General features: G+C 46.0%; 2 protein-coding genes across 3 annotated transcripts; one reads left to right on the forward strand and one right to left on the reverse strand.

Moving 5' to 3' along the window:
- Nucleotides 1-24,280: 24,280 nt before the first annotated feature.
- On the reverse strand, nt 24,281-40,902 carry LOC141424937 (ciliary microtubule-associated protein 2-like). The gene is made up of 7 exons (XM_074080027.1): nt 39,961-40,902; nt 32,377-32,464; nt 31,746-31,910; nt 31,434-31,556; nt 27,677-27,814; nt 27,413-27,556; nt 24,281-26,010 (listed from the first exon to the last, which is right to left on the reverse strand). The coding sequence occupies exons 1-7, from the start codon at nt 40,068-40,070 to the stop codon at nt 25,783-25,785; spliced, it is 996 nt and encodes a 331-aa protein (XP_073936128.1). The 5' UTR covers nt 40,071-40,902; the 3' UTR covers nt 24,281-25,782.
- On the forward strand, nt 36,912-58,519 carry Ttc22 (tetratricopeptide repeat domain 22). Of its 2 annotated transcripts, XM_074080026.1 has the most exons (8): nt 36,912-37,005; nt 37,594-38,404; nt 51,695-51,750; nt 52,002-52,117; nt 52,877-52,995; nt 53,789-53,950; nt 56,126-56,278; nt 56,673-58,519. In XM_074080026.1, exons 2-8 carry the CDS (start codon nt 37,838-37,840, stop codon nt 57,207-57,209), a joined length of 1,710 nt encoding a protein of 569 aa, XP_073936127.1. In that variant the 5' UTR covers nt 36,912-37,005; nt 37,594-37,837; the 3' UTR covers nt 57,210-58,519. The 2 variants fall into 2 exon arrangements, with proteins under 2 accessions (XP_073936127.1, XP_020030968.2); XM_020175379.2 differs by lacking the exon at nt 36,912-37,005 and having other exon boundaries at nt 37,038-38,404.
- The last annotated feature ends 2,429 nt before the right edge of the window (nt 58,520-60,948 follow it).

The raw sequence follows: 60,948 nt of genomic DNA on the forward strand, positions 1-60,948 counted from the left end.
TCAACCCCAGTACCACAGGGGGGAAAAATATATATATAATATATATATCTTATATATGTGAATAAGGAGGATTTAGAAATAATTAATATATAACTCTGCAAGTGAAAGCAACAGAAACAGAACACACAGTGTTTTCAAGTGTAAGACAGTTTTATGGCCACATGCTAGGCCATAAAACAAGTCTCCACAACTTGTGAGTGACTGAAGTCACACAGAATATGACCTCTGTCTATACTTATTTATGACTAGAAAAATAATAACAAAGTCTAAATAGAAAATCCCTAAGACTAGAAATCATGCAACATATTTCTAAGTGGCCCAAAGAATAAATCACAATGGAAATTAGAAAATATTTTGTACTAAAGTATAAAAAAATAACATACAAAACTTGAGGCCAATTCTGAAGTGGGCATAAAGAAAAATTTGAAGACTTGAATGTCAAATCAGAAAAGAAAATTTAAAAGGCCAAAAAGATTCAATACTCTAAATAATTAACTCAAAAAGTGGAAGAGAAAAAAACAGAAGAAAATAATGAAATTCAAAATTGAAAAAATTAACAAAGCAAAAGTGATTATTAGATAATAAAGTGAATAAAACTCTAATAGGAAAAATCTGAGAGATGGAGAAGGGAGAAAGAATAACCAGCTAGGAAAATGAGCATATCATAGCATGTACTACAGAGCAAAAAAAGGATGAGAGAGCCAGGCACAGTTCACAACTGTAATCCCAGCTACTTAGGAGGCAGATATTAGTAGGATCACACAGTTGGAGACCAGCCCTGCAAAAGATGACAACTTAGCAAGACCTCGTCTCAGTCAAACCAGATGTGGTGGCATGTGCCTGTCATCCCAGCTATCGGAGGCATAAATAGGAAGATCAAGGTCCAGGCCAGGCAAAAATGCAAGACCCTATTTGAAACATAACTAAAGCTAAAAGGGCTAGGCGCATGGCTCATGTGGTACAGCACCTGCCCAATCTACCAAGCACAGGGCCTTGGGTTCTAACCCCAGTACTGACAGAGAGAGAGAGAGAGAGAGAGAGAGAATTGGAAATAATCTTATGCCAATAAACTAAAAAATTTAAACAAGACTGCCAAATTTTTAAAAAACAAAACTCCCCTAAATTGGCAATAGAATAAACAGAATATCTGAATGATCTATGTCTTTTTAAAAAACTGAAGTATATACTACATTTTTTTTATAGCAAATTGAATACATTTTATTCAAATTGGCATAATCCATGTTGGTCTGTGAGAGGGGCCAGTACCCACAAGATTTATTCTATTTGTGTTTACTTTAGGTTTAGTCTCTATGTAATTCTGGGTGAAACAATGACCATAAGTTGCAGAATTTTTTTTAAGCAATTTAATATCAGTGATTTATTTTTTAATTAATTTTAAATTTTTATTTATTTATTTGTTTATTTTATTATGTGCATACATTGTTTGGGTCATTTCACCCTACCTCCCCTCCCCTCCTCAGTTTCAGGCAGGTCCCGTTCTGTCCTTGTGACTGATTTTGTTGAAGAAAAGACATAAGCATGATAAGAAAGACAAGGCGTTTTTGCTAGTTGAGTTAAGGATAGCTATACAGAAAGATTCCTACTATTGCTCTCATGTACCCATGTGTTACAACCCATGTTGACTCAACTCTAACTGATCTTTACATTGGTTTCTGATCCCCTGTTAGTGACAACCTGTCATTTTAAGGATTCTGTATTAATTCCTCTCGAGTGGGGACATAAAACACTTTCATGTTTTGGGTTTTCTACCTATTCCTATATATCCCATATGAACTCTCCCCTTTTCTTGTGATCCAAGTCCAACAAGATTGCTGCATTTGCCCTAGTCCACATATGAGGGAGAACATACGATTTTTGGTCTTCTGAGCCTGGCTGACCTCGCTCAGAATGATGTTCTCCAGTTCCATCCATTTACTTGCAAATGATAAGATTTCATTTTTCTTCATGGCTAAGTAAAATTCCACTGTGTACAAGTACCACATTTTCTTGATCCATTTGTCAGTAGTTGGGCATCTTGGTTGTTTCCATAACTTGGCTATTGTGAATAGTGCCGCAATAAACATGGGTGTGCAGGTGCCTCTGGAGTAACCTGTGTTGCATTCCTTTGGGTATATCCCCAGGAGTGGGATTGCTGGATCATATGGCAGGTCTATGTTTAGATTTTTAAGAAGCCTCCAAATTTTTTTCCAGAGTGTTTGCACCAGCTTGCATTCCCACCAGCAGGGGATTAGGGTTCCTTTTTTCCCACATCCTCACCACCACTTGTTGGTGGTGGTGTTTTTGATGATGGCTATTCTAACAGGGGTGAGGTGTAATCTTAGTGTGGTTTTGATTTGCATTTCCTTTATGGCCAGAGATGGTGAGCATTTTTTCATGTGTTTTTTTGCCATTTGAATTTCTTCTTTTGAAAAAGTTCTGTTTAGTTCAGTTGCCCATTTCTTAATTGGTTCATTGATTTTAGGAGAGTTTAGTTTCTTAAGTTCCCTGTATATTCTGGTTATCAGTCCCCTGTCTGATGTATAGCTGGCAAATATTTTCTCCCACTCTGTGGGTGGTCTTTTCAGTTTAGAGACCATTTCTTTTGTTGTGCAGAAGCTTTTTAATTTTATGAAGTCCCACTTATTCATCCTTTCTCTTAGTTGCTGGGCTGCTGGGGTTCTATAGAGGAAGTCTTTGCCTATACTTATTTGTTCCAGAGTGTTTCCTGCTCCTTCCTGAAGAAACTTCAAAGTTTCAGGTATGATATTTAGGTCCTTGATCCATTTTGAGTTGATACTAGTACAGGGTGATAGACATGGATCCCGTTTCAGTTTCTTGCAGATGGAGAACCACTTTTCCCAAGAACATTTGTTGAAGAGGCTGTCTTTCTCCATCGTTTCTCCATTTATCTATGCTATCTCTTAGTTGCTGTGCTGCTGGGGTTCCATTGAGAAAGTTCTTACCTATACCTACGAATTCCAGAGTATTCCTACTCTTTCCTGTATCAACTTTAGAGTTTGGGGTCTGATATTAAGATCCTTGATCCATTTTGAGTTAATATTGGTATAGGGTGATATACATGTTTTTTGCAGACTGCTAACCAGTTTTCCCAGCAGTTTTTGTTGAAGAGGCTGTCTTTCCTCCATCGTATATTTTTAGTGCCATTGTCAAAGACAAGTTGGTTATAGTTGTGTGGCTTCATATCTGGGTCCTCTATTCTGTTCCACTAGTCTTCATGTCTGTTTTTGTGCCAGTACCATGCTGTTTTTATTGTTATTGCTTTGTAATATAGTTTGAAGTCAGGTATCGTGATACCTCCTGCATTGTTCTTTTGACTGAGTATTGCCTTGGCTATTAGTGCCCTCTTGGGTTTCCATATAAATTTAACGGTAGTTTTTTCAATCTCTTTAATGAATGTCATTGGAATTTTGATAGGAATGCATTAAACATGTAGATACTTTTGGAAGCATAGACATTTTTACTATGTTGATTCTACCAATCCATGAGCATGGGAGATCTCTCCACTTTCTATAGTCTTCCTCAATCTCTTTCTTCAGAAGTTTATAGTTTTCCTTGTAGAGGTCATTCACATCCTTTGTTAGGTTTACACCTTGGTATTTGATTTCTTTTTTGAGGCTATTGTAAATGGAATTGTTTTCATATATTCTTTTTGAGTTTGTTCATTATTAGTGTATAGAAATGCTAATGATTTTTCTATGTTGATTTTATTTCCTGCTACCTTGCTATAGCTATTGATGTGTCTAGGAGCTTCTGAGTAGAGTTTTTTGGGTCTTTAAGGTATAGGATCATGTCGTCTGCAAATAGGGATATTTTGACAGTTTCTTTACCTATTTGTATTCCTTTTATTCCTTCTGGCCTAATTCCTCTGGCTAGGAATTCCAGTACTATGTTGAATAGGATTGGGGATAGTGGGCATCCTTGTCTCATTCTTGATTTTAGGGGAAATGATTTCAGTTTTTCACCATTAGGCATGATGTTGGCTGTAGGTTTGTCATATATAAGCTTTACAATGTTGAGGTACATTCCTTCTATTCCTAATTTTCTTAGAGCTTTTATCATGAAGTGGTGTTGGATCTTATCAAAGGCTTTTTCTGCATCTATTGAGATGATCAAGTGGTTTTTGTCTTTGCTTCTATTGATGTGCTGTATTACATTTGTAGATTTGCATATGTTGAACCACCCCTGCATCCCTGGGATGAACCCAACTTGGTTGTGGTGAATGATCTTTCTGATGTGTTGTTGGATTGGTTTGCCATTATTTTATTGAGGATTTTTGCATCAATGTTTATTAGGGAAATTGGCCTGCAGTTCTCCTTTTTGGAGGTGTCTCATTTTAAAAATGTATATTTAATATATACTATATTTTAATATATTATAAAACTTCTGCCAAAGATGCCTCCAGGAGGCTCACATAGCTTCACTGGTTAATTTTACACATATTTAAGGAGGAACAATCATCAATCGTTCACAAATTTTTACAGAAACAGAAAAGAGGTACTAACTTTATGAGACCAGCATAACTTGATAAAGTAAACTGGCAAGGATATTACAAAAGAGGAAAATGTCAGTGCAATCTCCCTCAAAAGTATATAAAAACAATATATAAAGTATCAATAAGTCTTGTCTGGTATTATATAGAAATGGTAATATTAGACTTTATTCCAGAAATAAAAAATTTCTGGTTGGGGTTCTGGGGGCATAGCTTAAGTGGTAGAGCCCTTGCCTAGCATGAGCAAAGCCCTGGATACAATCCCCAGTATCAAAAATAATCCTGATTTGTTTAACACTCAAAGTTCATTAAAATTTATCACATTAGCACAATAAAGAATAAAATTAGATGAAAATCTCAGTGTATAGAAGCATTTTGTAAAAATTTAACACCCTCAATGCTAGAAATTCTTATCAAAGTTATAATAGAGCAAACTTACTTAATTGGCTAAATCCTATTTTTAAAACTTATCAAATATTATACTTAAGAATGAAATATTAGAAACTTCTTCCCTGAGTTTGGGAATGAGACAGGAATGTCCTGTACTACCATTTCTACTCAACATTGTACTGAGGACTTTGCTGGTGTAAGGAGGCAAGAGAAAAGCCTAAATGTATAAGAATTACTATGGAAGAATTTTAAATGCTCTCATTCACAGAGAACATAAATGAATGTGATAGACAATCTGAAACAATATACAATTAGAATCAATAAGTGAAATTTGTAAGATCAATATCAAATCTATTCTTTTATGTAGCAATAACAAATAGAAAATGCTTAGAAAAAGCTAGTGAAAACTGTGTGAGACCTCTATGCTCACAATTATGAAACACTGAGAAGAATTAACGAAAACCAAAATGAACAGATGGGAAGTCATGTTCATATTCAAATCAGAAAAGTGTCACTGATGAATGGATTAAGAAAATGTGATATTTATACACAATGGAATTTTATGCAGCCATGAAGAAGAATGAAATCTTATCATTCGCAAGTAAATGGATGGAACTGGAGAACTTCATTCCGAGTGAGGTTAGCCTGGCCCAAAAGACCAAAAATCGTATGTTCTCCCTCATATGTGGACATTAGATCAAGGGCAAACACAACAAGGGGATTGGACTTTGATCACATGATAAAGCGAGAGCACACAAGGAAGGTATGAGGATAGGTAAGACACCCAAAAAACTAGATAGCATTTGTTGTCCTCAATGCAGAGAAACTAATGCAGATACTTTAAAGTGACAGAGGACAATAGGAGAAGGGAACCAGGAACTAGAGAAAAGGTTAGTAAGGGAGGGGACGGGGGTAAGGGTGGAGAAATGACCCAAACATTGTATGAACATATGAATAAAAGAAAAAATTAAAAACGTCAATTTCCCCAAAGTGGTTCCATTGATTTGGTACTATCTCATTCAACAACCCTGCAGCATTACTTGTTTTTGTAGAAACAACCAGTTCTTTGTAAAATTTGTGTGGAAATGCAAAAACCAAGGAAAATTGAGACAATTATGAAAAAGACAACACTGGGAGACTCACCTGTAGGATAGTAAGACTTGTTTAAATCTACATTAACTAAACCACTGTAGGGATGATGCATGATAGACAAGTATATCACTAGAAGAGAAGAGAGAATTCAAAGACAAATGTGGTCAACTGGTTTTGGCAGTTCTTTTTTCATATTAGAACTATGAAATAATGACCTTTGCATGAATGCTACTGTGCCTGTAACAGGCACTTAGAAACTGCTTTTGCTGGAAAGCACTGACTCCTCACTGCACCCACAAGGGAAGCAAAGCAGGATAAAAGCCTGGCACCTCGCCTTCCTTTAGCATCTGTCTCCTTTAATTTGGGTCAGATTCCTGTTCAACTCTGCACATAGGCATGTTAATCACTCAAGGACTGTCTAAAAATTGGTGATACCTAACACATCGCATCCCTCTTGAAGGCTGAGGTACTAAGATAAGAGTAATTAAGGTAGCCAGGTACAGGTGGCTCTTGCCTATAAACCTAGTTTCTTGGGAGGCTGAGATCAGGAGGATTGAAGTTCAATGCCAACCCTGACAAATAATTCACAAGAACCTATCTCCAAAATAACCACAAGAAAATGGACTGGAGGTATGGCTTATGTGGTAGAGTGCCTGCTTTGCAAGCATGAAGACTTGAGTTCAAACCTCAGTCTCACCCAAAGAAATAAAACAAAAGAAACAGCAGTTACCCTGAATTCCAAGCTCAAGCAATCAGGAACTGGGTGACAAGGAAGGCACTTTTTTTGTTAGGAACCATCTTATAGAATCAGAACTGAGATAATGATCAACCAGAACACAATTTGACCCCAGCAGCACAGCAACTAAGAGATAGCATAGATAAATGGGACCTCATAAAACTAAAAAGCTTCATTTCATCAAAAGAAATGGTCTCTAAACTGAAGAGAACACCCACAGAGTGGGAGAAAATATTTGCCAACTATACATCAGACAAAGGACTGATAACCAGAATATATAGGGAACTTAAAAAACTAAATTCTCCCAAAACTAATGAACCAATAAAGAAATGGGCAAGTGAACTAAACAGAACTTTCTCAAAAGAAGAAATTCAAATGGCCAGAAAACACATGGAAAAATGCTCACCATCTCTAGCAAGAAAGGAAATGCAAATTAAAACCACGCTAAGATTCCACCTCACCCCTGTTAGAATAGCCATCATTAGCAACACCACCAACAACAGGTGTTGGCGAGGATGCGGGGAAAAAGGAACCCTCTTACACTGTTGGTGGGAATGTAGACTAGTACAACCACTCTGGAAAAAAATTTGGAGGCTGCTTAAAAAGCTGGACATCGATCTACCATTTGATCCAGCAATACCACTCTTGGGGATATACCCAAAAGACTGTGACACAGGTTACTCCAGAGGCACCTGCACATCCATGTTTATTGCGGCACTATTCACAATAGCCAAGTTATGGAAACAGCCAAGATGCCCCACCACTGACGAATGGATTAAGAAAATGTGGTATCTATGCACAATGGAATTCTATGCAGCCATGAAGAAGAAGGAAATGTTATCATTCGCTGGTAAATGGATGGAATTGGAGAACATCATTCTGAGTGAGGTTAGCCTGGCTCAAAAAACCAAAAATCGTATGTTCTCCCTCATATGTGGACATTAGATCAAGGGCAAACACAACAAGGGGATTGGACTATGAGCACATGATAAAAGCGAGAGCACACAAGGGAGGGGTGAGGATAGGTAAGACACCTAAAAAACTAGCTAGCATTTGTTGCCCTTAACGCAGAGAAACTAAAGCAGATACCTTAAAGCAACTGAGGCCAATAGGAAAAGGGGAACAGGTACTAGAGAAAAGGTTAGATCAAAAAGAATTAACCTAGAAGGTAACACCCACACACAGGAAATCAATGTGAGTCAATGCCCTGTATAGCTATCCTTATCTCAACCAGCAAAAACCCTTGTTCCTTCCTATTATTGCTTATACTCTCTCTACAACAAAATTAGAGATAAGGGCAAAATAGTTTCTGCTGGGTATTGAGGGGGTGGGGGGAATAGGGAGGGGACGGAGTAGGTGGTAAGGGAGGGGGTGGGGGCAGGGGGGAGAAATGACCCAAGCCTTGTATGCACATATGAATAATAAAAGAAAAATGAAAAAAAAAAGAACACAATTTGACCAAGACTGCTTAGTTATGCAGACCTCTCACCACTACCACCATCACCACCACCATCAATTTTTCCTCTGTTTAGAACAGTACTCTGAAGATGGATTGAAATACTTTAATTCCATCTCTCCAAAATGGCAAGTTTGACTTAAATCCTTTCCTGCCATTTTATCATTACTTTTCCTTGCTTTCTTTGGGGTGAGTGGCTGGACCTCCTGACATGTTAGAAGCCCTAGTCAGGCCCTTGACAAGGACTCTGGTCACTTGTCAATTGAAAGTAATTATGGAAAAAAGGTGAATTGTGATCATTTCCTAACAACAAATTGCAAAAGCTAATTCCCATTTTCCCATTGACATGCAGATCACAATGTAAAACACTAGAGCTTCTAGGGAAGAAAAAGAGAGTAGCTTCATGATATTAGGATAAGAAGCAGAGATTTATTAAACAGAACAGAAAACAATGTAAAATTAGAGAACTGTAAGTTAAATTATATCAAAATTTATAACTCATATATCATGTGCTAGCACATAGACAGTGAAAAGTCAAGCCACCAGCAGGAGAAAACATTCACCATACATACATACAACAAAGAATCCATATTCAGATTTTTTTTTTGTAAAAATGAAAAGAAGCCTTTACATCAAGGAAAAAAAAAGGCAGAAAACCAATAGGCATTTCACAAAAGAAGATAGCCAAGTGACCAAAAATCATATGAAATGGTACTCAACTTCAGTAGGCAGTAGAAAAATGCAAATTAAAATAATGAAAGAAGCAGAATGAGTTTAAATAAAAATTATGACCACCAATTGGTGGTGAGCTGTGGAACCGACAAAACTCATTCTCTGCTGGTAAGAAATTCTTGAACTATTCTGGAAAACTCTTCGATGGTACCTGTTAAAGCTAAAGATACACATACTGTATGATCCAGCAGTTCTGCTCCTAATATACAGCCAGTACAAATGTGTTTGTGTTTAATTTTTGTATGAAAAGACAAGCATAAGAATTCATAGTATTCACAAACTGGGAAAAACCCAAACACTTTCATAGTTGAAAAGGATATACAGCAAAATGAAAGAACAAAGTATTGCTTAATGAAACAATATGGATGAGTCTCACAAACATAACTAAGTAAACTATTCACAAAAAAGTGCACAATATCTGATTCCTTTAAATGAAATTCAAAACAGGCAAAACCAAACCAAGCTGTTGGAATTCAAACAGCACTGACCTCTGCATAGGGCAAGGCACCAAGAGAATAGAGGAAATGTACTTTCCTCTTAATGTTGGTGTTAGTTACATAGGTGTGCACCTTTGTGAAAATTCACTGACCACATTTTTTTATTTTTATTGTTTTATTTTACGTTTTAGCATTTACTCATAAGTGTATACATTGTTTGGGCCTCCCCGCCCCCACTGATCACTTTTGATTTGTGGATTTTTATTGAAATAAAACAAAATGAGTGTATATTAATATACTCTGTAAAATAAAAACATAACGAAACGAGTGTACGCGAAAGTACTTTGTACATGAATTTTGACTGCTCAACTGTGGGAACAGGGTGGATGCTCAAAACGGGTTTGGTAAAGACTGAGAAACACACTCACCTGTCCAACTCAAATGTACTCAGAGACACGTGGAGCGCAGTGGAAGTGAGACTTTAAGGACACCTTGCAAGGTTGGGCACCTGACAAGCAGAGCCCCTGGAAGCTGTTACAGTAAGCCTTGTATTGGCTAGTGCGCAAGTCCCTCCCCCCTCCCCCATTCCTCATTGGCTGAGTACTGTGGGATGTACATTTTTTTTCATGGATGTTGCCTAATTCCTATTGGGTTATGCCTCTTGGGATTGGTCAAATTTTAGAAGCTGGCTTAAATCACTACCTCCCTTTGTCTATTTGTGGCAAGAAGACCTCCCTGTAATATATGCTTTCTAGAACCTTACCTATTCCCTCACTCTATGGTGATTTACCCCACCCAGTTTAAATTTTCTATCAGTTGCCCCTCCCCCGAACATCCCACAAACTGATAGGCAAGTAGGCATCTAGGGTTAAATGCCTTGAAAATGGACCACCCTGACTGTATTTTTAACAAGACCTATAAAAGGAAGGTAGTATACAAGGTGGACTGAAATTCAGAAAGGAAAGGATAGAAGAAGTGAGGCAGATGCTGCCAATACAGCCAGGATGTGCACATCTTGGACGACCTCCATCCTGCTGTCAACTCCACCAGCATAACCAGTACTTGCACAAAAAATATACGACTGCAGCAAGTCAACGACTCCCAAGTTCTAGACTCTGGAGTTTTCTTCAGTTCTTCCATGTATTTTATACCCATTGTATAGATGGGTATACTAGGGGGTTGATAGATTTGATATCTTTCAAAATAATCATTAGGATAGCCTGAAGCAAGGATTTGAATCATGTCTCTGTAACTTCCCAACAATATTCTTAAATACCATCCTCTGCTGCCTACACAATAGTCTCTAGTTATTGATTTACATAAAAGGTTTGAAAGTCTAAATAAACAAGACCAAAGAATCTCACGCTTCTCCAACTCCTTTTCTACATTTATCTTCTTTTCTTTTTGATTAACAGGGAAGAAATAAGACATAGCAACAATTTGATTTCCTCCAGGGCAGTGTGGAACTGGATCTTCAGGGGGTATTTTTAGGGTTTGCGCTTACAGATCTAGACAGTGGGCTCTAAATCCATCCTTACATGTGTGGTGAGAGCTACTCACTAAAAAATATTGCTTTGCTCTCAAAACAGGTTGTGTTCCTTTCCATTATTCAGGAAAACCTTCTTATTCTCCACCTGCAATTGGCCTCAGGCTGGTCTGACACCCACAGTGCCAAAATGACAGACAAAATCTCTCCAAGTCATACCCTAGGCTCCCATGCATTTCTTTCCCTGAGACATCATTAAAGTTTTCACTCCTTGTTTTTAACACTCTGCTATTTAATTTCCTACTCTTCTGAAAATTTTTATTGAAGACATCTTTGTTATTCACCTACTGGGTGATTTTATAGCCATATCTTAATTAATACTTATCACACATTTATGCGGTAGTTTATTGAATTTCTATTTTGCAGAGGAGAGTGAAGAGTTGCTAAGGAATGTCTTCAAGGTGACAAATTATTAAATGGCAGGGCAAGTATCTGTCAGGTACTTGAGACCTGACTCTAGAACTTTCTACACACATTTTTAAATTTTATTTTATTGTTTTTGCATTTACTTACATGTGTCTACACACTTTTAAATCACACCAGTTTTAAGCTGGTATGAACATCTGGAATCAGGAAAACAGGGCAGAACATGAGAAACTTTGATAAGCATACTAAACCCAAAAAACTTAGTGGTCTGGGACTAAATGAAGAGCCAAACATGTACTTCAGAAGACTCTGAAACACCAGTAATTGAATTATATTATAAGTACTCAGGTTTATTTTGTAATTATACAGATCCACTTACAGATGCATTTATTAAGCAGTATTATTGTTAATGTCTGTTGGACACCAAGTAATAGGCTAAGAACTGGGAATTCATATGCAATTTTTATTATCATTACTTTTATTATTAAGAAAACATGACATATAATCTCATGTACTTTATAATGAGAGAGCTAAACAATTAAGCTAGCAATATTACGAAGTCTGTTATAACAGGGAAAATAAAGACCCAAGTCAACAAGTACAAAGTATAATTATGATTAGAGCTCTGTTGTTAAGAATTCTTGACATGAGAATATATATTTTATATTTAAATCAAGATAAAAACTTGGAATATTTATATGTATGTGCCTTAATAAAATGTATGTGCCTAAAAAAATAACAAGAATTCTGTTTCTAGATGATGCAGAAGAAGAGAATAGTTCAATATGATTGACTATTTACCTTTGTTTTGTAGTAAAATCAAAATTCATTAGCATGAACTTTTAAGTCTGGTTCTTTCTACTTTCTGTATCTTACAGGGTATAATGCAAAGACTGTGGAGACACAAACACTAAATATGAATGTCAAGCATTTCACTAGGTTTTTGACTTGTCTGTTTCTATTAAAAAGAGCCATTCATAAGAATTCTGGGCCCATGGTGGTTGTGAGAATTCTCAATAACATATATAAAGATACTATGTTATGTAGCATATTAATCAGAAACATTTTTCAGTTGCAAGTGCCAAAATTCTAACTCAAATTGGCTTTCCAAATAGTATTTACTGACTGCAATAACTGCGAATAGTAGGCCAGATCTAGCCTAATGAGTTGCTGAGGCCCAAAGAATGTATTCTGAGTGTTTGCCATCTCTTGCCTTTGGAGATTTGCTGACTTCACTCTTTCCTACTGCTAACAGTCTTCGTGAGCTTACACCATCTTGGCAGGCAACCCTCCAGAAACTCTTTATATTTTCATGCATGTAAATCCCAGCTGATTCTGATTGACCATACTTTTATCCTGTACTCTCATCCTGAGTTAATTAATGGGACAAGAGTGTGAGAGTTACTGTGTCTGGCTAGGCCTGGTCACATTCCTACACTATGGTCACATGAATGTACATGGTATTTGTAGCCCTATCAGAATTTTGAGGCATGTGTATTGGGGAAAGGGTGATTCTTCAAAGAGAGGGGATAGAGAAAAGCATGCTGGGGAGTTGAAATCTATGACTACACAATGCCCCACATTTAGTGTAGCTAAAGCCAAGGATGGTGACTTTCTATAGACATATCACTGAATTCTAGCTGTGTGATTTGTCCTAAAGATACTTGCTCTGTGCTTCATTCTCTTCATCTATAAGTTAAGGCACTTCATGGAGTTATTGTAAACATTAGATGAACTAACAAACCCAAGATGCTTTGTAATTGGACTTAGAATTGCTCTGTAGATAGTAGTCATAATTAATTATATGAATCTATATCTCAAAGACTTGCAAAAAGAGGCCAAGAAAGGTTATGACTTGCCCTGGGCCACATCCATGAATTTCCAATAGAGAGATTATAATAAGTACCAGAGCCTGGAGCCCTGCACACATCCTTTACACTTTGGGAAATACACTAGTGATGTATCAGTGATGACTTTTGGTCCTGAGGGAGATAGAAATTCACTTTTAGCTGTGCTTAAGGACAATTATATAGAAATCATAATGTCTTGTGCCACATGGTGCTTTTATTTTTCAAAGTGTTTCCCATCAACTACATCATTTTATTCTTAAATATCCCTATGAGTCAGGGAAGATATCTCAGTTAGTTGTTGTACTTATTACTGATTTTTTAAAAATGTTCTGCTTGTTATAGGGCAAATATAATCGTTCCCATTTTAAACTATTTCTAATATTTTTTTTCAATGAATTCTGGTGCTTAGCTTTCTCTGACTTGAATTGTCTCCAAATTCAAAATCGCACATTTTCTTGACAAATGCACAACAAGATGGCTTGGAAAAGGGAGAGCTGGAAAAGACATTTTTTTGCATGCAAACCAATGGATCACAAAATCTGCATTTCCCAATCCTGAACTTCTGCAGCAGTTCAAGTCAGGAAGACCAAGATTCTGTGAACTAGCTTGTGCCACATGTTAGCATTTGTTCACATGAATCCCAAGCAGTCCCCTTGAATGCGTTTCTCAATGTAAATAGAGCCAATGGAAAGTCTGGCCCTCATGAAATCTTGAAATCTGCTGTGTTAATCCACTTGCATGAAAATGAATTCTTACCTTTTTCCCATTATGCAGAGTAGAATATGTGATGCAAAAATGAACGCTCTCATCTAGGGAAAGGTTAGAATCCCACATTCTACCGCTCAGCTCTGCCATGGTCTCACTTGAGGAAGACACACTCTGAGCCCATTCAGTGTGGAAATGGAAATACCACGAACTCCTGAGGAAGGCGGGTCTGGGTACGAATTCAGGTTTTCTACATTTTGACTACAGCTAGTTATTTGATTTTTCTGGATTCTAATTACATAATTTAAACTGCTCATATTTGAAAATTAAATATACTAATACATAAAAAAAACCTACTATAATAGTGGCTGGCATATACAGGAGATCAACAATTATTAGTACAACAAAACAAGCAATTAAGTCTCTATATATTTGATAGATACCGAGATACCTAGATGATACCATACACAATTATGTAATTATGGAGACATTTCTTAAAAACAAAAACTTCCATTTATTTTCAATGATTATAAATATATATACAATTAATGTTATGTACAACATGTGTTAAACATTTTTATTATGTATTATTTTGGATCCTTGAATAAATATTCATTCTTTCAAAAGAGTACCATTGCATAAAGGCAAAGGGTGGGGCCACTGTATTCCTTTACGCAGTATCTAAGGGCCTCCCATCCAGCAAGCACTACTGTGAACCCAACTACTAACATAAAAGATGTGCTCTCTGCCCTGAATATAATGAACATTCAGCCAATTATAGCAAAAAACTATTCCTTCTTGGAAAAATACCTGGGGAGGGTATTTGGGAAATAAGTAAATAGACCCACCCTACCTACCTAGACTCAGCATAATTTAGCCAGGTGAAAGCAGACGGCCGAGGACTTCGGGTGGAGCTAAGGGCATGAAGGCAGCAGCTCTGCAGAAATGATAGACATTCCACAAGGCAGAACTGTGGAGACTGAATGACAAAAGATAAGATCCTCATCTGATAATATAACATCAGCAACCAGCACAGAACACAGGCCTGTCTTTCCAGGGAATTTCACCCTTTTTCTAAAATGATCAGTGTGCACATCCACAGAATCAAAGGAAAGAGGAACTTAGCTGGACCACATGCTTTGAACCCCAAACACTCTCTAATGAGTCTCTGAAAGTAACTGATTCCACAGCCCGTCCAATGTCTTATAGGGAATTTGCTTTCACCAACTGGCCAGGCCACTCACTCGTCATGGGTCTTGGGACAAATCACTTAATACTGAGCCTCAGTTTTCCCAATGTTAAATGCTGACAATCATAAATAAACCAGCTCATTCTTCTTTTGAACCAACTGAATGAAATCAGTATTTTGATGAAAGGCATGTTTTAATATGATTTCCCATCCTATGATATCAAGTATTTGTCATAAAGCCTGATTTTATTACCAGCCAATAGCCATTTGTGAAAAAAATTTTTAAAAGCTGTATAATGAGACTCTGTGGAACTAGAAAGAGAATTGGAATTCACTTATAAAAATCAAGCAGCAAAATGATTTAGTTATTGGTTGACACCAGCCTGGACTCTGCTTTGCATGAGAAATGAGCTCAGCTTCTAATGCAGCAGATTTTGCTTGTTTGGGTTGTGTTCTAATTGAGGCATATATATATTTTCCCTCAATCACAGGAAAACAAATTGGCAGTGGCATATTGCTTTGATATTTCAACCATTTGCTGGATTTCTTTCCCTCCAAAATGTCTTAAACAGAAGCATGAAGCTTGAACAGGCCAAACTAAAGAACCCAGTATTTATGAGTCTATTCAAACCTTATAAAGATCTGATCAGCAAATATGCCAATTGATACACCATAATGTTTTACAACTGCAGTCATCTTGGTCTATAAAACTTATTATAATGCTGAAGGGATTTCTGCTTTCTCTGTAGACATTTCTGTTTTACTGCCACCGAGTGGTTTAGATTAGAATCTGCAGTTTTGTTGCTGGGCTTCAAAAGAAGAAAGGAAAAGTATGTTTATTTTTAAGTGTGAAATGCAAACAAATGATCTTTTTTTTTTCTTTTATTCATATATGCATACAATCTTTGGGTCATTTCTTTCCCCTTCAACCCGCCCCCTCCTTTACCCACCCCCTTCCCCCTGGATTTCAGGCAGAAACTATTTTGCCCTTATCTCTAATTTTGTTAAAGAGAGAGTATAAGCAATAATAGGAAGGACCAAGGGTTTTTGCTAGTTGAGATAAGGATAGCTATACAGGGAGTTTACTTGCATTGCTTTCCTGTGTTACCTTCTAAATTAATTCTTCTCAAACTAACCTTTTTCTGTAGTTCCTGGTTCCCTTTTCCTATTGGCCTCTAAAGTATCTGCATTAGTTTCTCTGCATTGAGGGCAAAAAATGCTATCTAGTTTTTTGGATGACTTACCTATCCTCACACCTCCCTTGTGTGCTCTCGTGTTATCATGTTATCAAAGTCCAATCCCCTTGTTGTGTTTGCCCTTGATCTAATGTCCACATATGAGAGAGAACATACAATTTTTGGTATTTTGGGCCAGGCTAACCTCACTCAGAATGATGTTCTCCAGTTCCATCCATTTACTTGCAAATAATGAGATTTCATTCTTCTTCATGGCTGCATAAAATTCCATTGTGTATAAATACCACATTTTCTTAATCCATTCATCAGTAGTGGGGAATCTTCACTGTTTCCATAACTTGGCTATTGTGAATAGTGCTGCAATAAACATGGGTGTGCAGGTGCCTCTGGAGTAACCTGTGTCACATTCTTTTGGGTATATCCCCAAGAGTGGTATTGCTGGATCATATGGTAGATCTATGTTTAGATTTTTTTTATTGTTTTATTATTCATATGTGCATACAAGGCTTGGGTCATTTCTCCCCCCTGCCCCCACCCCCTCCCTTACCACTCACTCCACCCACTCTCTTACCAACCACTCCACTCCCTCCTTCTCCCCGCCACCCTCTCAATACCCAGCAGAAACTATTTTGCCCTTATCTCTAATTTTGTTGAAGAGAGAGTATAAGCAATAATAGGAAGGAACAAGGGTTTTTGCTGGTTGAGATAAGGATAGCTATACAGGGAGTTGACTCACATTGATTTCCTGTGCATGTGTGATACCTTCTAAGTTAATTCTTCTCGATCTAACCTTTTCTCTAGTTCCTCGTCCCCTTCTCCTATTGGCCTCAGTTGCTTTTAAGGTATCTGCTTTAGTTTCTCTGCGTTGAGGGCAACAAATGCTAGCTAGTTTTTTGGGTGTCTTACCTATCCTCACCCCTCCCTTGTGTGCTCTCGCTTTTATCATGTGCTCAAAGTCCAATGCCCTTGTTGTGTTTGCCCTTGATCTAATGTCTGCATATGAGGGAGAATATATGATTTTTGGTCTTTTGGGCCAGGCTAACCTCACTCAGAATGATGTTCTCCAATTCCATCCATTTACCAGAGAATGATAACATTTCGTTCTTCTTCATGGCTGCATAAAATTCCATTGTGTATAAATACCACATTTTCTTAATCCATTCATCAGTGGTGGGGCATCTTGGCTGTTTCCATAACTTGGCTATTGTGAATAGTGCCACAATAAACATGGGTGTGCAGGTGCCTCTGGAGTAACCTGTGTCACAGTCTTTTGGGTATATCCCCAAGAGTGGTATTGCTGGATCATATGGTAGATCAATGTTTAGATTTTTAAGTAGCCTCCAAATTTTTTTCCAGAGTGGTTGTACTAGTTTTCATTCCCACCAACAGTGTAAGAGGGTTCCTTTTTCCCCGAATCCTCGCCAACACCTGTTGTTAGTGATGTTGCTAATGATGGCTATTCTAACAAGGGTGAGGTAGAATTTTAGTGTGGTTTTAATTTGCATTTTCTTTATTGCTAGAGTTGGTGAGCATTTTTTCATGTGTTTTTTGGCCATTTGAATTTCTTCTTTTGAGAAAGTTCTGTTTAGTTCACTTGCCCATTTCTTTATTGGTTCATTAATTTTGGGAGAATTTAGTTTTTTGAGTTCCCTATATATTCTGGTTATCAGTCCTTTGTCTGATGTGTAGCTGGCAAATATTTTCTCCCACTCTGTGGGTGTTCTCTTCAGTTTAGAGACCATTTCTTTTGTTGAGCAGAAGCTTTTTAGATTTATGAAGTCCCATTTATCTATGCTATCTCTTAGTTGCTGAGCTGCTGGGGTTCCATTGAGAAAGTCCTTGCCTATACCTATTAATTCCAGAGTATTTCCTACTCTTTCCTGTACTAGCTTTAGTTTGTAGTCTGATATTAAGATCCTTGATCCATTTTGAGTTAATATTGGTATAGGGTGATAAAAATGGATCTAGTTTCAGTTTTTTGCAGACTGCTAACCAGTTTTCCCGGCAGTTTTTGTTGAAGAGGCTGTCTTTTCTCCATCATATATTTTTAGCGCCTTTGTCAAAGACAAGTTGGTTATAATTGTGTGGCTTCATATCTGGGTCCTCTATTCTGTTCCACTGGTCTTCATGTCTGTTTTTGTGCCAGTACCATGCTGTTTTTATTGTTATTGCTTTGTAATATAGTTTGAAGTCAGGTATCGTGATACCTCCAGCATTGGTCTTTTGACTGAGTATTGCCTTGGTTATTCGTGGCCTCTTGTGTTTCCATATAAATTTCATGGTAGATTTTTCAATCTCTTTAATGAATGTCATTGGGATTTTGATGGGAATTGCATTAAACATGTAGATTACTTTTGGGAGTATCGACATTTTTACTATGTTGATTCTACCAATCCATGAGCATGGGAGATCTCTCCACTTTCTACAGTCTTCCTCAATCTCTTTCTTCAGAAGTTTATAGTTCTCCTTGTAGAGGTCTTTCACATCTTTTGTTAGGTTTACACCCAGGTATTTGATTTTTTTTTGAGGCTATTGTAAATGGAATTGTTTTCATATATTCTTTCCCAGTTTGTTCATTATTAGTGTATAGAAATGCTAATGATTTTTCTATGTTGATTTTATATCCTGCTACCTTGCTATTGATGGTGTCTAGGAGCTTCTGAGTAGAGTTTTTTGGGTCTTTAAGGTATAGGGTCATGTCGTCTGCAAATAGGGATATTTTGACAGTTTCTTTACCTATTTGTATTCCTTTTATTCCTTCTTCTTGCCTAATTGCTCTGGCTAGGAATTCCAGTACTATGTTGAATAGGAGTGGAGATAGTGGGCATCCTTGTCTGGTTCCTGATTTTAGAGGGAATGGTTTCAGTTTTTCTCCATTAAGTATAATGCTGGCTGTAGGTTTGTCATATATAGCTTTTATAATGTTGAGGAACTTTCCTTCTATTCCTAGTTTTCTTAGAGCTTTTATCATGAAATGATGTTGGATCTTATCAAAGGCTTTTTCTGCATCTATTGAGATGATCAAGTGGTTTTTGTCTTTGCTTCTGTTAATGTGGTTTATTACGTTTATTGATTTTCGTATGTTGAACCACCCCTGCATCCCTGGGATGAAGCCTACCTGGTCGTGGTGAATAATCTTTTTGATGTGTTGCTGAATTCGATTTGCCATTATTTTGTTGAGGATTTTTGCATCAATGTTCATTAAGGAGATTGGCCTATAGTTCTCCTTTTTGGAGGTGTCTTTGCCTGGTTTTGGGATAAGTGTAATACTGGCTTCATAAAATGTGTTTGGCAGTTTTCCTTCCCTTTCTACTTCATGGAACAGTTTAAGGAGGATTGGTATCAGTTCTTCTTTAAAGGTCTGATAGAATTCAGCAGAGAATCCATCAGGTCCTGGACTTTTCTTTTTAGGGAGACTCTTGATTGCTGCTTCAATTTCATTTTGTGTTATAGGTCTCTTCAGGTGATTAATTTCCTCTTGGTTCAGTTTTGGATGATCATATGTATCTAGAAATCTGTCCATTTCTTTTAGATTTTCAAATTTATTTGAATATAGGTTCTCAAAGTAGTCTCTGATGATTTCCTGGACTTCCATGGTGTTTGTTGTTATCTCCCCTTTTGCATTCCTGATTCTACTAATTTGGGTTTTTTCTCTCCTCATTTTAGTCAGGTTTGCCAGGGGTCTATCGATCTTGTTTATTTTTTCAAAGAACCAACTTTTTGTTTCATTAATTCTTTGAATGGTTTTTTTGGTTTCTATTTCGTTGATTTCAGCTCTTATTTTTATTATTTCTCTCCTTCTATTTGTTTTGGGATTTGCTTGTTCTTGTTTTTCTAGGAGTTTGAGATGTATCATTAGGTCATTGATTTGGGATCTTTCAATCTTTTTAATATATGCACTCATGGCTATAAACTTTCCTCTCAAGACTGCCTTAGCTGTGTCCCATAGGTTCCGGTAGGTTGTGTTTTCATTTTCATTGACTTCTAGGAACTTTTTAATTTCCTCTTTTATTGCATCGATGATCCATTCTTCATTAAGTAATGAGTTATTTAGTTTCCAGCTGTTTGCATGTTTTTTGTCTTTACTTTTGTTGTTGAGTTCTACTTTTACTGCATTGTGGTCAGATAGTATGCACGGTATTATTTCTATTTTCTTATATTTGCTGAGGCTTGCTTTGTGCCCTAGGATATGATCTATTTTGGAGAAGGTTCCATGGGCTGCTGAGAAGAATGTATATTGTGTAGAGGTTGGATGAAATGTTCTGTAGACATCTACTAGGTCCACTTGATCTATTGCATATTTTAGATCTTGGATTTCTTTATTGATTTTTTGTTTGGATGACCTATCTATTGATGATAATGGAGTGTTAAAGTATCCCACAACCACTGTGTTGGCGTTTATATATGCTTTTAGGTCTTTCAGGGTATGTTTGATGAAATTGGGTGCATTGACATTGGGTGCATATAGGTTGATAATTGTTATTTCCTTTTGGTCTATTTCCCCTTTTATTAGTATGGAATGTCCTTCTTTATCTCGTTTGATCAATGTAGGTTTGAAGTCTACTTTGTCAGAGATAAGTATTGCTACTCCTGCTTGTTTTCGGGGGCCATTGGCTTGGTAAATCTTCTTCCAGCCTTTCATCCTAAGCATATGCTTATTTCTGTCGGTGAGATGAGTCTCCTGTAAGCAACAAATTGTTGGATCTTCTTTTTTAATCCATTTTGTCAAACGGTGTCTTTTGATGGGTGAATTAAGTCCATTAACATTAAGTGTTAGTACTGATAGGTATGTGGTGATTCCTGCCATTTAGTTATCTTAGTTGTTTGAAGGTTTGATTGTGTGTACCTAACTTGATGTTACTCTCTACTGTCTTGCTTTTTCTTATCCTGTGGTTTGGTGCTGCCTGCCTTTTCATGGTTAAGTTGGGTGTCACTTTCTGTGTGCAGGATCCCTTGCAGAATCTTTTGTAATGGTGGCTTTGTGGTCACATATTGTTTTAGTTTCTGCTTATCATGGAAGACTTTTATTGCTCCATCTATTTTGAATGATAGCTTTGCTGGGTAGAGTATCCTGGGGTTGAAGTTATTTTCATTCAGTGCCCGGAAGATCTCACCCCACGCTCTTCTTGCTTTTAATGTTTCTGTTGAGAAGTCTGCTGTGATTTTGATGGGTTTACCTTTGTATGTTACTTGTTTTTTCTCTCTTACAGCCTTCAATATTCTTTCCTTAGTTTCTGAAATTGTTGTTTTAATGATGATATGTCGTGGAGTAGTTCTATTTTGATCTGGTCTGTTTGGTGTCCTGGAGGCCTCTTGCATTTGTATGGGAATATCTTTCTCTAGATTTGGGAAATTTTCTGTTATTATTTTGTTGAATATATTACGCATTCCCTTCGCTTGCACCTCTTCTCCTTCTTCGATGTCCATGATTCTCAAGTTTGGTCTTTTGATGGAGTCAGTGAGTTCTTGCATTTTCTTTTCACAGGTCTTGAGTTGTTTAATTAATAGTTCTTCCGTTTTTCCTTTCATTACCATTTCATCTTCAAGTTCTGAGATTCTGTCTTCTGTTTGTTCTATTCTGCTGGATTGGCCTTCCGTTTTGTTTTGCAGTTCTGTTTTGTTCTTTTTTCTGAGGCTTTCCATATCCTGGCTGTTTTCTTCTTTATTGTTGTCTATTTTTGTCCTGAGTTCATTTATCCATTTATTCATTGTGTTCTCTCTTTCACTTTGGTATTTATACAGTGCTTCTATGGTTTCCTTTATTTCTTCTTTTGCTTTTTCAAATTCTCTATTTTTATTGTATTGGAATTTCTTGAGTGTCTCCTGTACATTTTGGTTGACCCTATCCAGTATCATCTCTATAAAATTCTCATTGAGTACTTGTAGTATGTCTTCTTTTAAATTATTCTTGTGGGCTTCATTGGGTCCTTTGGCATAGTTTATGTTCATTTTGTTGGAGTCTGGATCTGAGTTTCTGTTCTCTTCATTCCCCTCTGGTTCCTGTACTAATTTTTTGCTGTGGGGAAACTGGTTTCCTTGTTTTTTCTGTCTTCCTGTCATTGTCCTTGGTGTTGTTACTGTCCCTGTACTGTGTGTAATTAAGTATTTTCTAGCTTGTAATAATAACAATGGTAATATTGAGAATGGAAGAGTGAGCTGAGATGGAAAGCAAGAAGTTAAAGAAAAGGGGAAAACAAATATACAGACAAGAGGGAGAAAGCAGAACAAGGTATCAGACAAGATAGTTTCAAAGGTATAAACAGGCAGTGTTAGTGTACTAATTGACAGTAAGCTGAACAGACAATAGAGAGACAGAGAGAGGATTGAAAATCAAAGATAAAAAAAAAATAAGTATATGAAAGTAATATCTATTTATAAAAATGAATTAAAATAAAATGGAAAATAGAAAATTAAAAAAAAAAAACCAAAAAACTTCCAAGTTTATATGCATTGCAATTTCAGTCTTAATAATTTGGATGTCCGTCTCAATCTCCAGTCCTGGATTTGGTACCTCAGATGTTGTTCTGTAGTTGTCTCATCAAAGGGGATGCATAAAGTAGAACAAAACTACACTCACACACACACAGAAGAAAAAAAAAAAAAGCCCCACCAAGTGTCCCCAGTTCAAATGCAATACAGTTTCAGTAAGTTTTTCAGCTTGCAGGTGTAATTCGGTTGTTCTCTCATCAAAGGTAGGGAGAAAAAGAAAAAAAAGCATCTGGAGGCAGTTCTGAGAGTGGTATCTGCAACTGTGGCTTGCCTGCCTGCTGCTCTCAGCCTGTAGCTGGCGGCGTTATTTATGCAGATCTCTGGGGTGAGCTAGCACTCACCTGGTCCCACAGGCTTTGTTTGCTCAGAGTTCTCCTGTGCGGGAGCCTCTGCTACAGGCTTTCCCCTTTCCAAGCACTGGGAAAGGTGACACTGCCCTGCGTTGTCAGGCCTGCGTGTTTATTTACAGTTCACGTGGGAAGTGGGTCTTCCCTCCTCTCACAAGCGTCCCCACTCCTGGTTGCTGGGCACGCCCCGCTCCCGCCAGAGCCTCTCTGGCCCGCCCAGCTTGTTTATTTACAGTCCCGGGAAGGGTTCCCTTCCCCCAATCTTCAGCGCTCAGGGCGCCCCACCCTCTTTCCGGCGTATCTTAACTGTTCTTATTGCTTAGTACTCAGTTTCTCTTTTTTTCCCGGGTGGAGGTCAGTCTGTCCAGGGGGCTATACTGCTCTGGCCCAGGCTTGTCTGTGGGGTACCACGGTACCGCGAAGCTCACCTGGTCCACGTCTTCCCAAGCCGTATGGGCGCCGGCCACTGGCGGCCCCGGGGGCCCTCCTCGGTTCTCCGTTTAATGTGAAGTGGAGATTCTCTGCGCCGGCTGGAGATGTGGAGGAGTCAAAGTTATGCCTTTTCTCGGTGATTATGCCTGCAAAGTGTGTCTCCAGCGTCTCTCCAAGATTTCACTATAGGAGGGTCGCTTTCTGCTTCCTACCTCTAGCCGCCATCTTGGAATTCTATCCCCTTCCTCCTTTAAATTGATGTCTCTCAGGTATTTTGTCACAGCGACAAAAAGTGACCAGGAAAGACCTTAAAAATAGTGAACCATTCAACACCAGACAAAACTCATCTGCACTGCTAGAGGTGGGAAGGTGATTCTTCCCAATGAGGGGAAGAATCCGGGGATGCTGGGAATGTGCTCTTGAGTGCTCTGGGGATGATTTACAGGGTGAGGCTATTCTGTGACAATTCATGGAACTGTTCTCTTAAGATTCATGTGCTTTTCTTATTTTTTGGGTAGGGGTTGTTTTTCGCTGTCTTGCGATGCTGGCAGATGGAAGCCAGGGCCTTTGTGCATGCTAGGCAAGTGCTCTACCACTCCAGCCCAAGATTGGTGCACCTTTCTGTATAATTATTAGACTCCAATAGCAGGTGCACTTAGAACCTGAGAGGGAGGAGTTAAGGAACAGAACGAGGTCTGTGCCTAAGGCCATTTGTGGACACTAAGGAAGCAGACACACAAAACCCAAGAGCTGGTCTATTCTACAAAAACAATGCCACCTGAAGGTTACATCACACATGTGGGGACAAAAGAGAGCAGAAGAGGGCAGGGAACAGAGAAGGAATTGCTCAGCTAGGGATGAGAAATGGGCCAACTCCACCAACTACCCCGGAGGTCCCAAGACAAATGCAAGAGGGAACAAGGGAGGCTTTCTCTGGAGAGTAAGGGAACGGGATAGGTGCTGAGTGCAGGGTGAGCTCTCTGAGCTCAGTGGTTCTCAAAGTGTGGTCCCTGGAGCATCATCACCACCTCCACCTGGGAACTTACTAGAAATGCAAATCCCATGCCTCTACCCAGGCCTATTGTATCAGAAGTCCCAGCATGGAAACCGATGGTTTGTGCATTAACAAGCCGTCCAGTGATGCTACTACCTGCTCAAGTTTGGAGAACCAATGCCTTGGAGAAATAAGACAGTGAGTGGGTGAAAGAGAGAAGGGGCAGGAAGGGTTGTGGCTGCTTATAGAGGCAGGAGAGAGTTCCCTGCCTCACCATGAAATCCCAGCCCTACTCACTCACCCAGCTTCCCAAGACCATCTGGTAGGCCTTTATGCCTGACCGCTTGGAAGCCAGGAGGAATGGTGGTTGGTTGACATATTTGAATTTCGTCTCTTGAGGAATCCATGAACTAGGACCAGATGTGGCCTAGGGATGAGGAAGGAAAACTGAGAGCTGGAGAGGCACTGGCAACACTCAGCCTGGGGCAGAGCAGCTGAGGGTTCCTGGCAGCTGACCCCACCTGCCCAACAATGCTGAGCCTTCAGCCACAGACAGAGGAGGTGAAGGGGCACACAGTGCCCTGAGGACCCATGCTGCCCACTCTAACCCTGTCTCCCCCAGCCTGATCCTTCCCTTTTCAGGTTCCCAGGGGCCCTCATGGACTGGCAGGGTCTGGGGAGTGATGCCACACAGGCCCTGGAGCTAGACAGCTGGGTTCCAATGAAGCTCTTCCCATCCCCCCTGGGGAACCAGGGCAAATTCTCCCCCAGATCTGAGCCCAGTTTCCTTTGTGACATGCAAATGCTGACCCCTGGAGTGGGAGGGGGGAGCCTGGAACATAGCTAACAGGTGTTTAGGAAGTGCTGGTACCCTTTTCCTCTCCTGACTCCACTCCTTTCCACACTGCAGATTGCCTACAGGGCCTGATGCAGCCCAGGGCCTACTTGGAGCCCTGGCCGCTGCCTCCAAACAAGACTGCCTTAAACTAGGCAGAGGGTGCCTGCCACTCTCTGGACAAAGCAGACGGCAGATCTCCCTTACCATACTCTGCCCTGGCACAATCTTCCCTTGGTCTCTCTCCAGCTCTCGAGGGACAGGGGAGGGAGGGCAGGGTGGAGATCAGTACTGGCTAGCACTTCCGGGAACCAGGCACCACACTCACAAGCACTCCTTCACTACCTCAGAAGCCCAGTATGCAAAATGAGACTCAGAGAGTCGGAGGGCCTGACCCCAAGTGACTGGTAAGTACAAGACCAGGATTGCAAACCAGTGGGTTTGATCCCTAAGACCAAGTTCTCCCAACCAAAACACCCACTATACCACACCTCCCTGCCTATAAGAGCCTTCCAGGAAGGCAGGCAAACCACAAGGCATACTGACTAGGTTTCGGGGGCATTGGCTAAGGGTAGCCCAATAAATCCTCTCTGTGGGGATTTTCAGTTCTCGGGGAATTTTTGAGAAAACCCCATGCTTCTTATTGTGACGGGAGTTAAGTTCTTCCACGAAGCTCTTGAAATTCACCAGTTCCCTGGACTTTTTTTTCTGAGAAACAGAGAGAGATAGATGTTATGCCAGAGAAACCAAGAGCTCCCTTTCTTAACCCTCACCAGAGCTCAGAGAAAAGCAAGAGGCAGGGACAAGGAGGTAACACTCACTACCCAGCCCTGTGATGTCCCATGGACAGGCCCAAGATCCACCCTGGCATGGGCAGGCAGAAACAGACGTCTCTGCCCACCAGCAGGTCTGGGTGGAGTTGGTCTTTTACATGCACACACACACACACACACACACACACACACACACACAAACATGCACACACACACACATACGTGCTATACCTTGCCACCCAGCTTGCCTTTATTCAATTCTTTCTTTAAACCATGGGCTGGGGTGACAAAGTCATGTCATACTAGGTTCATCGACTGTACCCAATATACACCGTGGTGTGGTATCTTAACAGTAGGGAAAGGCAGGGAGTAGGTGGGATGGTAATTGCCTCTCAATTTTGCTATGAACTTAAAATTGTTCTAAAAAGTATTCTACTAAACAAAACAAACAGTGTAGGCTGACACTGTCCAGAGTGGGCTGGCTGTGGTACCCGTGGAGGGTCGTCAAGGTCCCTGCTGCGCTAATGGTTTTGTGGCTGTTCAAGGAGAGGTCTTTGAGGTCCTGGGGAAGCAGCCAGGTCACAAAGCAGGGGCCAGTGGCTCCTTACCAAGAGGCTCAAGTGGCCACGTTAACCTCTCTAGCTCTCCCAGTGCCCTCTGCCACCGCACTCATCACCTGCTAACACTCTAGAATTTTTTTCCTGCTCATTGATGATTGTTTCTCTTTTAATTAGAATGTAAGTCCCACAAGCGCCAGGTTCCCTACACTTAGACTGTAAGCTTAATCGTATACACTGAGTGACTGCAGAGCAGAGCAGAAAAACCTGGTCATTAGATACACACTAAGTTCCAGGTGCTCTAAGCATGAAGAAAGCTTAGAGCTATGAAATCCCATGAAAGGCTCTTGATGAGGGCAGGAAGGAGGCTGCCAAGCTAAAATCTGACCTGTCTCCTTCCCAGCCTCTAGTTCTCCACCTCACTAACAGAATGCCGCCACCAACACAGCCAGCCTAGCTGAATCTATGAAGTGTTTCCAAAACAGAAGGACACCTCCCCTGTGACCTCCAAGTTCCCACCCAGTCCTGCACCACAGGTCGTCTGCACCTGCAGTGCAGTTCATGACCGAGCCAGGAGAGAACTGGCTGTGGAATTGAATGTATGTGCTGGGGTTCAAATCCAGGCTCTGCCCCTCACCAGCTATGTGGCCAACCTGTTTCCTCATCTAACACATCTTAGCCATAGCCAAGAGGTGAAGTGAGAAGGGTATGGTACAAGTCCCAGGCAGTGTCTAGCATCTTGTGGGGGAAAGAGTCCCCACAAGCCACCCAGGGACACACCTGCACAGAGTAATGTCCATAAGCCAGAGGCTTGCTTCGATCACCAGAGAAAGTGTCATAGGGGCCACGGGTGCCAACGGATTTTGCCAGGTATGTCTCGATGCCACTTTTAATGGAGTATGTGCCAGGTCCCAGACCACTCCCCTAAAGAGAACAGAGGTTATAATGCCTGCAGGAGAGCTGCAGAGGCAGGGTGTTGGTCTCCCCACCCAACCTCCCAACTGCCAGCACTGTTGCGGGGAGCCCTGGCCAAGTAAGGGGTACCTGATGTGCCAAGGGGCGTGGCTTGTTGGACATCCTGCACATGAGGCCCTCGGAGTGCGACCGGTTCCAGGCATTCTCCTCCAGCCGCGTGTACGGGTTGCCCTTCTCCCCATAATTCCCAGGGCCTGGATAGTAGTTCTGTAAGGCAGGAGGCAGGGATTAAAAGCCATCTGTCCCACTCTCAGTGCTGGTTCATCTGAGGGAGGGACACCTGGGATCCCCGTTCCCAAGAGGGGAGCAGAATTTTCAGGCTATGTACATGTTGCCCACACCCAACACACAACCTTGGCACCTGTGAGCCTGCTCCACTGCTTACACCTTCAACTCCAAGTCTGGCCTCATCACCAGGTCCCCCTAGCCTGCCCAAGTTGCATCTTACCACTTGCTTCCTATGCCCCACACTTTGGCCAACGTGAGCTCTGCGCTGCTGCCTGAGGGCATGCCATCCTGCCCGACTTCCCTCCCTTGCTTGCTTGTGCTTCTACCAACACCCAGAATCCTTTCCTGCCCTCTTTGCCTTAGAAACCCTAATAATTCTGCAAAGCCTGTCAAACGCTGCCTCTCTTGGGATGACACCTTCCTTTCCCCAGCACACCAGGCAGTTGCCTGCTCTGAGGCCTCAGCAGTTCTGTGCTCTCACCTGCCCTTCTGAGAGGGGTTTCCTTACTCCTGGTAACATGGGAATGGCCGTACTTTTCTCCAGGAAATGATGATGAAACTGAACAGTGTCTATAAAGCTTCCTGCAGGGCCTGGTACACAGTGGGCACCCACAAATAAGTCAGTGTGGAGTGACGGAGAGTCTTGGGGGCAGAAGAGATTAAGGACTGTGGCTGGAATGGCCATCAGGGGCCTGGACTAACTGCCTGGGTTTGAAGTGAGTCTTTGTAGATAAAGTGAGCTGAGCCATTTTGTAGTTTGGGTGGGTGTGGGCACTCCTGAGTGAAACCAGGCAGGATTTTTGCTGCTGAGTTGCACCTTTTAGCCACACGGGGTCACTGCTATTCCATGGATGGCTAGGCCCCACCCATTTCTGGGCTCTGGAACCTGGCCCTAGGGAAGCCAAGCCAGGTAAGGAGGCAGGGACCTCTGCTGGGCAAGTCAGGCCACTGCGGGCATCCGATTGGTTTGTCCCCACAGCAATGGGACTATCTAGGCCTTGCCTCCTTTCAGAGCTCGGGGTGTTCTGGAGAAAACCCCCCAGGGTTGGAAGCTGGGCCCCTAAATTGTGTGCTAGATGTATTGAAAAATCCTTAACATCTTATCTTGATCAAAGAGGCAAACCACATCCGCACACCCACCTCCAGAAAGGGGCAGCACAAGGCGTCTGGCTCTAAAATCCATGTTCTTTTGGAGCCCGTTTTTCAGGCTCCGGGATGAGTAGACAGCAAGCATCACAAGTCCTAGAGTGGCCTTGGATCTTGGAGCTCAGGGATGGCACCAGACCCACTGGGCACTTTGTTGGCACAATATCCTTTCGCTCTTAAGACCTTCAAGTTCAGAGGTTTAGTATCATATTTGGCTGATGTGAAAACCTAGAATTTTAACTTAAATTATCAGATTCAGAAGGGGCAAGAATAATTAATTCAGAGGAAGAAACAGAGGAATAGGCACCTTTTAAAAAGCTGGGCTTTGAAGAAGGATCCCACACAGATGGTTAGAGGTGAGGGTCACTCAGGCAGAAGGAGCAAAGGCAGATGCCCCAGTGTGAGTGGCCGAGACACAGGAAAGAGGGTGTTAAATGTGTCCCCTCCCATCAACTTCTCTGCCAACAGTTGGGCTGAGCCCTGACATTACACGTCCTCCACAGCCAAGGAACAAAACCCACGAACTAAGGGACACAGCCTTTGGGTAACACAGTGGCCATACGCTGGACATCTGAAATTCTGATGTTGTCACTGCCACGCTGTAGCCCTGTGACGTTGGATGGTTGGCTACTCAACCTCTGTACTCCAATTTTGCCATGTGTGAAGTGGCCGTAATACAGTGCCCCTCATAGGGCTACTGTGAGGTTAAGGTAATAAGCAGTTGGTAAGCGCTGTGCTAAGCGTCGGCTGTTATTGCTTTAGACTTGAAGGTAATGACTCATTTCAAATGCCTGCAGACAGCCCCTCTCCCTAACTGACAGCTCCAGCTTCTGCACCTGAAGATGCACCTGTTTGCTCCCCAAACATGTCAAGGAGTGATTTCTTGACCTCCTCAGTCCACAGTGGTAAGGAGTGAGGAAAAATGCATCCCAGCTCACCCACTGGCCAGCTGGGCAGCCCAGGGCAGATTGCTGATCCTCTCTGATCCTCCAGGTCCTTGTCTGGAATTGTTGCAAAGAAGGAGAGAATGTCCTTCTTTTGGAGCATTTGGAGCCCGTTGTGCACTTTACTCAGTCCACAAATACTCGTTGCAGGCCAACTGTGTGCCAGGCACTGTGAGGACCTCAAAATGCCTCAGGGAATGAACCGTGTAGATGTGCTCCACTCTCTGGGGCTGCGGTGGGAGATGGGGGAGGGGCACAATCATAGCAGGGACTCCTAGGAGGGGAGAGAGTGCCTAGTGGGGGTCCATAAGGCTTCTTGGAGCTGAGAGCTGTAGGATGAGCAGGAGTGCCGTGGGGGAGGAAAGTCATACCCAACAGAGGGCATGGCGGAAGCAGAGCTCCTAGAAAGCGCACGGCACATCCAAGGAGCTAGCTGCTAGAAGGACATTGCCACTCGAGCACAGAGTTCAAGGACAGGGGGAGGAGGGTGCTCAACAAATAGCTGCAGTCACTCCTGAGGTCGGGGGATGACTAGCTGCTTTCTCTCCTGGCCTTCTGAGGTTGGGCCTCACTCATGTCCTCCCACACGCACAGTGATCATCATCCTGCCCCATTCTGCCCTGCAGCCCTCCTGCCACCCCACCCCTCAGCCAGCATCTCTACCTGCACACCTGCTGCCGCCTCCCAGCCCTGACACCCACAGCAGGTGCTCCTCCAAAACTGTCTAGCAGGCCCTTAGCCTGTCCAAACCTTCAGTGTCCTCCCACAACTGATATGACAGTCAAAGACCCTGCTTTGGCTGCAAGGTCCTCATGATCCCACCATTCACTCCTCTGCTCTCTCTCGTCTCCTTGCCCTTACCCCCTCCTTCCCAGTCACTTGGCCTCCTGCCTGCCAGTCTAACTGACCAAGCGTGCTCGTGTCTCAGGGCCTTAGCCTTTGCTGTTCCACTGCTGGGAATGCTCTAGTGCAGGTATCAGTAGTCTCCATTGGGTTTTACTCAAATGGCACCTCCTCCCAGAGGCCTTCCCAGACTGCTCTCTGTAAATTGCCCTCCCAGTACTCTCTAGCCTTTTCCTGTGCCATTTATCTTCATATCCCTGAATATATATACATTTCCTTCCTTGCACTGTTGTTTCTACTACTAGGATATCCACTCCATCAGAGCAGAGATCTTGGCTTTGTCACTGCCAGATCCCCAAGGTCTAGGATGGTATGTGGTATTATTTCCTGATTGGCTGGCTGGATGTATAGACAAAAGAATTCATTGAGTACCTAATATTTGCTGGGCTGTTTGCTGGGCCCTAGAGATGAACCAGCCCATCTCTGCTGGAATCTACAATAACCAGTGAGCTCAAGGCTGAGACACAGGAAAGCAGACAGGTCCTGAGGACCACACCTGGGGAAGAGGCAGGCACAAGAAAGGCATTTCTAGCATCAGGCTGTATGCTCTGCCCACAGAGAGCAGAGGATGGAAGGGATCCTCCTTCACAGATGAGAACACCTACCCCGATGAAGCCTCGGAAGCGGGCCTCCCCAGAGCTGAGCAGTCCCCGAGTGCTACCAGGTTTTTGCTGTAGCTGTTGTAAGAAGTCTTTGAAGTTGTAGCAGCCAGGCCCCAGCTTTTGCTCCTGTCCCAAGAGAAGAGAGCATGAGATGAAAACTGGAAACCAGGGAATGTCCACACAGGAAGGGGGACAAGGAGCCCAAGGAAGGGGCCTGGGTGGTGTCCAACTAGTTCCACCAGAATCTGGAAGAACAACTGAGGTCCAAACAGCCTGGCCCCAAAGATGGAGAAGGGTGTGGCCCAGAAGCTTCACCTGTTGCCGCCTGTATTTCATGATGGCCTGGTACTGGAAGTGTGGCAGCTTAGTCAGCCGAGTAGCTTCCTGAGCCCGGGCCCAGCCTGTGTCCACCTCTTTCTTCAGCTTCTTCTTGCTGAAGCAGGTCTCTTTGGAATTGTAGGCCCCAGGTCCTATGTTGGACTGAGTTAGAGCATGGTCAGAGCTGAGCCAACCATATCCACCATCCACCCTCAGAGCAAGTCCTCACCAAGCCACCCTTGGCCTGGGGATGGAGGCCAAGCTATCCCCCAGCACCAAGCCTGGCACCTAGGGGCTTGGCACTTAAGGTGCAATCATGGCTTCCTCTGTCACTGGCTCCATCACACTGCAGCAGGCAGAGTAACTTATCAGAGCCCGAAGTTAGCCAACACAGGAGCTTGGAATAGAAACCAGGTCTCTGCAGCCCCCAAACTCACACTGTTTTCACTCCTGACCCACATTTATCAAACACATCAGAAACATATGAGCCCCAAGCTCATGCCAGGGGCTGCCAGCATGGAGATGTAGAGGGACACCGCTTACACACTCAGCTCACCCACGGGGCGGTCATTTGGAGGAGCAGTGGCTGGACCATGTGTGCAGAGGCAGAGCAGCTGCTCAAACTCACCACTTCTGTAGAATGATGTCTGGAATATGGGGCCTGCGTGAAGGTGCTGAATTTCTTGTTTTCGGGATATACACCAGAGACATCAAACCTAGGGAGGGATGAGAGCCCAATGCCTGTCACCTGCTCCTGGCTTGGACAGTACTGGGGAAAGTCACCTGCCCAGGGGAGGTGACTTTGGAGCTGGCCCATGAAAGTTCAACAGCAAGGTGGTGCTGACTTTGACCATCCCAGGGTGACTCCACCCCACCTGTCCCTCAGCACTCTCCAGCTCCTCCTCCCAGGTTAGCTTTTCTCCAAAGGCCTTAGCACCATCAATCACGATTATATATATATGTGTTTTTAGAGACAGGGTCTCACAATGTAGCCCAGGCTGATCTTGAACTTCAGATCCTCTTGCCTCATTCTCTGGGATTACAGGCATGCATTACCACAACTGGCTTGTGTATACTTTTACATATGATATATATGGCTTTTATCCACCTTGCCCTGTCCGATAAAAATACAAACTCCATAAGTACAAGGTTTTGTTCATTGCTGTAACCCAGCAATCCTAGAATTGTGCATGGTGCATAGTAGGTCATACTTAAATATATTAAATATGATAATACACATGAACAAAGATAAGACATCTGGGCTGAACTCTCACCCACGACTTTTTACCTGAGTGACCTACTATGGGCTAGGCCATGTAGCCTCTCGCTAAACCCCACACATAGTAGGTGCTCTGTAGATGGAGTTCAAGAACTTATGAAGGTTGTGGGAAAGAAAATAGGATGGTAGAAGAGGCTAGCAGGGAAGTGCAGCAGGCGGGAGGGAGAGAGAATCAGCGCCCCCCCCCCTTACTGCCAGCCCACTCGGGTCCTTTCCCAGGCTCCAGCCCTCTTGGGTGGGGGGTGTCGGATCTCTCTCCCCGCCAAGGCAGAGGGGCGATGGGCGGCACCTGTGGCTCTGCACCCCAAAGGGCGCCCCTCTGGACCACTTGCTGGATGCGGACGTGGACATGGCTGTTGCGCGGGAGGGGCCTGAAGCGTGGTCCCGCGGAGCCTGACCTTCACGCCGCGGGTGCAGGCTCGCCCGCGCTCTCGCGGTCCCCGCGCTGCCACGGCAACCCGGCCTTGTGATTCTCTAGAGCCGCGCTGCGTCGGTGCCACGTGGCGCCCCCCGCAGGCGTGCTCTGGCTGCTCCCCGAAGTTTTCATTCATCTGTGTATTTTCCATGCTACTTTGCCAGAGAGCCTTCCCTGCAGACGTAATGGCCCCTGCTGGTGTTTGATACGGAGCTGCTTGGTCGGGCTTTAGAGTCAGTTGCTGAGGATTTGTTTCTGGTTTCTGCGCCCGCCCGGGAGGGCCTCTTAGCGCTCACCTTGCGTTGGAGTGCAATCGAGGCTCCCCAAAGGGCAGATTTGAGTAGCGGGCATCCCAGCTCCTTCTGTACAGTGGGGAGGAGAGGAATAAGGGAGACAGACTGAGGGGCGGGAGCATGGAGAGCATGAGTAAAGCTGGAAAGGTGGGAGAAGGGTTCCAGGGACGTCAGAACTCATCTGACCCCCAGACATCTGGACACCCACTCTGGACAGACACTGTGCAGCATACCTGGGACCCAAATGTGGTACCTGTCCTGAGATTGTAGTGGCAGAAACAATGACTACATAGCATCCTCAGGCCCAAGAGAGAGAGGTGGCCTCTGACTGAGCCTGTAGGTGGGTTAGGAAAGGCTTCCTGGAGAATTCCAAGCTCATACTGAAGCATGTATGATGTGCCAGGTGAAGAAAGGAGTTGAGGGTATGTGCCCCCACTAGGGCATGGTCAGCTCCTGCTTCCTCCTACTTTTCCCCCCACCACGGTTGTGCTGAGACTGTCTAATAGCATCTCTGTGATCGCCTCCTATCCCCTTAAGGGCTTTCAGAAAATGCACCCCTGCTCCATGGTGACAAGAGTGAAGCCAGAGAGAAGTAGTTTGTGCCCTAGTACTGTATCCCACTTGTGGCAAAGTGGACCAGAGGCACAGCGAGTCTCCTTGCAGGCCCCTCCCAATGCCCTTCTGACATCCCAAGCTAGCATTTAAATAAGTACGGCCTCACAGCACAGTCAAGAGATAGACTTTTAGGTTTCAGGCCTGGGGGCTCACATAACCGTGACTGGTAGAGTGTCCATAGTACACCACTGGGCTGTTGTCATGGATCAGGCCCCAGGAACACACCCAGAACCTACACCTTGGGTCAGCTGTACACCCTGGGTCATCTGAACACAGCCTCTGTCCCTCCCCAGGATAGGGACCTTAGACAAGTCACTTCCTTCTCTGAATCTCAGCATTCTTCACTGGAAGATAATACTAATGGCCTCCGTACTGCAGTGAGGGTGAAATGACACAATTTAGGTAACAATGCCATACATAGCAGGAGCTAAGGTCATTCCCAGCCCTTGGAAAGGGACCTTGAAGAGGCCCACAGAGACTATATCTTATCCTTTCCTTGTGTGGTACCTGCCACGTAGTAAGTGTTCAGTAAATATTTGTTGAGTGACAAGTAAATGAATAAATGAATATAGTCCAACTCCCCAGTCACACACAAATCTTCAAAAGGACTCACTCTTGAATCCTGGCTCTGCTGCTTCCTAGCTGGGCAAGGAATCCTGGCCAAACTTCAATGTCCTCACCTATGACAGGGACACATGAGTGGAGCTTCCTGAAGAAATGCTTTTGAGGTGCCAAGGAGGTGTGGACATGCACACTCTTAAGTCCTGTACACTGGATTCCCCACCACCACCACCAGCCTGGGTCTTCGGGACCCAAACCTGCCTGCAGCTGCTTTGCTGCTGTCCCCTTGGCTCGGGGACTCATGGAGGAATGACAAGGATAAAAGCCAAGGTACTGCCAGGCAGGCCAGAACAGGCCAGGGTGAGTCACTCTGCAGCGAGGTCACCTGCCCAGTGCCTCCCATTGAAGCAACTTCCTTGTCTGGGGAGCTAATCTCCCCACCTTCATTGTACAGAAAAGGAAACTAAGGCTCAGACAGAGAATAAATTGTCACATCGAGTAAGGCACAGGGTCAAAAGGCACAGATAGGACTCAAGAACATTTGAGAGAGCTCTCTGGCTACGAGCGTTTAACCCACTCAGACTCAGGAGGCATGTGTCATGTCAGTGGAATCAAGTCAAGCTTCTCAGCCAGGACACAGCCTTGGATAGGGGGAGCTGTGGCTGCGGCCTTTACTCCACATCACCTGCTACCTCATTCCCAGCTCATAAGCTCCAGTCCATGGGCAGCTCTGTTCCTTGGGCACACCCTGCACTGGGCAGCCTCTGGCTTTTTCAAACCTTTCCTGCTTCTGAAACATGTGTTCATTAAACCTCCCTTCCCCTCCCAACTTCTACTCATCTTCTTAGAGTCAGATCGAAAGCTAAGTCCATCAATCAGGATGGTTATTACAAGACAGAAGCAACTCAAGTGAGCACCCACAGGTGAATGGATAAACAAAATGTGATAGATACAGACAATGGCATATCATTCAGCCTTAAAAAGAAGGAAATTCTGACACATGTTACAACACGGATGAACTTTGAAGACATGTTCAGGATATAAGTCAGACATGCATGAACAAAATACTATGTGATTCCATTTACATGAACTACTAGAGTATTCACACACATAGAGACAGAAAGCAGATTAGAGGTTACCAGACACTGGGGGGAGGAGAAAGTGGAGAGCTATTGTTTAAATTAATGCAGAGTTTCAATTTGGGAAGATGAAAAATTTTCTAGAAATGAAAGGTGATGAAGTTTTCATAACAATGTGACTGTACATAATACCACTGAACTGTACACTTAAAAATAGCTAAAATGACAAACTTCATCTTAAGAATATGTTGCCAAGATTAAAAAAAAGAAAAAAGCCAAACCAGTTCAGTGCAGATAGCTCACATCTGTAATCTTAGCTATTGGGAGACTGGGATCAGGAGGATCAAAGTTCAAGACCAACATGGGCAAACAGTTTGCAAGACCCCATCTACAAAAATAAACCAGAGCAAGTGACAGAATGCCTGCTTTCAATTGTGAAGCCCACAGTTCAAACCCTATTACCACAAAAAAAAAAAAAAAAAAGCCAAACCCTCTGGGATTCCATCCCTGATACTCTAAAGCAGATGAGAGACAGTTTTGTTAAAGGAGCAACAGCAATTTATAGTAAGATTTTTATTAAAAATTACTACATGTATTAAATTTGATACCAAAAAATCACAGGTGAGGACTAGGAATGTGACTCAAGTGGCAGAGCACCTGCTTGAAGCCACGAATTCAAACACAAGTCCCACCAAATAGTAATAATAATGGTAACAAAAAATAGCAGGTGAGAAATACCAAAATGTTTCGATTTATCTTTCCCAAGTTCACTAACTGGCTCTATTCTTCTTTTGAAAACATTGGTCTATTTTTCAAGATGAGGCGGTAAGGGCAGCAGGAGCCCCAGACCCAGGTGAAATGAGAAGGGGTCAAAGTCTAGACCTGCTACAGAAGTCTAGGAGGACTCCACCCTGCAGTCCAGGAACATCACCACTCAAGCCTGCAGGCTAGAGGTCAGAGGACCTCTCCAGGCCTGGGAGGAAGACTGGCTAGAGCAAGGAAACTGGGACTACAGGTAGGTACAGGACGGGATGCCCAACAAGGGGGAGGAGTGGAGCTGACATCTATCCAGAGTGGCCAGTTATCTCTTTCCCTGTGGTATCTCTCTGCCCTGTCACGGGAGAGATTGGCATCCTCATGCCACGGAGGAGGAAAGTAGGAAGTACGATGACTCATACATTAGTCGAGTTGGAGCAACTGATTAGAACTAGCATATGGAAGCCATAGTCCTTCCACAGGGGCCCAGTGCCGAGCAGAGAGGACTCGAGAAATCCCAAATGGGAAACGAAGGCATAACGGCCAAAGGAAGAGAGGGGAGAGGCTGTGGGCTCTGTTCAGAGGAAGAATACAGGAGCTGCGAAGGGGGTGCGACGGGAGGAGGAGTGAGCGCGGCTTCTGCATCTGGATGGACTAGTCCTGACAGCTCATGCGGGCAGTTAGCAGTCAGTGCCCATGGAGGAAGGACCAGCCTTGGGCAAACTGGGGCTCCAGGCCTCCTTGGGCACGCCCCAGTTCTGTGACCTGCGCAAGCTCTTTTCCTTCTCTGAGCCTGTTTCCTCTGCTGAGTGAGCAGAGTGAAAATCCTCCTTTTCCTTCGCACCAGGCTTTGCGCGGCCCTCATTTAGCAATGCACCAGTTTTTCTGGCACACCTGGTTGTGCAATGCCCACGTCTAGCTGAGCAGCGAAAGCGGAAACACCTACAGGACGCTCCGTGGGCGGACGCTCGGACACACCCACCGGCGAGAGGCGCAGGGGACCGGGAGGCGACCGCGCCCTGTGCCTGGGCTCCGGCTGGCTCCGGGGGGCGTCCCCATCCACAGCTGTCCGCAGCCTCGGGGGCTAAGCCATGGCGGAGCCCGAAGCTGCAGCCGACGACCTGGACGCCCTCATCGACGACCTGGACTACCTCCCGGGCCACTTCCACCTGGAGATGCAACTGAACTTCGAGCCGCGCTCGCCGGCCCCGCTGCGCGCCCGGGACCTGAAGCTGCAGCGGGAAGGCCTGAGGCAGGAGCTCGATCTGGAGGCCACTCTGCAGCGGCCCGCCGTGTGTCACCTTCTGGGCACCTTCGCCTTCTACCTGGAGGAGCTGGACGAGGCCCGAGAGCGCTTCCTCGAGGTGGCCGGCGAGGACCCGGGCAACCTGAACGCCTGGGCCAACCTGGCGCACGTATATGGACGGCTGGGCCAGGAGGAAGAAGAGGAGGCATGCGCCGCGCGGCTGGCTAGCCTCATGGGCCTGGCGGCGGACCCCGAGGCCGCCGGAGACCCCCAGCTCCGCGCGGCTCGCTGCCTGGCGGAGCAGGGCTATGCGCACGGTTTCGACGTGGGCTGCACCAGCCTAGAGGAGCGCGCGCGGGTCCTGGCGGTGGGCATCGCCCTCTATGACAAGGCACTTAGCTACGGACAGCAGGTGAGTGACACCTACCTGGCCCCACACTGGAAGGACTGTGCTCATGACCCTTCTCTGCAGACAGCCCCTCACCAATGTGCACTCCCATTCCTGTCCCAGACTACGCCTGTAGCTTTGCTCCCCTGGGCTATGGAGTGGACCCTGGCAGAGCTGCCCACCTAAGTCTCTCTTCCCACTACACTGCTAATTCATCCCTCTTTCTTGCTCCTCAGCAAGTGCCTGCCCCCGTGATGATGCACACTTTGCCTAATAAAGGCACAACCAGACAGCCCCCCAAACTCAAGCAGCATTCCTACCTACTTTCTCCCATCCCTAGCCCCCATCCATTCAGACCCTAAATCTTATTCTCTCCACCTCCTCATCTCCAAGGTCTACCCACCCCTCTCCAGCTGTCCTCTGCCAGTCCAGCCTCCATAGTTTCCTGCCTGCATGCAGCAGTTGCCTTCCTCCTCCCTGGGTTCCTGGTCTCCAGCTTGACCCTCTTGCTCCTATGGTGCCCAGCTCTCCTGCCATTGCAGGCCCTCAGTCCACTCCTCACAGGTTGGCAGATGAACCCTAGGTGTTGGGTGGGCATTTGAGGCCCTCAGTGATCCACCTCTTTGCTCTTCCTCTGCATGTCCGTCTTCTAAGCCTGGCTTTTTGCCACATTCTACTTCCTCTCAATTCCCAGTGGGTCAGGTTCCTTACAGCTCACCTTGTCCCTTCTCGACCTTTCCTAGGGTGCCCTTCTGTTCCACCTTTGCCTGGAAGGCTCTCTTCAGTCCAGTGTTTTTGGAACTTCCCCTCATCTAGAAAGCATCCACTAACTTCCCAGGCTGGTCAGAGCCTTCTTTGGGCTCCCACAGTACTGATCCTACTGTCTGCCTATAAGTCTGTCTCTCCAGCTCAACCTCCAGGGCTTTGGGAGTGGGGACAATGTCCATCTGGTTTACCACTGAAAAGCCAATGCCTATCACAGAGTGGCTCTCAACAGTGTACCTTGACTGAATGTCTGTGCAGCATAGTACCTGGCACTAAACAGACAAATAGATATGCTAGTTGTCTATTGCTGCCTAACAAGTACCCCCCCAAACGCAGCAGCTTAAAGCAATAAGCATCTATTATGGCACAGTTCTGTGGGGCAGCCACCTAGGTGTGGTTCAGCTCAGTGTCCTGGGGCTGTAGTCTCATCTGAAGGCCCACCTGATGTGGGTAGGGCATCTGCTTCCATGCTAGCTCCCATGGCTATGGCCAACTAACATGGCACTTCCTCACTGGCTGCTGACTGACATCTTGTGACTCGTGGCATATTTTGTTCATTAGAAACAAGTAACTATGTGCAGCCCACACTCCAAGGGAGGGAATTACACAAAGTCACAAATACCATGAGGTGGTGGGCTCTGGGGACTATCTCAGCTGCCTGCCACACCAGGCATCAAATGGTGAGAGACTGGCGCAGAGGGTGTGATCCTCCCCTGTAAAAGAGGGGCACCATGACTTTTCTGTGAAGATACGGCACAGGCAGAGTTGAACTGCTAACAGATTTGTGATATTTAAATAACAACAATCCTTCACACCTGGGTAGTATATCTCCATTCGCAAAGCTTCTGCACTCCTCCTTGTGCCTTTTCCACCAAAGCTTCTGGCTTCTGTAAAGGGAAATGTGGAAGTTCAAGTTGGAGGGCATGGACTTGACCTTGGGCAGCAGTGCAGGGTAGAGGCTGAGAGGAGACTCCAGGTCAGATGGCCCAGAACCAAATCCCAACTCCCCGTGCTCTCACCTCTGATTTGTGCTCAGCCTCTCTGAGCGTCCTTTCCCTCGTTGTGAAATGGGATAGATGGTATGTGTGTCATAGGCGTCCTCATCAGTAAAACCAGAACACTACTCAGTTGACTGATGTCATAATTAAGAGTTAATATTTAGAAAGCTCCTAGAACAAGCCTGCGAAGGAATGGGCAGGGTCCCAGGTGAACCTCTATCTCCCCTCCTCTTCCTTCAAGCCGGGTGCAGATGTGACCGTTGCATGGGGCCAGCAGGGACCCAGACCTCCAGTTTTGAATCCAGAGCCTGTGGCCCTGAATGCCCTGCCTCCCTCCATAGATGGCATGGTCAGCACTGGAAGTGTTGAGCGTGGTTGTGGCCACAGGTCACAGCAGTGGCATGATGTCTAAAGAGGTCTGGGTGCAGAGCCAGGAGGCCCCAGCCTCATTGTAGCTGCAGAAAACTCCACAGTGGAGTTTTCTCTCTGGGCTGTGGTTTCCTCATCTGTGAAATGGGCACAGGAAGGGGAACTGCATGATCTCTGAGGCCCTTTTCTGCAATCAGGAGGCATTCAATGGGAGAAGCTTCCTGGAGGAGGTAAGCAGAGAGGTTTAGAGGTAGCAGAGACCAGCTCCACCCTCTCTGTAGTCAACACAGCCACAGTGAGCACTGCCCAGTGAGTGAACGCCCAGATAAGGGAGTACTGAACAGGGTACCCCATGCCCTGGAGAGGATGCCAATGGCTCCACAGGGCTGTGGCTGCTGGGCTCCGTGCTGCATCCTTGGACCTGGTCCAGTGCTGTTCTCCAGTTCTGCAGCAAGCAGCTGTGGTCAGGAGAGAAGTGGGGATGTGGAGCCCCCATCAATCTTCTGAGAAGTAGGTGAAGTCATGCTGTAAAGCTCGTGGCAAGGGGGTGAGGGCATAGCTCAGCAGTAGAGCACTTGCCTAGCATGCATAAGATCCTGGGTTCCATCCCATCTCTGCAAGGAAACAAAACAAAACAATTTCTTTCCTAAAGTACCTGCCTCAAGACACAGGGGCAGTCAGGGTGACAAGTGATGATGATTCCAGCAATTAGAGTCAGGAGACGTGGGTTTTAGCACTCAACTATATTATTATTTTGCTGTGTGGCTTTGGACAGGTCACTTGTCAACTCTGGTCTCAGCATCTGCTTTATAAGCATTTGTCAGTTGTGATCTCTGCCTCAGGTTTACTGTGATTATGCCCCTGAATAATGGAGTGAAAGTGCCTGTCAACCTTGTAGCTTCCAGGATGAATGAGAGGCGTTCACTGAACGTCTTATATTTGTTCATCACCTACTCTGTGCTAGGTCCTGTCTTTGAGAAGTTCCTGCCATTCAAGGGAAGCAAATACGTTCCTTCATTCACTCGTCTTACCCACACCCTTCCTCTGGGAGATTTGTCCACAACTAGCCAAGGTCAAAGGCCCATGTCATGTGACAGTCAGCTCCAAGAGCTGGAGAACTGTATTATCACACTTTCTGAACCAAAACCAGGCCCTCAGAGGCTGATTGTGGAAGTGGACTTTGGGAACATGGGACCAAATGTTGGTGTCAACAGTGACCTAGAAAATCCAGGTCCTGTGGATAGAGGAGCAGTCAGTGAGTTCCAGAGAAGGGATATTCCCTTTCGCAAAAGTGACTGAAGAAGCATCAGAAAGAGGCAGGAGTGCACTGGCAGGAATAAGATGACGGTACTCCCAGCATGGGTATGGTGTGTGCAAAGGCCCTGTGGCAGAGCATGAGGGCTTCAGAGAGCTGGCCAGACCCAGCCTGAATGAGGCCTGGAAAGAAGCAGCCGGAAGCTTTGTAGGGTTCACACCTCCTTAGATAGGTACTATGCTCTCTGCCTAAGAAGCAAACTCCACCCGTCAAAACCCAGCTCCAGGGTCACTGTCTCCTGGAAGCCTTCCTTACACAACTGACACCGTAGTATGCATGACTGCCTCCTCGGGACCCTCCCTCAGACTGTCCTCACAGGAACCCTGAGGCCTCAATTTATAGACAAAGGAACTGAGGCACAGAAGGAACTTGCCCAAGGGCACAGAGTTAGTAGGTGGCCGTGCAATCCTTTCCACTGTGCCTGGCTTTAAAGCCTTTGCTCTTTCTGGAAGGGTCAGAGAGTATGGCAGGGGGTGAGATAAAGCTAGTGTAGGAGCTGGAAGAGTGGCTAAAGTGGTAGAGCACCTGCCTAGCAGGCATAAGGCCCTGAGTTCAAACTCCAGTACCTCCAAAAAAAAAAAAGAAAGAAAGGCTGGTGAAGGAGAGGAGACACCTCTTCCAGGTGGCCTCCCAGAGGCAGGGAAATGTCACCACATGTTAGGGAGACTCAGGAGAATGGGGACAGAAGGTGGAGGCTTTTAGGACAGACAAAGGAGGGACCCCCGGTTGCATGGCCCAACCTAGGCTATCCCAACCAATGGGATTGGGACAACACAGGCAGGGAAGAGCCCCAAGAACACAGAGGATAAGGAGCTGCTGGAGCTGGATGCTGGTGGCTCATGACTGTGATCATAGATGTTCAGGAGGCAGAGATCAGGATGATCGAGGTTTGAGGCCAGCTGGGGCAAATAGTTTGTGAGACCCTATCTCAAAAAAAAACCCTTCTCCCCTCCTTCAACATCCCTACACACACACTCACACACACACATACACACTCACATACACACATACACACACATACACACTCACATACAAACACACACAGTCATAGACACATTCTCACATGCACATATACAGTCACACAATACACACTCAGACACGCACTCACACACATACACGCATGCATGCACACTCACGCACATACACACTCACATACACTCACACACACACACACCAGACACACACACCAGATTAAAATTCTGCCTCCATTGCCAGGTGGCTTCAGCAGGTAGCTTTTCTTCTCTGAGCCTCAGTTTCCTCACCTGAAAATGGGACAAAGGCTGCTGGGAAGATGGAGAGAACAGAAGGCACGCCACAGGGTGCTCCCTGCCCACCCCAGCCCCTATACTGCACTGGTGCTCCTTACAGAGCTCTTGCCTTCCCTGGCTGGCCTCCGTGTGAGTTCTGTCTTGCCCCCTGTGGGGCGAGCCCTGCCTTGGGCTCTCTCTGTTGCTGGTCTCCCTCAGGGACTAACAAGAGTTCTGAACACCCAGGGAGTGGGACTTGAAGAACTCAATTTTAAGTCTTAAAAATTCCCTTTTTTGGCAGCACTGGGGGTTGACCTCAGCTAGGAAGGCGCTATACCACTTGAGCCATGCCAGTCCTTTTTGCTTGATTGTTTTTGAGATAGGGTCTCACTTTATGCCTAGATTGGCCTGGACTGCAATTCTTGATTTACACCCCACCCCCCCCACCCCCCCGCCATAGCTGAGATGACAGGCAAGTGTCACCACACCCAGCTTTTATTGGTTGAGATGGGGTCTTGTGAACTTTTTGCCGGGGCTGGCCTTGAACTGCAATCCTCCTGATCGCTGCCTCTCTTTAATGGGTTTTGCTATGATCCTTTCGTATAAGCCTTGATGTATTTCACATTCTCCCTGCTTCCCTCTGTGTTCCCCTCCCACCTCGTACTACCCCCCCCCATTAATGTTCAAGGCCATGTTTTCTTCAGGTCTAGCTTCCACGTAGGAGGGAAAACATGCAGCATTTGTCTTTCTGAGTCTGGCTTATTTTACTTAACATTATATCTCCAGTTCCATCCATTTTCCTGCAAGTGGCATGATTTCATTCTTCTTTATGGCTGAGTAATACTCCATAGTGTATATATACCACATTTTCTTCATCCTCTTCAGTTGATGGGCTGAGTTGACAGCTTAGCTATTGTGAACAATGCTACCATAAACAAGAGTGTGCAGATGTCTCTATTGTACACTGGTTTACACTCCTTCAGCTTACCACCTCCTCCTCCTCTTCCATCTTCCATCTTCTCCTCCTCCTCTCAAGTAGGTTGGATTACAGGCTTGAGCCACTGCACCATCCAAATATACCACTTTTTAAAATGTAAGTTCACTTGAACTTACATTTCTCTAAAAAATTAATATCCCTGTCCCAAGCCAACTCACTTGTTTGATTTTTATCCTCTTTTCCCACAATATTGGGGGCTTAACTCATGCATGTGCACCCACACACACAGGCTCCTTGCCCCTACTCATAGCATAGCACAGGCCCACGTGACAAGAAGACCTACCCCACCGAGGGTGCCTGTGCACCACCAGGCTCTGGGCTCCGAGCTCCACTGTTATTAGTGCCTTTCACTTTTTCAGACCTCACGGAGTTACCACCAGCTGGGCGTTGTGGCGATCCCTCACGCTTGGGGCACGGCAGGCTCAGGGAGGGATAGGCACTGCCTGGGTTGGCCCAAGGCAGCGCTGCAGGGGCCTGCAGATTTCACCAGGTGGCTGTGTGGGAGGGAAGGGAGGCAGTGCTTCAGGCCAGTCTCACAAGCAGGTGTCGCCATTCCAACCATTCATGGCCAGCAGGGTGGGGACTGGCAGGAAGGGCTGGAGGGTACCTTGGTTAGCAACCTCAGGGTCTCTGGTGTGCGTCGGCAAACACCTCTCACAATTTCCAGTGGTCTAATTTGGTTTCTCTAGAAAAGGAATGAAGCTGAACCATGAGATGACAAGCCACAGCACTCCTGCACTCTTATAGAAAGATGATCTCACTTGATCTCACAGAAATGCTGGAATCCCATTTGTGGTTAACCCCATCTACAGGAGCGCATGGAGGCTCAGAGAGGTGTAGAGACTTGCCCAAGGGCACACAGCCTTAAGTGGCTGGGAGGAACTGAACTCAGGTCTGTTGGACATCAAATCCTAGGCTGGAGGATGGCATTCCTGAGGTTCTGGCTCAGCCTTCTGATGGCCTTTGGGGCTGTTACCAGAGGGTGATCTCAGAAGACCTTGGTGGAAATCTCAGGTCCTTGAGTCTCTTGCACAAAAAATTGGACAGAGACACACATTGCAAAGTTTTATTAAATTTATTATTAATTAAAGTTTTATTAAAGGAAAAGGAAAGTATAAACACTACAAAGGAGAGATGGGTGGACTCTGGCCAGATGGCACAGAAGACCTGATCTTTGTTCAAAGGGCAATTTATAGGATGTAAGGACAAATTGAGGAAAAATCTGGGCGGTCTTTGCAGGAAGGGCTTGGGTGATTGACAAGCTTGATTGACAGGTTTTGTTATATAACATAGGGTATATTGTGTACACACTTATGCTCATTCCCGGGTTTTTAATTGTACGTATGAGATGTGACCAATATTCATAAGGTCTTAAGTAAAGGGCTTTACCTGAGAGGTCAGATTGAGGACAGATTCTCCTTTACTGGGCATGTGCCATTTTCCTGTCTGACCCAGCCAAGAGATGCCCTTGTCTTTGGGGAACTTACTAGTGCAAAGGAATTTACAGTTGAAAAGGTATTTATAACCACAATGAGCATTAGAGGAAATGTCCTATGATGGTGCTGGTTGGGGACAAGGAGGAATTCAGCATGGAGTGACTTTTTGCTGAGGACGGTCAAGTGCCTTGGTAGATTTTACTTCCCTGTTACTACCCTCACTCACCTCGCACATCAACGCTTCTGAGTTGGCTGCCGGCTTCTCTCCCTATTGACCTCTTAAGTTTAAAGTCCAGGTCTCCTCATAGTCTCAGGCCCCAGAGCCAATGGTGGAGTGGATTAAGTAGCAGAATGCCTCCTTAGCAAGTGTGAGGCCCTGAGTTCAAATCCGAGTATCACAAAAAAAATTAAAAAGCCACAAAACAAGACCCATGGTAAAGTGCACCCTTTGATAGTTCAACTGGCAGAGCAGAGACTGTAGACTGCACACACAGGGTGCTATACTACACAGGCCCACAGGAGAGCTGAGAAAAGCCAGACCTCACTGTTGATACCCTACAGGACAGAAGACTTCAGACCAGCCCAACCACCACTGGTTCTAGAGTTGGACTTGGACCCGGGACTCAGCAGGGGATGGCTCTTTCTCACCAGTGCAAAGCAAAGGTGACCCACAGGACCTGCCTGGGCTAGACAAACCTAGGACCAGAAAGGAAGTGGTAATAGTCAATCTGTTCAAAGTGTAAAATCCACGTTGAATGGCTTAAGGAAGCCGAGAAAGGGCTGAACAATCACTTCCCAGGCATAGCAGCTGACCCCTAACCTCCCTCCACAAGGTCACATTTGCCACTATTGTAAACAAAATTCTAACACAGTCAGGCCCCATTTGCTGATATAGATACATGTGACCCGTGGCCTTTCTAGAATCCCTGGAGGGCAGAGGGTGAGACTCAGATCCCAGCCCTCTGTGACTATCCCCACCCAACAAGGTGGGTGCAGGAAAACATCAGCACCCGCAGAGGGTAGGGAGGAGACCCTCTCCCGGCCTCGGCCGTCCCATGCCTGTCTCACAGGGTCAGGTGGGGACCGGCACTGTCTATCATCAAAGAGGACATTCCAGTTGTGCAAGAATAGTGTATCCCTAAGCCTGCCACCTTGTCACTTGGTTTCTGCAGTGTCAGCCTTCACAGTGTCAGCAAAGACACAGCATTGGAGGGAGGCAGATCTGAACTTGAATCTTGACCTCTCTGCCCTGGGCTGTGGGGTTGAGCTGGGCCATTTTTCTTAGTCTGTTTCCTCATTTGTACAAGGAGGAAGATGTGTTTTACCTTCTAAGGCTACCGTGAGAATCCAGTGCCACATGCACTAAGTGTCCAGTGACACTGGAGGCGTGACCTTCCTCTCCTCTTTCTCATCTCCTCCCCAGCGAGAGTTAGTCAGCTCTCAGGAACCCACCCTGGAATGCAGAGCATAGCCATTAAGGGCAAAGTTCAAAGGCAAGGCAAACATTTTCCCTAAGAACAAACAAGGTGTCTGTATAGCCGGTTCGGATGCATATAGATTTGTAAGCTATTGGCTTGGTAAAAGAGCTTTTATTGAAATCCCTTAAGATAGTCAAGCCCCCAACATCCCCTTCTCTGCACCTGCCTGAGTTGACACACACCTACTCCTGTAATGGCTTATCCTAATCCCACTTTTTCTGCCAGGTCATCAACCTTTGCCACTTACCCATCCAGCTGTAAGAGCATGGATTTTCAGACTTCCCTGAGAAGCTCAATTTCTAATCATTTGATTCATTTAAAATCAATTCTGAGCTGAGCACAGTGGCTCATGCCTGTAATCCCAGCTCCAACGGAGGTATAGGTAGGAAGATCTTGGTCTGAGTCTGACCCCAAGCAAAAGCACAAGATCCTATCTGAAAAATAACTAAAGCAAAAAGGGGTAAGGGTGTGGCTCTAGAGAGCCTGTGTGGCCCTGAGTTCAAATCTCAGTACAGCAAAAAAAGCAACACATCTATCAGACCATTTTTACTCCACCTTCTATAGCAAGTTTAGTGCAATGGTTCACAAACTTTTATGTGCAGTAGCGGGCCAGGTGACACCAGATCCTGGGTCCCCACACCCAGAGTTTCAGAGTGGGGAGTAGAGATTTTGCATTTCTATCCAGCTCCCAGATGATGCTTAAGCCACTGGTCCAGGGACCACACTTTGAGAACCAGTTTGGGTCAGTTAGATCCAGGAACTCTGAAGCTCTGCTGCTCGGTTCAAGTTCTACTGCCTTCCAGTTGTGTCATTCTGGACACATCACATGACCACTCCATGCCACAGCTCCTCATCTGTAAAATTAGGATAATAACAGTCCATACCTGTTAGGCAACCTTTGAGAGAGTCAAATGGGTTTAATGCACATAAATGAAGTGCTGGAACATAATAAGAGCTCAATAAAATTGATATTGTCAGCATAGCAAAAACAGAACTGTCCTCAGGTTGTCATCCCAGGCTTTCACACAGGCTGTATGTCTTTGAAGACGCCATCTTGCCTCAGTTTTCCCATCTGTATTAAGAGGGCAATGACACTTTGCATTCCACACGGGATGTTCTGAGGATCAAATGAAGTAGTGTGAAAGAACTTAGTGAATGCTAAACACTGTACACCAGCTCTTTGCAGCCAGAAGTTGTGGGAAGAACATGAACTTGAAATCAGAGAAACCTGGTCTAAAATCCCAGGTCAACTAGGCAAATCTCTGTTTCTTTTCACTTCAGTTTCCCCATCTCTGAAATGGGGAGCTGGGAGATGTTCTCTAAGCCCTCACTGGACCTGTCCATCTCTCTCACCTGCAGCTCGTGCCAAGCAAGATTATGGTTTCACTGCAGGGGCAGTGTGAGCTTGCTCACCTCCCTCACACCAATGAGCCACAGACAGCGACCTCATTGTTGACCCTGCCAGCTTGAAGCCTGCCTGAACTCCCACCCTCTCAGACCCCAGAACCCCAGATCAGAGCTGTATGAGTTAAAGAGAAAGCACAGGTTGTTCGCTGCAGACCAGGTGGTCCTCAGGAAACAGTCCTCCCCTAGTGCCTCCTCCCAGGCTGCCCCACCCCTGGCCTCTGGGAGCCAGAAGCCCTGTAGCTGCATGCCTTGCAGCCCGCACAGGTTCTGCAGCAACTTTACTCTTCAGGAGAAGAGCAGAGAGGCTGGCAGCCAGAGGCTTGTTTAATTTAATTTAACGCACTGTGGCTTGCCAGGTTGCCCCTGGTAACTGCTTCAGCTGCTTCCTATCAACCAAAGGGACTTTTAAAGAGACAGCCCACCTTCAGGCTGGAGGTACACCATACAGTGAGCACCCTCCAGCAGCTGGGCCTGGGCCTGGGGAGGAAGGCCCAGCACACTGAGACCTCCATTCATTTGCTCACCTCATGAGGTCCACTACATATCCAACAACCCATCTTCAACCATGAGCTCTCTTGCAAAGTCACCCTCAGATGGGATCTGTTGAGGAGCTATGCTTGGCATTTGTCACACAAATGTCACTCAGTAGCTTTTTTTTGTCTTTTTGGCAGTACTGGGGTTTGAACTCAGGGCCTCACGCTTGCTAGGCTGGCACTCTACCACTTGAGCCACTCCACCAGTGGAGCTGTTTATTTGAAAATCAATTTTAGTCTTCAAGTTGAATTCCTAGGAGTTGTCCCTGCTACTTAAGCATACTGCCACCAGGTGGTGGTATTGAGTGCTTAGTGAAAATCATAGCCAGGCTCTGACAAGGATATTGACAGTGAGCTAGCAGAGTAGTGCAGGAAGCACTGGATTGTAAGCCCTGATGCTGACTAGTGTGGGACCTCAGGTGAGTCACTTCACCTCTCTTGTCTTAGTGTCCTCAGATATGTCATAAGGAGATTGATAAAATAACTGAGTGTTGTGGACAAGGCTGGGAACTAGGGCGTTGGAGACATCTCCATCATGAACTAGCTGTGTGATTTGGGGACATAATGTTTTTTGGCTTGAATGACAAATGAGAGAGTTGCTATGTATCAGGGAGAGCTCAGCCTGAGGCGAGCACATTGACTCCAACCCTGGGGACCTGCAGAGGCAAGAATGTGCCTGGGACCTGATGGGGTCTGCAGTCCCAGGAGAAGTGGGGAATGGGGAATAGCTGAGTCTCCAGACTCTGGGGCCTGAGGGCACTGAAACAGGTCACAGTGGACAAAACTGCCTAAAGAGCCCCAACCCTGCTGGGCTCCAAGGTAACTCACCCCCAAGGGTCACCTGCCTCAGGCTAGGCATGTGAGACACTCCGTTCTTCTCATTACAAGCCTGCGTCTACTCCTCTTGCTCTTGACTCTGTCCTCACCCCTTGTCAGGAGCATAGACAGGAGGGTGGGGCTGCCTTCCCCTGCCATGACTCAGTGAATATAAACCCCCAGGGTTCCGACTTCAGGCTGCACACAGATCTCAACATGCCATGCTCCCACATCTCTAAGCCCACCCTCCTGGAATGCTCCTTCTCTCTCTCCTCCTCCCCCTCCCCCCACTCTATTCACCCGGGAACTCCCTCTCTTTTTTGGGGACTCTACTCCAGGGTGTACTAAAGGCCAGGGAACTCCATAGCCTCCATGTCCCATCTCCTTATGTCTGTTTTTCCTGCCAGTCAAGGGCACCTCAAGATGGAACCCACCTTTCCTCTCCTGTCCTCACCCACCCGCCTTGGGCCGCACAGAGAAGATCCCAGGGAAATATAGGCTGAGAGACGCAGTGGAGCCTCTCTGGGTGTTCTGCCCCATGGGTCACCTACACTACTCAGTGGGTCTGATGCATAAGGCCTCTTCCCTCCACCCCCCCCAGTTCAAGTTCATCCTACATGCCCATTGCTGGGGTGGCTCCCCCAACCCCATTCACACACACTGCTCCGTGCCCACCAGGATGCCTATTCCCTCACATCCCCACTTTCCACTCATGCCAAGCCCTTTGGGATATCCTGGTCCTCAGCTAAAGTGCCACCCCCAACTCAAGACCCATCTTAAATCCACATCCTTCGACTGGGAGTGGCATGTCTGTCCTGCTGCCCCTTGGTCTGTGTCACTGTCATAGTCTTGATCAGACTTTGCCTCCTACTATAGTTTTTAGCAACCTGACATGGCAAAGGGAGCCTGGGCTTTGGAGTTGAACAAACAACACTGAATTCCCAGCCCTGAAACTCTCAAGCTGTGTGATCCTGGACAAGTTGCTTTACGCCTCTGTGTCTCAATGTGTTCATCTGTAAAATGGGGCTAACGCGTTCCTCCTAGGTTTGTTGGAGATTGAGGTGATAGGTGTGAGGATCCCGGCACATGGCAGGCACTCCTTGAAGTCCTGTTACTGATGCCTGCTCTGTTTCCCCAGCCAGCTTGGGAGCCTGGTTAGGACAGGGTGCAGCTCCTGCTCAATGCCATATCTCTACAGCACCCAACCAAGGCCTGGTTCTGGAGGGGCTCAGAAATGCTGGCTGAATTGAATGCTGTGGCAGTGGTGTGGAAGGGTACTGGGGGGGAGGGTCCTGAACTGAGGAGGCCACAGTGGGGGTGGGGGTACAGAAGATCAGTGGTGGGGAAGATGAATAAAGAGAGAAGGGCTGGAGCCCGAGGCAGAGCCTCCGATATGCACTGGGGGGTTTATTGGTTTTCATTAAAATTCCTTCCTAAGGCAGAAGCAGCTACTCCCATAAATAACAGCATGAATATTTTATCTGGTGCCCAAGTTGGTCTAAATGCACAGTGAGGCTAGTAAGAATAATAATAGGAAAACAATTCAGGGAGGCTGGGCCTAGGCTGAACTGGACTCAATTAACCTGCCCAGAGAGGCTTTCTCAGGAAGGTGGAAACTGAGGAAGGCACCAAAGGGGAGCAGTTGTGGTGATGGAGAGAAGGTGACCAGCCGAGTGTGGGTCCATAGGAGGGGAAGACAGGTAAGTGTTCACACCTCACTGGGGGCTCACAGGGCTTAGCATCTCAAATCCTCTAGGGTCAGAGAAGTAAAGCAATTTGCCCAAGGTTGCCCAGCCAGACACTGGCAGAGCAGGGACTGGAGTCAGGGATGTTTAAGGCCAAACCCCATCCCACTGTACCTGCTGCCTCTTGGGGTCCAGAGAAAGCACGAGAACTGTGGACAACGGCCTGAGCACCTAAATAATAATAGCATGGCATTTTCTGTTTCCCTAGATCCCAATGGAGGAGAAAAGGGGCTGGTACTTCACCATGGCAACCCTCTTCATCAGGTCAGGTGGGGGAGAGGGGGAGAGAGGGGCACAGAATGGCAGAATGGTGGTGGGGGGGGAGATGTGTGGTCTGGCAGCTGGGCCTGGAATCCAGACAGAGGGCTGGGGCAGAAGTGGCTGGGCCAATCCCATAGCCAGGGCTTCCCAAGGTCCCTCCATGCTTTGGGCCCAGGAAGGCTCGCAGTATGCTGGGGGCATCTCTGGGGCAGGGTGGGGGGGAGGCTGACTGGCCAGCCCCTCCTTGGATACAGGCTGGATGGCATCTTCCTGGAACTGGGCAGTGAGGAGCAGAAGAGGCTGCCCGCCTTCAACCGCACACTGGCTCTGCTCCGGCAAGTCCTCAAATCCTCAGACCCCCGCTACCGAGGTAGGCTCCCCTGGGTGTGGGTGGAAGAGCAGCCTCTGCCCTGCAGTCCTTGTAACTATCCTGACACCCATCACTGACCCTGCCTGCCTCTGACGTTGTTCCCAGCTCTGGCACCCTTTTTCCATCCCTGTTCCTTTCTCCCTCGCCTGGTCTCATACCCTTACTTGTTCACCTCAGGGAGCCCACATTTCTTGCCCCAGCAAACACAGTAGATTCCAAAACACTGCAGAGCAGGATGTGGTGGTGCGTATCTGTAATCCCGGCATCAGGAGGCTGAGGCCAGAAGATCTCAAGTTCAAGGCCAGCCTGGACTACCTAGTGAGAACTTGTCTCAAAAAACAAAAACAGAAGACTGCAATGGCACATTCTAGGTCCGAGTCTTAGGACCTGGAGTGTGAGAGTTTCCCCTACCTCCACCCCCTTGTCTGATTAGGGATTGAAAACTCTCAGACGGGCTTCAAGTCATTCTCTCACAGAGTCAGCCAGCTAGAACAGGAACCACATCCACCAGGAGGCAAATTCAGACAGCCATGCCCTTGAGATCCCCTAGGGGACGTTAGATATAGAGGAGCATCAGAATGTGTCACGCACTCCCTCACCGTCACTGTGCCTCACCTTTGCTTCTGTCCCTGGGTTACCCCAGTGGCTTATGCCACACCCCTCCCTTTGTCTTCACCGGGGCTGATGCCAGTGAGAGCAGCCGCATCCCTCCTTGGGCTCCCCCTGCTGCTCTCAGAAACCTTTTCCGCCCTCACCCAGCTCTGGCCTGGTGCTACCTTGGCATGCTGCTGGAGAGGAAGGACACCTTTTCAACCACCCCAATGGGTGTCCACGACTGCGGGTACTCGGGGACTGACCCCCTGGACTGCTTTGGCAAGGTACATGCCCAAGTCATACCCACTCCACAAACCAGGAGGGACTGTGACCCTCACCACTCCCCCAGAGACACTGCCTCTCTGGATGTCATCCCACCATATGACCCACCCAGGAGGACCCTCCCTCCAGACCCCTCTCCATCCTCCTCATTCAAAGCAAAAGTGCTTCCTTGTGGCCATTCCTCTGTGCCTAAGACCAAGTTTACACACACACCCAAGCTAGCCCATGCCCAGCTCTCCAGGCTTGGGACAGAACCTCAGACTTTTCCACTGAGGCCTGGGTCCACACTGGTTCCTCTGCCCGGATTCCTTCCTCCCACCCGCAGTGGCACAGTGGAGATAGAATCATTTAGCTGGGGTCTCCTTGCCAGCTCTTCCCACTGGCTGTATAATCCTAAGGCAAGTCACTTCCAACAGGCAGCAGTCAATACCAACTGCTGTGGCCCACCTAGAAACTCCTTAATATGGGGGAGACACAGGCTGACTTTGGCCTTTACTCTTACCTGCCCTGAAAAACTGGGGGAGCCCGTATTGGAAGGAGGCTTGTCTAGGACCCAGAAGTGTTCGCTGGCCCCGATGGGTGAACATGTTGGGCTCTTGGTAATTGAGTGCAGTGGGTTTGCCCCTAAGTGTTGGGTTCCACATAACAGAGCTGCCTAGAGGTTGGCTGTGGGTAAATATGGGTATGTGGTGGTCTGGCACTTTGCAGAACTGGGATGCTTGTGGCTCAGGCACCATTTAACCAGTCTGGCAGACAAGCAGACACATGGTTTGCTCCTACCTTCCTCCTTCCCAGGCCATTGAGATTGCCAAGGACCAACCTCCCATCCTAAATCGGCTGGCCAAAATCTTCCACTTCCTAGGAAAGCAGGACATGGCCATTGGAACCTGCAACATGGCCCTGGATGTCCTTCGAGACCCAGAGCTCAACTGGCAGGCATACTGCACAAGGGCCAAGGTGGGTCATCCTGCAGCCCTATTTCATCGTGCCATCAGGAATCAGGCCACAGGCTAGCGGTCGAGACCCCCCAAGACCCTATTGCCAGAGCCAAAGGCTCTGGAGACTTATGGCGGGAGGGAGCTTAGGTTATTCAAGACAAGAATGGAGAGTCCCCTTCCCATAGTAGTGGCCCCTTCCTCCAGGCTCTTCTGATCGACCCCATGCAGTCAGACTAACTGGAGCTGAAATACAGCCTCTCTATCTATTACTGTGGAAACTGTGGCAAGCCACCCTCCTCCCCACAAACTTACTTCTAAAATTTGAAAGACACCATTTTAAGTGTCAAAGGCTAAATGAGGCATAGCACTGAAGCATAGCTCTGGGATGTAAGAAGTTCTTTTGGAAAGTCAGAGTTCAGTAGAGGCAGATGAATGTGTGCCCAAACGCAGATGGCCTTGGTTCAGATTCCACATCACCACTTAACATGCTATAAGGCCTTCAGCCAAACATTCCAAAGCATCAGTTTATTTATCTGTAGGATGGAGATGGGAGTACCTGCCCCATGGAGTTGAAAATCAGATTAGATGCTGTATGTACACTCAGCATTGAGCACATCCTAAGTGACTGGTTGCTATTAATCCATTCATTTCTAACTGATTCACATCTCTTGAGACAGTTCAGTGGACAGTCATTCAGCGCTGCTAGTTACACATTTAGATGAGAGCTGCCTCCCTCCAGCTGTCTCCATTGGGCCCAGTTCTGCTTCTGAAGGCCCACACAGCCCAGAGACCCGATTCTCTGAGTTTACTTTGCTTCAAACTAATAAACCCCCTTCCTTTGTCTTCTCTACCACCTTTCACATGACCTAGTGACCACTCTGCCCCTGGTTTTAATCTCAATGGCTTAATTATCCTGCCAGAAGATACTAGGCAGGAAAATCTTTCACTGTAGTTGATGTGGTTATTATTATCTATAATAAGGATATTAATCATAATAGTAAACCATAAAACAGTTCTATACAAACTCACGTCTCACCCAGCACTTTCATGTTTGTGGTCTGAATTAATTCTCATAAGAATCCTGTGAGAGAGCTCAGACATATGTCAGTGTACACGTGAGGCCATCATGGTACCAGGAGGCAGCAAACTTTCCCAGGGTCCTGTATTCAATTAGCGGAAACTCCAGCTTTATCTCCTTACTCATCATCATCTGTGCCTTTTGCTCGCTGCCTCTCTGTAACTACAGAGGTCCCACTTACTACTCAAATGACTGGATGAAGGAGGAAGGGAGGGGAAGGAACTCACATGATCTGTGTAGAAGCCTCAGCTCACACTGGGACCTGTAAGCCCAGGCCTGGCTATGCCTATTCCACCCCACTTCCCCCTGCCCCTGTGTCAATCACTCTTTTCCAGCTGCACTGGCCTGGGCCTCCACCTAGAATGCTCTCCTCACAGGTATTTGATTGGCTTCTTCCCTCACTCCTACAGGCCTGACAAAAAGGCAGCTTCTAATGATCATCTTACTGAAAATATCAATGCCTTACCAATATTTTCTCTCCTTTTCTGATTTACATTTTCTTTTTAACACCAACCACTCCCTATCTTACTATTTACCTACTTACCACGTCTCCCCAATTAACACTCAAGCCCTAAGAGCAGGGGTTTTGGGATTCTGTCTCTGCCCTTGGTGCTTGACACTTAGTAGGCACTTTATGCACATTTGTTGAATGAAGGAATAAACCAAGCATGTGCTAGGGCCTAACTAAAATATATCTTCTCTGTTGTCATGGTTATCCCCCCAGATTTTAATGTATTAACTTCTTAGATGTAGAAAATGGTATTCACAGAGGTTATGTGACTTTCTCCAGGTCACTTGGTAAATGGGGGGGTGAGCTCAATACATGTTTGCTGAATGAATTAATGAATGGAGTGAATGGATGAGATTCTTACTTCGTCCAACTCCCTCACTGTACAGACAGGGACACAGGCCCAGAAAAGGGAGGAGTGACTAAGCCAAATTGGCACAGGACTAAAGCCTAGAACTCCTGGGTCCCCACCTGGAAGAGGAGGGGGGCTTGCTGCTGCACCACAGAATGTCTCTGGGTGCTGTGGAGAGACTGGCTTCATTTGGGTCGCAAAGGAGGCAGAGGTTCCTTTTTGGAGCACCTTCCCTGAGCTGACTCTCTACTGGCAGATCCACATCAGAGCCTACCTGCATGACCTGGAGCGGGCCAAGGCAGGACTTGGGGGCATGCCTGACAGGAACCACCTGGCCTGTGCCAAGGCTGACCTGGAGGAAGTGGTCAAGGTGAGCCCAGGCCTCAGGACATACCTCGACATCAGCCAGGTAAGGCAGTCTCTTGACTTTGTTAACCAAGGGCTCCCTGGGAACCTGCCAACCTAGGTGTGGGCACTGAGGATAGCGAAGTAAGCACTCAGTAATGGGCCATTATTCTGGATCCAGAAGTGCCTATTATGCTCAGGGAGTGGTTACCAAGAGGTGATGGTGTCATGAGAAAATCGCGGTCCAGCGGTTGACTTGTTCAAGGTTTTATGGCTAAGAGGGAGGGGCTGGAACTGGAATCCCAGTACTGCTTCTCCTTTTCCAGGGTGCAGACACAAAATGTGGGATGAAGTTATCGAAGGGGGTGGGGGCGGGGGAAAGGGTGTTAACAAGTGGGGATGGATGGCGGGAAGCAGCGACTGCGCGGGAGGAAGGCTCACCGGCCACCCCCACGCAGGTCTACTACTACATGGGCGTGGACGCGGTAAAGGAGCTGCTGGCGGTGGACGAGGCGGCGCTCAACCAGGCGCTGGTCTTCCTGGCCAAGGCGGCCGAGTCGGAGGTGGGCGCCACGCTGCCCGAGCTGCAGCTGCTGCGCGGCAAATGCCTGCGCGTCCAGGGCGAGGAGGCCAACGCGGCCGCCTGCTTCAAGCGCGCCGTGGAGCTGGACGACGCGGGCTCCGGCCACACCGAGGGCTTCCGCTGCCTGCTGGAGACGCTGCTGGCGCAGTGGAGCCAGGCGCAGCTGAGTGACAGCGAGCTGGGCTGCGAGGTGGACATCTGGCTGCGCCTCGCCCAGAGTAAGTACCCCGCGGCGTGCCTGCGCCAGGAGCTGCAGCGCGTGTGGCGCAGCCACACGGACGAGGTGCTGGGGCTGGCCCGGGCCTTGGTGGTCCAGGGACGGACGGCGCTGGTGCGGCTGCTGTTCGAAACCATGGAGCTTAAGAGTGAAGGTGCAGGAGCGCCACGCGGCCGCCGAACGTTGTCGGTGTAAACCACGGTTGCAGATGATGGACACCTCCTGGGACCCCCGATGAGGCTCCGCCCCGCGAGGCCCCGCCCCCGCGACTGCTTATTGGACCAAGCCTGGACGTCTAAGGCATTCTGTCCGGCGAGCAGAGCCAATTGAATTCTTTTCGGAAGTTGTGAACGGGGACATTGAGACATTGGCAGATCGAAATGCCCACGGAGGCAACAAGATCTGATTCAGGAGGCCAAGGGAGTCTCGGAACGGGCGTAAGAAGCCACTGGGAAACTGCCCGTTAAGAGACAGAGTTTTGCAAACATGCAGAGAAAAAAAGATGGCCCAAGTCTTCTTAGAGAAACAAAAGTTGCCTCAGTTGTGGCAATTTTTAGTTCCCTTGCTCTAGTGCCTGATTCCTGAGTGCCTGTTTTTAGAGTCCCAAGAACCACACTCAGTCCTTATAAGAAAGCCCCCTTTAAGCTGAAGGTCTCTCAGGTCTACAGCCAGAAAAGCACAGAGGGCAAGTTTGCACATTGAGTGGGCTAAGGGTGCTCAGAGCCCATTCCTGTCTCTCTTCCAGCTTTCCAGCAGGCCTTTTCCTTGGCCAGCTTAGTCTGAAAGGTCTCCCAAGTTCTCGGAAATAAAATTCATCAACAGAGCCTTTACCTGACTTCTCTGCTCTGTGGGGAAACCTAGGGTCCCCACCCATTAGGAAGTACCACCTGCCCCCAATCTTGAACTTGAACAGAGAGTGAAGGGAATTTACACACTCGGAATCATAGTCCTAAAATCTTAGAAGTAGAATTTTGTCAAAGACAGAATCTGATTGCCATCAAATCTCAGAATGGCTGGATTGGATTCTGTGGCCTCACACACAAAATCTAATTTAACCTCAAATTCCAGATTAAGTTCTTGTCAGACTCCAGGAATGCTAGCAGAATTTATTTTTGGGGGGGTGGGGCACTAGGGTTTGAACTCAGGGCCTCATGCTTGCTAGGCAGGTGCTCTCACTGCCGGAGCCACTCCACCAGCCCTTAATTGTACATAATTGCAACAAGAAACCCCCCCATAATGGTTTTTGGGTTCTTTTTTACTTTCTCTGAAGAGCTACACTCCCTGCATTGCCCATGTCCCTGGTCCTTGCTCAGACTTGACCAGGGACATGAACAGACTGAAGTGCATGCCTTAGGTTACACCCACAGAGCCTCCACTGTGCAGATGGGAAAGCTGAGAGCTCAGAAGGGTAGTGACTTGCCACAGTCACCCTACCCAGTCTCTTCATCCTATACCTGTGATTACTTGGAGGCTGTTTAAGGTTTGAATAAATGCTAATAAACTGACCAGCACTAAAGCATTACATGTTTATGTATTAAAGGTTTGTGTGACACTTGTCACATGGGGCACTCTGATATTCATTGCTCTAACACTAATGGTGGCATTCCAGGTCCATGTGAAATCTGGGCAGTGAGGCCACCCTGAGGTCTCCAGTGGCTCTGCGCTTTGGATGGTGACATCTTTTCCCTCCCCGCTTCTCCTCTTGCCTCCATTACAACAAGACCAGGAGGTGACTCAACAGTGAGAGGCACACATGTCCTGTCTTCTTCTTCCCCAACCTTCCACCCCATCCCTTCACCTAAGACTGAGACTATGATCGTCCCTAGGATGAGAACCTACTTCCTTCTCCTGCTTCACTAAACAGCCAAATTGAACTTAGGGTCGTCTGCTGGCAAGACTTCAAAGTTGGTGAAGTTTGTCCTATCCTACAGTCTCCCCAGTTTGTTTCCTGTCCCTAAGGTCAAGCATTTCTCCCTCCATTGCTCCCTTCGGTCAAACCTTTTCAATAAACTTTCTGATTATCTCATTCACACTGATCATATAAATGGTTAAAAACACCAATTCTGATTTCCCTCAGGGCCATCTGCATATTAACCAAAGTCAAAAGAAGATAAGAAATCCCCTTATTCACCTATTATGTTCTAGGTACTTCACACACATTATCTCCATGAATTCTCTCAACAGCCAAGAAGGGTAGCCATTCTAACCTTCATTTTACAGATGAGGACAGTGAAACACCGGACAAGGTCGCAAATAAGTACGTGAGAGCCAGGACTTAAGGCAGACCAGCCCTGTTCCATGCTGCCTCTTGGAATACAGCCCTGCAGGAGATATGTCATCTTCCCTCAAGAGCTGGGCCTCTCTGGTGCCCTGTGGGCACAGATTCTACCTCTCACTCTACCCCATCTGTTCTCAAACCATCTAACCTCTGGGCCTTTGCACATCCTGTATCTCCATTGACTCTTTTCCTGTCATCCTGTCCCAAGTGCTCAGCTTAAAGGCACCTTCGTCAAGAAGTCTTGCTGCATCCTCTCACCTTCCATTAACCCCTCCCTTTCCTGCATGGAAGAATTGTGTCACACCACATGGTGTTCATTTTGTCCTCAGATCATAATCCCATGTTCATGTCCTTTACCCTCATTGGACTGCAGGTTCTTTGCAGCAGGACTCCCACCTAATTTGCCCCATAGCCCTGCACTGAGCTTGCACACAGGGCAGGTTTAATTTTGGATGTTGAACTAAATAAACTTACAGCAGTGACCTGGCCTCTCAGTTCCAAACAGGTGACTTCATTATGTAGTCCTCAGGACTGAGGTTGGGGCCAGTCAAGACCCTTGAGGTCTAGAGCTCAGCTAGAAACATGATTTTTTCTTTCTACCTCCTGTCCAGCCTCACACCAGTTCCCCCAGCTTTGTGATGGGGAAACAGGCCCAAAGAACAGGGACCTGTCCAAGATCAAGCTCAAAACTGCCTGCAGACTCATGGTTCTTTCAGGGATGCCTCCTTGCCAAGTTCACTTTTGTCAAATCCAGATGGACCACAGTTCTTCCATTCATTCATTCAATAAATATTTACCAGGCACTGGCCAAATGGCAAGCCTAGTGCCAAGTTCTGGGACCATGGGAAGGGAATAAAACAGACCCTGTCCTTGTCTTCAGGGAGATCACAGCCTAGACTACCCAGAGCAAGTTAGGCAGAGTTTATGAGCCACACTGGGGACCTTGGAAGACGTATGGAAGCTATTGAAGGTTTTAGGTGAAACAGCTGGCTGGCCCAGTCCCTCCACACCAGACATCCTTAGCCAGGTTATAGATTTCATAGATTTCAGAATTGCAGAGAACTTCAGTGTCACCTGTTCCAGCCTTCCATCCAGACCACAGTGAGAGGTCAGAAGGAAGAGTCTAAGCAGCCACATACCTCGGGCAGACAGGCAGTCCACTACCTCATCAAATAATTCACTTTTTGACAGGTCTAAGCCTTCCACGGTTGTTCTTCTATTGAGTTGAAATCTTTTCTGTGATTTCTTTCCCCAGTTCAAGCCCATCTTATGGGGCCACACAGAACATAAGTTAAGAAGCAAAGTGACCTTGAACTTGGTACTTTCCTCTGACCACTTTCTCTCTTGTCTGCTTTGGCACCTTTTACAGTGTTGAAGTTATACAGTAGGTGGCTGGCAACTCTGCCAGCAGCCAAGCTTTAGCTCTGACCTGGCCTCTGGCTGCCAGTCCCAGTCTGGACCTGCACAGAGCAAGTGCTGGCAGCTGAAAGCAGAACAGAACATGGCTTCTCTCTGTTCCTAATCAGATCCCAAGGGAGCACCCTGTGTGGATGATGGTGGCTGGATGCCAAATGAAGTGAAATATCTCCTTTTCAGGCTGTTAACTTTTTTCTTGTTTAAGGAAGGGGAGGATAATGACATTTACCACTTTTCAGC

Source organism: Castor canadensis, chromosome 7, assembly GCF_047511655.1.
Source record: "Castor canadensis chromosome 7, mCasCan1.hap1v2, whole genome shotgun sequence".
Taxonomy (NCBI): domain Eukaryota; kingdom Metazoa; phylum Chordata; class Mammalia; order Rodentia; family Castoridae; genus Castor; species Castor canadensis.

Bases quoted from the DNA above. Each gene is read 5' to 3' on its own strand.
- LOC141424937 (XM_074080027.1), bottom strand. From the start codon at position 40,070: ATGCCCTCCAACTTGAACTTCCACATTTCCCTTTACAGAAGCCAGAAG. The intron at 31,557-31,745 runs GTGAAGCTTCTG...CTCTTGGGACAG, and splicing joins TGAAATACAGGCGGCAACAG to GAGCAAAAGCTGGGGCCTGG. The intron at 27,557-27,676 runs GTACCCCTTACT...TGTTCTCTTTAG, and splicing joins CACGCCCCTTGGCACATCAG to GGGAGTGGTCTGGGACCTGG.
- Ttc22 (XM_074080026.1), top strand. From the start codon at position 37,838: ATGGCGGAGCCCGAAGCTGCAGCCGACGACCTGGACGCCCTCATCGAC. The intron at 52,118-52,876 runs GTAGGCTCCCCT...GCCCTCACCCAG, and splicing joins CTCAGACCCCCGCTACCGAG to CTCTGGCCTGGTGCTACCTT. The intron at 52,996-53,788 runs GTACATGCCCAA...CCTCCTTCCCAG, and splicing joins CCCTGGACTGCTTTGGCAAG to GCCATTGAGATTGCCAAGGA.